This window comes from Cololabis saira, chromosome 9, assembly GCF_033807715.1.
Source record: "Cololabis saira isolate AMF1-May2022 chromosome 9, fColSai1.1, whole genome shotgun sequence".
NCBI classification, from domain to species: domain Eukaryota; kingdom Metazoa; phylum Chordata; class Actinopteri; order Beloniformes; family Belonidae; genus Cololabis; species Cololabis saira.
Window position 1 is genome coordinate 48,389,068 of NC_084595.1, and position 72,089 is coordinate 48,461,156.

Sequence of the window (72,089 nt, forward strand, 5' to 3'; positions counted from 1 at the left end):
TGAACGGGCCCTCGCACTCAGGGCCACCGCCCCCCATTAGCATATCAGAAATGACACCACCCACGACTTCCTATGTCAAACCATTCAAAAGTTATAGCAGAAAAAAGGGACAACCAATCAGAAGAAGGGGCGGGGCTAATTCAGGCCAATGAAGGTCAAGGTCTCCATACAGAATCTGATGACACCACCCACGACTCTCTATGTCAAACCATTCCAAAGTTATAGCAGAAAATCGGGACAACCAATCAGAAGAAGGGGCGGGGCTAATTAAGGCCAACGAAGCTTAAGAACTCATTACAGAGTCCCATGACATCACCCACAACTTCCTATGTCAAACCATTCAAAAGTTATAGCAGAAAAAAGGGACAACCAATCAGAAGAAGGGGCGGGGATAATTAAGGCCAACGAAGCTTAAAAACTCATAACAGAGTCCCATAATACCACCCACGACTTCCTATGTCAAACCATTCAAAGGTTATAGCAGAAAAAAGGGACAACCAATCAGAAGAAGGGGCGGGGCTAATTCAGCCCAATGAAGGTCAAGGACTCCATAAAGAATCTGATGACACCACCCACGACTCTCTATGTCAAACCATTCCAAAGTTATAGCAGAAAATCGGGACAACCAATCAGAAGAAGGGGCGGGGCTAATTAAGGCCAACGAAGCTTAATAACTCATTACAGAGTCCCATGACACCACCCACGACTTCCTATGTCAAACCATTCAAAAGTTATAGCAGAAAAAAGGGACAACCAATCAGAAGAAGGGGTGGGGCTAATTCAGGCCAATGAAGGTCAAGGACTCCATACAGAGTCCCATGACACCACCCACAACTTCCTATGTCAAACCATTCAAAAGTTATGGCAGAGAAAAGTATTCTAGGGGGCGCTGTTGAGCCGTTAGGCCATGCCCATTAATGCAAACCGTGAAATATCAAATTTATCGCCAAGTCTGTCTTGCATGCAAAATTTGGTGACTTTTGGAGAACTATCAAATATGGACCAATCAGATTTCAAAATGGCCGACTTCCTGTTCGGTTTCGGCCATGGCTCCAAGAGACTTTTCTTTAAGCTGTGCCATGATACAGGTGTATAGCGATTTTCGTGCATGTACGTCAAACCGTATTGTGGGGCTTGAGGCACAAAGTTTTCCGGGGGGCGCTGTTGAGCCATTTTGCCACGCCCATTAATGCAAACCATGAAATATCACATTTATCGACAGTCCTGGCTTGCGTGCCAAATTTGGTGCCTTTTGGGGAACTATCAAATATGGACCAATCAGATGAAGGGGGGGTGCGCTTGTTGGCGTATAGCGTCGCCACGGTAACACTTTTGAAAGAGAAAAGTAATGCGTGTAGTCGCAGGATGGAGACGCACATTTTGATGTATAACACATCTGGGTTCACGATACGGTTCGGGCCGTATTAATTCTCGAAGGAATGGCATATATTGCTCCAAAATTACACGATTAATTCAGAATGTTCAAAATGGCCGACTTCCTGTTCGGTTTCGGCCGTGGCGCCAAGAGACTTTTCTTTAAGTTGCGACATGATACAGGTGTGTAGCGATTTTCGTTCATGTACGTCAAACCGTATTGAGGGGCTTGAGGCGCAAAGTTTTTTCTGTCTGAACCAATCAGATGAAGGGTGGGCGCGCCTTTCGGCGTCTAGCGTCGCCACGGTAACGCTTTTGAAAGAGAAAAGTAATGCGTGGTGTCGGAGGATGGAGACGCACATTTTGATGTATAACACACCTGGGTGCACGTTACGGTTCGGGCCGTATTAACTGCCGAAGGAAGGCATAAATTTCGCCAAAATGACACGATTAATTCAAAATGGCCGACTTCCTGTTCGGTTTCTCGACATGACGCCCAGAGACTTTTCTTTAAGTTGGGCCATGATACAGGTGTGTACCGATTTTCGTGCATGTACGACAAACCGCATTGTGGGGCTTGAGGCACAAAGTTTTCCGGGGGGCGCTGTTGAGCCATTTTGCCACGCCCATTAATGTAAACCATTAAATATCAAATTTTTCGCCAGGCCTGACTTGCATGCAAAATTTGGTGACTTTTTGGGCACGTTTAGGGGGGCAAAAAGGCCTTCCTTTTGTCAGAAAAATAATACAAAGAATTCCTACAGATACAATAGGGCCTTCGCACTGAAGGTGCTCGGGCCCTAATAACTAGAAAATTTCTGGAAATTTTGATATGGGCATGCCCTACCGCCCATTCGAGCCCTCTCGCTGCTCTGGTTTGGGGCTGCAGTGTTTGTGTTCGGGGTGGTTTTATGTCAGTTTGAGGTGTTTACGGTTGTATTTCATTCATTCCTGTGCTCCCAATAGCTATTAATGGGGCGCGCTTTTTGCCGTCTAGCGTCCCCACGGTAACGCTTTTGACTGAGAAAAGCAATGCCCATCGAGGCACGATGGAGACGCATCCAACCATGTATGCCATGCATGGGTGCACGTTCCGGTTCAGGCTACGTTAACGGATAGGTTTTTTTTCCACCATGGTTTAAAAAAACCCATCCGAATGAATGGGGCCATTTGGCATGGATTTTACATTAAACTTTCCTTAAATCACAGCTTCATGAAATTTTAATACGTTGAAGGTCACAGCGTGCCGAGTCAGGGAACATTTGTATGATGTCTCTACGATAATCTGTTGCCTAGCAACAAGCGTCCAAAGTCAAACGGAAATTTAAAAAAAAATGAAAGGTCAATATCACAAAAACTTAAAAAAATGGCATAATGAGGTTCTAGGCTCCGTTAGTGCCAATCGGGCCGAGTGTTTGAAAGTTTGAACGATGTCTCTACGATAAAGTTCGACCGAGCAATAAGCGTCTGAATTTTTGCCTTTTTTTTTGCTTTATGGCATCTAGCGTTGCCACGGTAACACTTTTGACTGAGAAAAGTAATGCCCATCGAGGCACGATGGAGACGCATCCAACGATATATGCCATGCATGGGTGCACATTCCGGTTCGGGCAGCATTAACAGATTGTTTATTCACATGCTCCCCCATACAAATGCATTGGTTTTTGTTGCCATGGTAACAAGCCCCATAGGATAGAATGGGACAATTTGGCTTTAATATCTCAAAAGCTGTAAATGACAGCGTAATGAGACCTCAGTATGTTGTAGTCCACATGAAGCTGAGTCTTTTAACGTTGGAACCAAGTCTCTGCGATACCGCGTTGCCGCGCAACAAGCATCCGAAGTTCCGTTAGCATCAAAATGAACAATGTGGAATATCTCAAAAACCGTAATAGCAAGCACGACGAGACTAAAATATGTTGCAGTACAAAGCGTCCCGGGTTGGTCAATGTTGTAATGATGTCTGTACGATAAACCGTTGCCTAGCAACAAGCGTCCAAAATAAAAGTGATTTTTTTTTTAAATTTAAAGTTAAATATCGCAAAAACCGTAATAACTAGCATGATGAAGTTGTATGGTCCTTTAAAGGACCATACAACTTCATCATACTTTTCTCACTTTTTACTGAGAAAAGTAATGCCCATCGAGGAACGATGGAGACGCATCCAACGATGTATGCCATGTATGGGTGCATGTTCCGGTTCAGGCTATGTTAACGGATAGGTTTTTTTTTCACCATGGTAAAAAACTCCATCCGAATGAATGGGGCCATTTGGCCTGGATTTTGACATAAAATTTCCTTAAATCCCAGCTTCATGAAATTTGAGTATGTTGAAGTCCACAGCGTGCCGAGTCGGGAAACATTTGTACGATGTCTCTACGATAACCTGTTGCCTAGCAACAAGCGTCCAAAGTCAAACGGAAAAAAAAAAAAAAGAAAGGTCAATATCACAAAAACTGTAATACGTGGCATAATAAGGTTGTACGGTCGGTTAGGGACAATCGGGCCGAGTGTTTGAAATTTTGAACGATGTCTCTACGATAAAGTTCGGCCGAGCAATAAGCGTCGGAATTTTCGCCTTTTTTTTTGCTTTTTGGCAACTAGCGTTGCCATGGTAACCCCTATTACGGAGAAAAGTAATGTTTATGTTTATGTTTATTAAGGATCCCCATTAGCCGACGCACAAACGCCAGGCTAGTCTTCCTGGGGTCCTATTAAAAAAGTAATGCCCATCGAGGCATGATGGAGACGCATCCAACGATGTATGCCATGCATGGGTGCACGTTCCGGTTCGGGCCGTATTAACGGACGAAAAAAAGTGCCGAATAAGAATAATAATAAGAAAAGGGAAACCTTTTCTAGATACTAATATATCGCCTTCATTTTCATGTTTTTCCTCGTTTTTCCGGCCGTGTTTTATTTTTTGGGGATTTTTTTTTTTCCACATCCGAGCGGGGTCATGCTGTACACCCGCTGGTGCGCAGTGGGACTTTTGCGACTTTAGCTTGTTAGCAAAATGCTAGCAACATTGCCCTTTGGGCCATTCTGGACGATTGCAATATGGTCATGCCACTACTTGGCATACCCATAATAATAATAAACATCACATATACAATAGGGTCCTCGCACTTTCAGTGCTCGGGCCCTAATTAAAGCTGCAAGCAGCAATGAACGGGCCCTCGCACTCACGTCAACCGCCCCCCATGAGCATATCAGAAATGACACTTACGACTTCCTATGTCAAACCATTCAAAAGTTATAGCAGAAAAAAGGGACGACCAGTCAGAAGAAGGGGCGGGGCTAATTAAGGCCAAAGAAGCTCAAGGACTCATTACAGAGCCCCATGACACCACCCACGACTCTCTATGTCAAACCACTCAAAAGTTATAGCATGAAATAGGGACAACCAATCAGAAAAAGGGGCTGGGCTAATTGTCACCAATTTTGGTCAAGGACTCAATGTTGAGTCCCATGACACCACCCACAACTCTTTATGTCAAACCTTTCAAAAGTTATGGCAGAGAAAAGTTTTCTAGGGGGCGCTGTTGAGCCATTAGGACACGCCCATTAATGCAAACCATGAAATATCAAATTTATCGCTAGGCCTGGCTTGCATGCTAAATTTGGTGGCTTTTGGAGAACAATCAAATATGGACCAATCAGATGAAGGGGAGGCGCGCTTTTTGGCATCTTGCGTCGTCATGGTTACACTTTTGAAAGAGAAAAGTAATGCGCGTAGTCGCAGGATGGAGACGCAAATTTTGATGTATAACACATCTGGGTGCACGTTAAGGTTCGGGCCGTATTAATTGCGGAAGGAATGGCATAAATTGCGCCAAAATTACACAATTAATTAAAAATGGCCGACTTCCTGTTTGGTTTTGGCCATGGCGCAAATAGACTTTTCAAACCATGAAATATCAAATTTATCGCCAGGCCTGGCTTGCATGCAAAATTTGGTGACTTTTGGGGAACTATCAAATATGGACCAATCAGATGAAGGGGGGCGCGCTTTTTGGCGTCTAGCGTCGCCACGGTAACACTTTTGAAAGAGAAAAGTAAAGTACGGTTCGGGCCGTATTAATTCTCGAAGGAATGGCATATATTGCTCCAAAATTACGCGATTAATTCAGAATGTTCAAAATGGCCGACTTCCTGTTCGGTTTCGGCCATGGCTCCAAGAGACTTTTCTTTAAGTTGCTACATGATACAGGTGTGTACCGATTTTCGTTCATGTACGTCAAACCGTATTATGGGGCTTGATGCGCAAAGTTTTTTCTGTCTGAACCAATCAGATGAAGGGTGGGCGCGCTTTTTGCCGTCTAGCGTCGCCACGGTAACGCTTTTGAAAGAGAAAAGTAATGCTGGGTGTTGGAAAATGGAGACGCACATTTTGATGTATAACATACCTGGGCGCACGTTACGGTTCGGGCCGTATTATCTGCCGAAGGAATGGCATAAATTAGGCCAAAATGACACGATTAATTGAAAATGGCCGACATCCTGTTCGGTTTCGGGCATGACGTTAAGAGCTTTCTTTAAGGTTGGCCATGATACAGGTGTGTACCGATTTTCGTGCATGTACGTCAAACCGTATTGTGGGGCTTGAGGCACAAAGTTTTCAAGGGGGCGCTGTTGAGCCATTTTACCACGCCCATTAATGCAAACCATTAAATATCACATTTTTCGCCATGCCTGGCTTGTGTGCAAGATTTGGTGGCTTTTTGGGCCGTTTAGGGGGGCAAAAAGGACCTCCTTTCGTCAGAAGAATAAAAATAGAAAGAAAGAAAGAAAGAAAGAAAGAAAGAAAGAAAGAAAGAAAGAAAGAAAGAAAGAAAGAAAGAAAGAAAGAAAGAAAGAAAGAAAGAAAGAAAGAAAGAAAGAAAGAAAGACACATACAGAGACAATCATGGCGGTACAGATGAGAGGATAGTAGTTAAAATCAGATCACTCACATGAACGACGATCATACAGTACAGCTGTATCTCATGGTCCAGAATGTATGATATTATATTAATCTTTTATACCATATTATATTACATGTTGTTATATCATATTAGCGTACCCAGTAATATAGCATATTGTATTATTGCATTGTATGTTGCTTCATTTCATATATTTTTGACTGTATTATATTGTAAAATTATATATCATAGCGATTGCATTATTATATAATTTCATTTATAACACTAATATACAATTCCTCACACACACACACTCCTTCCAAATTTTTCTTTTTTTTCCGTTATGTTTTTTGTTTTAAAGTTTGTTATGTCTGTTATTCAAATATATTAATACATTCATTAATATGCTATACTGTATTTTGTATTGTGTATATTGTGTGTGTGTGTGTGTGTGTGTGCATGTATATATCTGTGTTGTTATCTGTGACTGTGATTGTGTGATTGTGGGAAAGTATGACGAGGGGGGGCTTTTCACGGCAGGGGGGCTGAATCCGGCACAACACCGGCCCCCCGGAGCCCCCGGGTTCGGACCCCCGGGTTCGTATGGAGCCAAATCAAGGCTAAAAGTTTTGCTAATTTGAAAAAAAAATTTGGACCTGAAAATTTTTTTTTACAGTTTCAATTTTATTTTTTTCAGTATCATATTTGGCACCAATCACAGTATAAAAGCAATAAACTATGCCAGACTGTACAGTTCAACAGCCACACTTTAAAGTTTGACATTTCCCACTTCAACATACTACCAAGTACGGTCTAAAACAGCTTTTTAAACAGAAATGTGTCACTAATATCAGTTTTTTCCACTGCCAATCACGTGAATATGGTGTATACAGCATTGAATCATACTTCTACTGATAACTTCTGCAACCTACGTTTCCTGAAGGCAACATGACTGAGGAACGTCCCCTGCCTTCTCTGTTCTACTGTCACTCATGATGCCACGCCCCTCTCAGTTGATGCCACGCCCCCCACGCCAGATCCGGGCCAAAAGTCTGAACCTGAAAAAAAAAACGTGAAACTGAAAAAAAAAGATTTGAAACTGAAAAAAAGATTTGAAACTGAAATAAAAAGATTTGAAACTGAAAAAAAGATCTGATACTGAAAAAAATAAAATTAAAACTTTAAAAAAAAATTTTCAGGTTCAAATTTTATTTTCAAATTAGCAAAACTTTTGGCCCTGATTTGGCTCCTTAGGTTCGGACCTCCGGGTTCGGACCCCCGGGTTCGGACCCCCGGGTTCGGACCTCCGGGTTCGGACCTCCGGGTTCGGACCTCCGAGCCCGGAGTTCCTCGACGGCCCGGTCCGTATGCGGCGCCGGGGCTCGGAGCTAAGCTAAATACTTAGCCCATGCAGAGATCATAGAATTATAAATGACATAAAAAAAACCTGAACTTACCGCTGACTCCTGTCAGTTACCGGGTCCGTGCTGTGGGATCTGATCCTTTTATAAGGGTTAATGTCCATGCAAAACCTCATCTTAACTCTCCCTCACTGTTCAGCAGCCACGGCTGCTAAACACTGGCTGCAGCTGGAGCGGACTGAGCTGGTGGTGGGCGTGGTTTCAGCAGCGGAGGAGACCGAGGGGTGGTGTGCATTTTGGTGACGTAAAGAAAATGCACAAATCCAAACGGCCTCACAGAAACCACATGACACTGGGGGACTCTGTAAGGGTGAGGGCGAGCAGACCCTGCAGATTTTCATGGGATTTCATCTTTCCTGTGTTGGCAGGGTGAACGTCAGAGATGTAGTTATAACACTGCATACTTGTGAATAATTATAAACATTGAAAAACGTACTTTTATATGAAAATAACCAGAAACAGATAGCTATAACATGGTATTTATATACTGCTTTAATGAACATTATTTTTACGGTTCGGGCCGTATTAATGACCGAAGAAATGGCATAAATTGCGCCAAAATTACACGATTAATTCAAAATGTTCAAAATGGCTGACTTCCTGTTCGGTTTCGGCCATGGCGCCAAGAGACTCTCCTTTAAGTTGTGACATGATACAGGTGTGTACCGATTTTCGTGCATGTACGTCAAACCGTATTGTGGGACTTGAGGCACGAAGTTTTATCTGTATTGACCAATCAGATGAAGTGGGGGCGCGCTTTTTGGCGTCTATCATCGTCACGGTAACGCTTTTGACTGAGAAAAGTTATGCACGTTATTGCAGGATGGAGACGCACATTTTGATGTATAACACACCTGGGTGCACGTTACGGTTCGGGCGAAGAAGCGGCTGAAGGAATGGCATAAATTGCGCCAAAATTACATGATTAATTCAAACTGGCCGACTTCCTGTTCGGTTTCGGCCATGACGCCAGGAGACTTTTCTTTAAGTAGTGTTATGATACAGGTGTGTGAAGATAAAGGAAGCTCTGAAAACCTTAACAAACCATGGTTTACTATAGAACTTAGGAAATCCGCTTTAAAGAAAAACAAGCTTCATAAAAGGCATTTACAAAGTCCTAGTCCTTTAAATTGTGCTACATACAAAAATTATAGGAATAAATACAACCATCTTATTAGAAATAAATAAATGATCTATGGATAATATTGAAAGAATCACTCAACAAGAAAAAAAATCATCTATTCCAGCCCAGTCTACATTTCAGGATGGCGCATAAGATAACAGAGCATACACAAATTGCTAATAAATTCAATGATTTCTTTATAAATGTGGGTCCATGTCTTGCAAAACATATTGAAAATGTTCATGGTTCTCCTTCTAACTATAAATTAAGGTTATCCCTCTTTAAAGGGGACCTATTATGAAAAACATAGGAACATACAATGACATAGTTATGCTGATTCTTTAATATTTGTCTTTAAATTTGTCTCAAATCTTAACTGTCTGCTGTTTCTCATCATTTGGGGCGACCACCCGTCATGTGGGGTAATCAACAAATGGCAATTTTGTACCAAATTCAACATTTAATGTCTATCAGTTTTGGTTCAAATATAAATCATTGGTATAGTATGCATAAATGGCTTTATGAGGGTGACACTTCCATTATAGATAAAATGTATTTCAAAATGGTTTTCAAAAATGAAAGGACACATGAGTCTATCTTTCTTGAAAAGTTAATTTAATTACTGATACTTATTAAAATATAAATTTTGTTAAGGAAATCTATTAATTTTGAGATAAATAACGGTCGCCCCCAATTACTTTTTTAAGGTCGTTGCCCTATTAATGTAGGTTTAAAAACACTTAAATACCTTAGTTTTAAGTTTTCACATGCACGTATGTGCACACTACATTCCAAATGTTTGGAAAATGGCCAAATACATCTTTTTTTAAAAATAGGCCTCTCAAAGGCCTTATACATCATTGACCCACAACTGTGATTCAGGCTTAAAGCTCCCCTGCTACACGTCATTCAGGCAGCCAATCAGCACAGAGCCTCATTAACATAGCCCCCCCCCCCCCTCCCCTCAGAATCCCTCATAGAGAAGGTTAGAAACGGTAAAAATAAAGACATGGCCCAGAGGCTGAATTTCTCATTTATGTAGAAAAAACCTTCAAAAGCTTGTTTTTAAGACATTCAATGCCTGTTTAAAATATACATTAAATGCCATAATAGGTCACCTTTAAATAATTTTGAAGCAAAGGAAGCAACGATCAATTCTCGCCAAATACAGTAAATTCCAGTTGTCCCTGAACACACCAGGAGGATAATCGGCCATTTTAGAATTCCGACCGGTCCCTGAATGCACCTCCTCCGCGGCGCTGCGCGGTCCCGACCAGATCTCGGCTGAAAGCCGATAATAATATAATAAATTGCAAAGCTGCTGTGAAATAAGGTGTAATACATGTACTGTAAGTATTTTCTGTATAAAAATTTAATTTAAAAAGACGGGTTTGACTCAAAATCAGTGTGGTTTTATATAAGTGGTCTCTGTGTCGGTAGAGATGAAAAAAGCGAGCTGCATGCCGGTTTACAGACATGCGCCGCCGAAATACATCGGTGAAAACAGGAATATTCCACCATAGATGTCTTAAGACGACTCTACAATTATGCACACAATAAAAAAATACTTACATTAGTAGGTTGGGACTCGTGAAAAACTCGTGTGAGTAACGTCAACACGGTGCGCACGCAACAACGTTCCCCCGCTCCCCCCCTCCTCCCTCCCTCCTCCCTCCTCCTCGGTTCTCCCCATAGATAAAGGCTAGATGACTCGTCCGCGCTGCTGCCAATGGAGAGCGACGTCGTCACACGGCGGCCATCTTGCCACAGGAGAGCTCGCTCACTTTAACATTGTGTTTAATGGTGCCTGTACTGCTTAAACAACCTTAACTTGCTCAATTCTCAACAGATTTTCTAACAGTTTAGTTTGTTATGAACGTCAGAGATGTAGTTATACACTGCATACTTGTGAATAATTATAAACATTGAAAAACGTACTTTTATATGAAAATAACCAGAAACAGATAGCTATAACATGGTATTTATATACTGCTTTAATGAACATTATTTTTATAGCCTATAGACCCTTTTTCAGCCTACGTCACATAATGTTGCGCGCGCATTTTGGCAACGGAAGTGGTGTTGTTATCCTGCAGTTCTGACTGAAACAACTGGTTAACAAGCATTTAACAAACTGTTCCCAGCATCAACATGTCTGGTTGTTGCGTATACGGTTGTAAGAATTGTTATTCCACCGGCGGACTAAAGTTTTATAGGATTCAGACAGGAATCACGACCATTTCAGAGCAACTGCGGCTCCTGCGGCGGCTCCTACCTTCAGGGACAGCGGGACATCCAAGTCTCTGGCCCGCAGGAACTTGAGGAGGAAGCGGTCGGAGAAGCCGGCGGGGTCCCCGGACCCGGGGTGGTTCCCGGGGACCCCGCACACCCGGCCGGAGCCGCTCCGGATCCTCAGGGAGCTCCGGGAGCTGGTCCCGGTCCTCCAGAACCTCCGGGAGCTGGTCCCGGTCCTCCAGAACCTCCAGGAGCTGGTCCCGATCCTCCAGAACCTCCAGGAGCCGGTCCCGGTCCTCCAGAACCTCCCGGAGCTGGTCCCGATCCTCCAGAACCTCCAGGAGCCGGTCCGGTAGCTCGAGGATCCGCTGGCCGCTCATGACCCTCTCAGCCCGCGTTAGAGGCTCTGCAGCTCCGCGGTGAAGGGGGACGGACCGCCCCGGGGACCCCGCACACCCGCTCCGCCCGCCGTCGCAGGCTCTCCAGGGCCGGCCAGAGCCGCTCCCGATCCTCCAGGAGCCGCTCCGGGAGCCGGTCCGGATCCTCCAGGAGCCGCTCCGGGAGCTTGGGGATCCGCTGGCCGCTCATGACCCTCTCAGTCCGGGTTGGAAGCTCCGCAGCGCCGCGGTGACGGGGAGGGACCGCCCCAGGACGACAACCCATTTGGCCACTTGCTAACGGCTTCAACCCACTCATTAATAGAACACGGATCTGGAAGTCGGACACCATTTGTCAGAGTCAACTTGTTAAGGTAAGATTTGTGATCTTTAGTTGATAATCCCCTTGCAGAGCTTGACACGCTGTTCATCTCCGCCGTACTTCCTTTGCCAAAATGCGCGCGCATACGTTTTACGTCATTATTGTTTACAAACACAAAAAGGGTCTATATCTTCACGTTGCGAAGCTCGCCGTCTCCGGCTCTCCATGACGCGGTGAAGTTAGTTTTATGTTGGATATTCGACAGACGTTCGCTCTGGGGGCATTTCTGTCGAATATCCAACCTAAAACTAACTTCACCGCGGTCTCGCCATGACCGTCATTTTTTTGAAAGCACACACACACTACGTTTCCTCTGGTCTCCGCGTGTGGGCAAAGAAAAACTTCACTGTAGCCAGAAATAACTGAGTAATGCACCTTTGGTAACGATAACTGCGTTACTGAATTTAAAAAGTAATGCGTTAGAGTATTAGTTGCCGCAAAACTAACGGCGTCCCAACCATGGATCTAGGTCCCAACACTGATGCACAAGGAGGTGCGCGCGCATAAGCGCCCCGCCCCCCCCGCCCCCTGCGCGAGCCGCGCGGGAGCGCGCCCCCTCCCCTTTTTCTTCCCCAACTCAGAGCTGCAGTTGCGCGTTCACGTGTGTGACAGTCTGAGACAGGGTGGCAATGATTCATTCGACATAAATATTAATCAAAAATCACTCATGTATCTTTGACTTATGGAATTAACATGATATTTTCTCATTACAGTAAACAATATATCTACGAAGTCAAATATGTCTTTGACATTTTGTGACAAAGACATAGCTTTTTATGTTTTTAGTTAATGTTTTTAATTTTTAGAGTGACGGAGTTCTTCAAAAACAATATGTTACAGTGTATGATTTTTTAGTCCTGTTGTAAGCTATCTGAAACGGTCATTTAATTTTCCTTACACAAAATCTTTGATTTTTAATTAATATTTTTCCAGAAATACAGAGTGACATAAAAATGCCAATTCCTTTCAAGCAATGACCACGATACGCGACATGGTCAACAAGGGACCTACTGACAATCATATATGTCGATTGCATTAAGATTGGATGAAACGAAACAGCAATAAAAGCACATAATTTGATGAAAAATGTATACCTGACCAAAAGGTGGCGCTATGGAGTTCATCCAAGATTGTCATATCCACTTGTTCAGAATGGAAGCCTGATTACATGTATTGATTTTGGGTTAATTCTGACCAATTATGTTTAAGTTACAACAACTTTTATTTTCATGGCGAGACATCGAAAAATGACAACCTCTAACGGCCACGCCCTTCGATCAAAACGGACAGTTTTCTCTGTCAGTCATCGTCAATGTCTTACCTATTAAAGTGACCAGCTTTGAGATCAATACACTCATCTCGCTTGGAGCACAGATGCATACTACAAGACATGACAATTCCTGGTGCCAACAGGTGGCGCTACAACCGATCCTGAATATTCCACGATTGATGTCTTCAGGCTCAGCCTACAATCATACACATATGTTTTCAACCACATCAAATCATGTATTGCTGAATTACAGCCAATTGATGTTTGATGGCGAGGCTTAAAAATGACCTCAAACTTCGTCGAATCACTACGGTCAAGCCCTCTGCTAAAAACTTAAAAGCTTCACAATTTAGCGTTGGCCATGTGTCTAGATTGTACAAATCAAGTTGTGAGCCAATCCGATAAAATGTCTAGGAGGAGTTCGTTAAAGTACGAGGCCTAGAAATGATCAGAATTCATAAAAAATGACATTTTCTGTTCAAAATGCCGGACTTCCTGTGTAACTTAGAGCATGGGTCCAAGAGACTTTTTTGTAGGGCTTTGTCTGATATAATAGACACATAAAGGTCATTGCTGTAAGTCAAACCATATTGTGGGGCTCGTCAAAAAACATAAAATAGGTGGCGCTATAGAGCCCATTCTTGTGGAGCCATGCCTGTCGCCCATAAAATACGTAATTTTACGCGACTCTGGAAGCGTGTGCAAAATTTGGTGAGTTTTGGAGCATTTTTAGGCCTCCAAAAAGGCAATTTATTTACGGCCAGAATAATAATAATAATAATTAAAGCTGCAAGCAGCGATGAACGGGCCCTCGCACTCACGGCCACCGCCCCCCATAAGCATATCAGAAACGACACCACCCACGACTTCCTATGTCAAACCATTAAAAAGTTATAGCAGAAAAAAGGGACAACCAATCAGAAGAAGGGGTGGGGCTAATTCAGGCTAATGAAGGTCAAGGACTCCATACAGAATCTGATGACACCACCCACGACTCTCTATGTCAAACCATTCCAAAGTTATAGCAGAAAATCGGGACAACCAATCATAAGAAGGGGCGGGGCTAATTGGCACCAATTATGGTCAAGGACTCAATACCGAGTCCGATGACACCACCCACGACTCTCTATGTCAAACCATTCAAAAGTTATAGCAGAAAAAAGTATTCTAGGGGGCGCTGTTGAGCCATTAGGCCACGCCCATTCATGCAAACCATGAAATATCAAATTTATCCCCAGGCCTGGCTTGGTGCAAAATTTGGTGACTTTTGGAGAACTATCAAATATGGACCAATCAGATGAAGGGGGCGCACTTTTTGGCGTCGAGTGTTGCCACGTTAACGCTTTTGAATGAGAAAAGTAATGCGCGTCGTCGCAGGAAGGAGACGCACATGTTGATGTAAAAAAAAAACACACGAATTGCTGACAATAATCTTTGCATTGAGCTGGGATCGATCCCACGATCTCCCATACGAAAGACGGTGACATTACCGCTGAGCCACGAATCAGCTTGGCCATTTTCTGACTGACTGAATTAGGAGATACCAACATAGCGATGTAATCTGAGTTTCGAATTGTTTTTTCGTATTTTTTTTAAATATTTGTAAGATATAAATATTAGTAAAACCCCACTATTTGTTCTTTTGTGAATAGCATGTTCCAGTCTTTACTTCCTAGACACACACACTGCATGGAAGGGAGCGTTTGATTTATTGTTCACGTAACATTACTTTTATTTTTTCACAACCCAACCACGCACTTTATTTATGTCATTTGCACCGGGCAAGGACAAAAAATAAATGATTCGACCAAAATTCCAGAGATTTTTGTGGTTGGCTGACACATTACCAGCATATTTCAAATATGTCAAACCATTCAAAAGTTATAGTCAGAAAATATGGACAACCAATCAGAAGAAGGGGCGGGGCTAATTCAGGCCAACGAAGCTTAAGAACTCATTACAGAGTCCCATGACACCACCCACGACTTCCTATGTCAAACCATTAAAAAGTTATAGCAGAAAAAAGGGACAACCAATCAGAAGAAGGGGCGGGGCTAATTCAGGCCAATGAAGGTCAAGGACTCCATAAAGAATCTGATGACACCACCCACGACTTCCTATGTCAAACCATTCAAAAGTTATGGCAGAGAAAAGTTTTCTAGGGGGCGCTGTTGAGCCGTTAGGCCACGCCCATTAATGCAAACGATGAAATATCAAATGTATCGCCAAGTCTGGCTTGCATGCAAAATTTGGTGACTTTTGGGAAACTATCAAATATGGACCAATCAGATGAAGGGGGGGTGCGCTTTTTGGCGTCTAGCGTCGCCACAGTAACACTTTTGAAAGAGAAAAGTAATGTGCGTCGTCGCAGGAAAGAGACGCACATCTTGATGTAAAAAAAACACAAAGTTTGCTTACAAAAATTTCAGCATGCTGCCAGGCGCGAACTCCCAACCACCGGCACCAAAGACCGCAATGATCTGGTTGAGCTATATCTCAGCTGATACTTCAAATTGACTTACTGGTTTAGGACAGACCAAGATAGCGATATAATGTCTGGAACTTTTTTTTTTGCTAATTTTTTAAATATTTGTAAGGTATAAATATTAGTAAAACACTACTATTTTATTATTACTTTTTCTGTAACCATTCTACCGCGAGTTAACCGGGCTGAGCACGGGACTATTTCTAACGTCACCACATTACAACAGCTGATTGGTCGGGGGGCGGGGCCGTCATCACCCTACTCGCCACTGATTGGTCGGGGGGCGGGGCCGTCATCACCCTACTCGCCACTGATTGGTAGGGGGGCGGGGCCGGCAGACGTTTGAATCAGGAAGCGGGAGTCAAACCATTAAAAAGTTATAGCAGAAAAAAGGGACAACCAATCAGAAGAAGGGGCGGGGCTAATTAAGGCCAACGAAGCTTAAGGACTCATTACTGAGTCCCATGACACCACCCACAACTTCCTATGTCAAACCATTCAAAAGTTATGGCAGATAAAAGTATTCTAGGGGGCGCTGTTGAGCCGTTAGGCCACGCCCATTAATGCAAACCATGAAATATCAAATGTATCGCCAAGTCTGACTTGCATGCAAAATTTGATTACTTTTGGAGAACTATCAAATATGGACCAATCAGATGAAGGGGGGGCGCGCCTTTTGGCGTCTAGCGTCGCCACGGTAACACTTTTGAAAGAGAAAAGTAATGCGTGTAGTCCCAGGATGGAGACGCACATTTTGATGTATAACACACCTGGGTGCACATTACGGTTCGGGCCGTATTAATTGCCGAAGGAATGGCATAAATTGCGCCAAAATTACACAATTAATTCAAAATGGCCGACTTCCTGTTCGGTTTCGGCCATGGCTCCAAGAGACTTTTCTTGAAGTTGTGCCATGATACAGGTGTGTAGCGATTTTCGTGCATGTACGTCAAACCGTATCGTGGGGCTTGAGGCACAAAGGTTTCCGGGGGGCGCTGTTGAGCCATTTTGCCACGCCCATTAATGTAAACCATAAAATATTAAATTTACCGCCAGGCCTGGCTTGCATACCAAATTTGGTGCCTTTTGGGGAACTATCAAATATGGACCAATCAGATGAAGGGGGGGTGCGCTTTTGCGCGTCTAGCGTTGCCACGGTAACACTTTTGAAAGAGAAAAGTAATGCGTGTAGTCGCAGGATGGAGACGCACATTTTGATGTATAACACATCTGGGTGCACGATACGGTTCGGGCCGTATTAATTCTCGAAGGAATGGCATATATTGCTCCAAAATTACGCGATTAATTCAGAATGTTCAAAATGGTCGACTTCCTGTTCGGTTTCGGCCATGGCGCCAAGAGACTTTTCTTTAAGTTGCGACATGATACAGGTGTGTACCGATTTTCGTTCATGTACGTCAAAGCGTATTATGGGGCTTGAGGCGCAAAGTTTTTTCGGTCTGAACCAATCAGATGAAGGGTGGGCGCGCTTTTTGTCGTCTAGCGTCGCCACGGTAACGCTTTTGAAAGACAAAAGTAATGCGTGGTGTCGGAGGATGGAGACGCACATTTTGATGTATAACACACTTGGGGGCACGTTACGGTTCGGGCCGTATTAACTGCCGAAGGAAGGGCATAAATTGCGCCAAAATTACACAATTAATTCAAAATGGCCGACTTCCTGTTCGGTTCCGGGCATGGCTCCAAGAGACTTTTCTTGAAGTTGTGCCATGATACAGGTGTGTAGCGATTTTCGTGCATGTACGTCAAACCATATCGTGGGGCTTGAGGCACAAAGTTTTCAAGGGGGCGCTGTTGAGCCATTTTGCCACGCCCATTAATTCAAACCATTAAATATCAAATTTTTCGCCAGGCCTGCCTTGCATGCAAAATTTGGTGACTTTTTGGGCACGTTTAGGGGGGCAAAAAGGCCCTCCTTTCGTCAGAAAAATAATAATAATAATAATTAAAGCTGCAAGCAGCGATGAACGGGCCCTCGCACTCACCGCCACCGCCCCCCATAAGCATATCAGAAACGACACCACCCACGACTTCCTATCTCAAACCATTCAAAAGTTATAGCAGAAAAAAGGGACAACCAATCAGAAGAAGGGACGGGGCTAATTCTGGCCAATGAAGGTCAAGGACTCCATACAGAATCTGATGACACCACCCACGACTCTCTATGTCAAACCATTCAAAAGTTATAGCAGAAAGTCGGGACAACCAATCAGAAGAAGGGGCGGGGCTAATTAAGGCCAAATAAGCTCAAGGACTAATTACAGATTCCCATGACACCACCCACGGCTCTCTATGTCAAAACATTCAAATGTTATAGCAGGAAAAAGGGACAACCAATCTTTTCTTTAAGTTGTGCCATGATACAGGTGTGTAGCGATTTTCGTGCATGTACGTCAAACCGTATTGTGGGGCTTGAGGCACAAAGTTTTCCGGGGGGCGCTGTTGAGCCATTTTGCCACGCCCATTAATGCAAACCATTAAATATCAAATTTATCGCCAGGCCTGGCTTGCATGCCAAATTTGGTGCCTTTTGGGGAACTATCAAATATGGACCAATCAGATGAAGGGGGGGTGCGCTTGTTGGCGTCTAGCATCGCCACGGTAACACTTTTGAAAGAGAAAAGTAATGCGTGTAGTCGCAGGATGGAGACGCACATTTTGATGTATAACACACCTGGGTTCACGATACGGTTCGGGCTGAATTAACTCTCGAAGGAATGGAATAAATTGCGCCAAAGTGACACGATTAATTCAAAATGGCCGACTTCCTGTTCGGTTTCGGGCATGACGCCAAGAGACTTTTCTTTAAGTTGTCCCATGATACAGGTGTGTACCGATTTTCGTGCATGTACGTCAAACCGTATCGTGGGGCTTGAGGCACAAAGTTTTCAAGGGGGCGCTGTTGAGCCATTTTACCACGCCCATTAATGCAAACCATTAAATATCAAATTTTTCGCCAGGCCTGACTTGGGTGCAAAATTTGGTGACTTTTTGGGCATGTTAAGGGGGGCAAAAAGGCCATCACTTTGTCAGAAGAAAAAAAATAATAATAAGAAAAATTCCTGCAAATACAATAGGGCCTTCGCACTGAAGGTGCTCGGGCCCTAATAATAACGCGAAGAATTCCTACAGATACAATAGGGCCTTCGCACTGAAGGTGCTCGGGCCCTAATAACGCGAAGAATTCCTACAGATACAATAGGGCCTTCGCACTGAAGGTGCTCGGGCCCTAATAATAATTAAAGCTGCAAGCAGCGATGAACGGGCCCTCGCACTCACGGCCACCGCCCCCCATAAGCATATCAGAAATGACACCACCCACGACTTCCTATGTCAAACCATTGAAAAGTTATAGCAGAAAAAAGGGACAACCAATCAGAAGAAGGGGCGGGGCTAATTCAGGCCAATGAAGGTCAAGGACTCCATACAGAATCTGATGACACCACCCACGACTCTCTGTCAGTACGTACACATGCAGCGATTCAAGCTGGTTGCAGATCTGATCAGATAATGACATGCAGAAGATTGGATCAACTTGTCTGAGTACACATGCTGTTCTGAGAACAGACTGAATCAGATTGAATAAGCCACTGTAACCAGAGCATGGCTGACTCCGTGACGCTAGGTGGCGCTGTACCCGAGGTAACCATGGTAACCATTTCAACAAAGAGCCACTTCCGGTTGACCTCCGCTTAACAACAACAAGGAAGGAAAAAGTGCATTCTCACTGCTTTCCTATTAATAATCTGTCTAAAACAGCCTTTCTCAACCTTTTTTCAGTCATGACACCTTTCAAAAGTGAATAAAATCTCACGACACCCCAGAGTAAAATATAATTAAAAACCGCGCTGCATCGCTCTGACTGTAAATGCAAATCTTACACCGTGTCCACACTGCATGCGACGCGAGCGAGCGTCAGCGTCAAAAACAGTTCCATTGCTTTATGTTTTATTTGCACTGTCTATACTGGTTGCGAGCGACGCGGCGCGCCGTTTTGAGCTGGACTTTTGTCGCACGCCTTGCTTCTATTTTCTTCCTGTCGGTCGCGTTGAAAGCCGGTTGAAAGTTGGAAAAAAAAGGTGAAAGCGCTGTAGGAAACAGTCATTTCAATACAAGAACCTCAATAAAGTGGCAGCTGCTGGAGGGAGATCGCCAGGCTGGAAGGTTCTGATAAAATAATAAGATATAGCCTAACAAGAATCTTATCTTAATCTTATTTGAGCTTAATTTGTGCCGGATCCAACAAGATCTGGTACCAATTTGATCATTTCTCGTGTCCTCTGCTTTTCCCCACATCCCAGTAATGATGTGACATGTTTGCTACATTTAACACCACGAACACGCCGCTCACTCCAGCTGTTCGCTGTTTCATTGCGTCACCTCACGCCGTTATTTTGTTGTTTTTTTCCCCACTTTGGTCGGACGGTAGACCTGCTTATATTTTCTTCCTGCCGCCTGCGTTGAAAGCGCTGTAGGAAACAATCATGGATGAGGAACGGCTGATCCAGTTAGTTGAAATGAGAAGTTATCTCTATGATTCCTCCTCATTTCACTACAAAAACCTAAAGTGGCAGCTGCTGGAGGGAGATGGACAGAGAGCTGGCAAAGGGAGCGCACGGGCGGTTGGTGGGGAGAATAAAAGGAGAGTCTCGGGCGGGTGAATAAAGGCAGATTTATGGTTCCGCGTAAAATCGACGGCGTAGCCTACGGCGTATGGTACGCGGCGACGCGCAACGTTCGGTGAGTGCGCCGCGTACCCTACGCCATAAGGTCTGCGTTGGTTAACGCAGAACCATAAATCAGCCTTAAGGCTGCAGGCGGCGTGTGAGCAACGGATGACTAAGAGGGAGAATAGTTTCTCCAGGAGTGGAAGCAACGCCGGGCCAGTTATGCCACAGTTTGCAGATGGATTGTTGATCCGTGGGCTAACGTGTTTGCTGGGACTATTTTGCGAGCTTTTGCAAAAGCGTGCATTTCCGAGGCGCCGCACGGCACGGAACGAGACTCTGACAGCGAGGAGTTCGGACTGGCACAGCTGATTTAGCGGAGCTCTTTAATGCAGAAACAGAGGATGAGACTTAATGGGTTTGATTAATGTAAAAACTGAAATAAAGTAGCCTACAATCAAACAAAGTTTTGCTCCCGCTGTATTTTTAAATAGCACCTTGTGTGCGTGTGTGTGTGTGTTCTTGTGTGTGTGCCTTTTCGGTCGGTGCGCCGTGTGTGTTTCAAATACAGAAATGACACAAGACTGAGGCCTTTCCACACGGCGCCCGTATGGTCGCGAAAATACAGTATTTATATATGAAATGTCAGAATAGGAAATATTTTGACGACACCCCTGAAGCAGTCAAACGACACCCCAGGGTGCTACTGAGTAGCGTCGTCGTCTCCTTTCACTTCCAGGTGAATCCCCTCCCCCGGGGGAAAACCCCACCCGGGGGAAAATCTCGAGCATGCGCAGACTGTAATATCTATGTCCCCGTTCACATGGCATTAACAAGGCGGTTGCGACTGGCTTGGGACTGGCTTATCTAGGTGCTGCAAGTAGGTTGACGAATCCGGTCTGATCAGATTACTTGACTGACTTAAGGTGTTCACATGCAGTTTAAAAGTCAGTACGATGTGTGCAAATGATCTCCAACCAGGTTGAATCGCTGCATGTGCACGTACTGTATGTCAAACCATTCCAAAGTTATAGCAGAAAATCGGGACAACCAATCAGAAGAAGGTGCGGGGCTAATTAAGGCCAACGAAGCTTGAGGACTCATTACAGAGTCCCATGACACCACCCACGACTCTCTATGTCAAACCATTCAAAAGTTATGGCAGAGAAATGTATTCTAGGGGGCGCTGTTGAGCCGTTAGGCCACGCCCATTAATGCAAGCCATGAAATATCAAATTTATCACCAAGCCTGGCTTGCATGCAAAATTTGGTGACTTTTGGAGAACTATCAAATATGGACCAATCAGATGAAGGGGGGGCGCGCCTTTTGGCGTCTAGCGTCGCCACGGTAACACTTTTGAAAGAGAAAAGTAATGCGCGTAGTCGCAGGATGGAGGCGCACATTTTGATGTATGTACGTCAAACCGTATTGTGGGGCTTGAGGCACAAAGTTTTCCGGGGGGCGCTGTTGAGCTATTTTGCCATGCCCATTAATGTAAAAATTTGGTCACTTTTTGGGCACGTTTAGGGGGGCAAAAAGGCCCTCCTTTCGTCAGAAGAACGAAAGAAAAAAAAAAATAAAAAAAAATTCCTACAGATACAATAGGGCCTTCGCACTGAAGGTGTCAGCATCTTCAAGTTTTAAGTCATTAGCCACTGGACTATTCAACAACTCCAAACTCCAACTGAGCAATACTGCTGTTGTCAAAGCCAAATATAAACAGGTATGTATAATGTTATACTAAAAATACATTCAGCCACAGTGGAAGAAAATCAAACTTGTTGAAACAAAGCACTATTCACCGACCATTAGAGCCTTGGAGAAGAATTCCAGGAGTAACTTGCTTGCTTGTCGTTTGGTGTGTGTCTGCATGCTCAAGGCAGCAGCTTTTTCAGGTGTTCCGGGTTGGCCAAACGAGCTCCCAGCAGCCACCTTGCTCCTGGTGCATTGTGGGAGTTGTAGTCTTCTGGGTGATTGTCCTGTTCAATATAGAGATCTTTGCTCTCCTGGGTTAGGACTCAACAGTGCTCACTGGTGAGGTTGATGATTTTCATAGGCAGACCTCGATCCCCCCACATTGTTGTAACAATCCTACCAACCAAGATTTTTCTGGATGTGCACCTTGCTTGAGTTGGTTCAACTATCACCGTACTGCCGACTGACATAGGTGCTGAAGCGAAAAGCTTGTTCCACACAAGTTGTTCACTTTGCGGCTGTAGTGTCACACATCGTTGTAACTTAAGTTTTCCAACATTGTCAGGGACTGTGTCACCCCTCCACCTCTCCTCCATAGCTATGCCATAGCAATGGAGGAGGAGTGCCTCTGGCGCCCACATTGTTATTGTGTGCGTTTATTTTTCATCTTCTTAAATGGCATTTGTTTATTTTGGTGTTTGTTAAAGATGACTGTTAAAACGAAGAAAAGTGTATGTGTAAATGTAAAAATATAAATAAGTTTAAGTTTAACTTACCTGTGGGGATCCAATCAGCAAGCAGGGGGGGCGGAGCCAGGAGGAGGTGTCGGAGTGACGCCGAGAAGACGGAGGAAGACGAGAGCGGAGCAGCGAAGCAGCTGGGAGTATAAACCGAGATGGGGAAAAGAAAGAAAAGAAAGAAAAGGACTAGGATTCAGACACGTTGGTTGGAGAAAGTAACAGAGGTGAACGGACAGTGAGTCTTTTATCGCCCTCCAATGCAGCATCGGACCTACGTCAACACGGACTCTGGATAAGTGTCCCAGCAAAGTGCGGTTGGAAGTTGGTGCAGCCCGCGCCAATTAAAGGACGGCCATCACCTTGAGTAGCGGACAGCCACTCCACGAGGTGAAACCGTCGCCGAGCTGTACAAGTCAACCCGTCTGACGGGCCCTGGGTGAGTTTTGGTCGCATACACCACCGGGGACCGAGGACCTGTCTACGGCCGGCAGTGACGCAGCACGCGGAGCCACACGTGGGGCCGGGACGACGCCATTTCAGGTTGTGGGGTTTTTTTCCTTCGGTGCTAAGACGCACCCGCCATTTTGTGCTTTGGTGCAAGGCGCACCGCCATCTTAAGCTTTGGTGCTAAAGCGCACCACCATTTTGAGCTCCTGACTTCCAGCTCAATTAAGGACTGAAACAGGCCTGCAACGTTGCGCAATTGGGTACCCAATACTGGTCACTGTGTTTTTCTTTTGCATTAAGGGTTTTATTTATCAAAGCTAGAGTGCCGGCTTTAGGTTGATACCATTAAGTGAGCCATTAGGGTAATCTGCTCACAGGGTTTAAGTGCACTGAACCCTTGGTTTATTTCTGGTTTTTGTTTCTAAAAGAACATATTATAGGTTGGGTTTGTTTTATTTATTTATGCAAGTGTGAATAATAAATGTGTGAAAACGGAAGCATCTGATAGCGTTTATCAACCTCCATATCACCTATTATTTTAGGTATTGAAAAAGTGTTTTTAAAGAGGTTAGTGAACCTGGGGAGCGCCTTTAGAACTGAGGGCGGTTAAAGGGGCGCTACATAAAATGGGGGCTCGGATTCTTTTTGGATTAGATTAATGCGTTATTAGGTGATTAACGACTGTTGCCATTAAAACACATTGCTAGTACAGATCATTGTGTATTAGGCTAAGCAACAATGGCGGTTCGGGTTAGTATTTCAGAGCTAGCCAGTGAGCTGAGACAGTGGTGTCGCGGAGAAGGAGTGGAGGAGAAGCATTCCTTGATGGTTCTGGTCCCAGAGGGAGTTGAGCTTGCCCAGATTGAAGCAACCATGGAAACGATTAAAGCTTTGGGAAGGGTCCGAGTAAGAGGACAGAGTTTCAATAGGAAGCTGGACTGTTTAGCTGTCCTGTGTGAATGCAGGGAGGAGGTTGATCCCAGTAAGGTGCCTCCTGAATTGATGCCTGAAGATGACACGAAGCTAGTCATGGCAACTCAAAAGGAAAATGTGGGTGATGAGTCACCGGGTGCACCTGATGAGGTGCCTGGTATTATCATACCTGAGGGTACTCCAGAGTCCATAATCCGTGCTGTGGGTGATTTGCTAGCCAAGGTGGAGAAACCATCTGGTGAGAATAGTAGTTACCGGCGCTTGAGACTGTTTTCTGGAGTTCTGCCTACCCCCGGCTGGGGAGGAGGCCTTGGAGTACTGGCTGGAACAAGCCCGTTTAATGGTAGAAGAGAGCGATTGCTCTACCAAGGAGAAACGGCGACGTATAATGGAGAGTCTTAAAGGTCCTGCCTTAGGTGTGGTGAAAGCGGTTCAAAACAATAACCCTGACATAAGTCCAGTGCGCTGCCTAGAGGCCATTGAGAGTGCATTTGGGTCTGCTGAGACAGGTGAAGACTTGTACTTCTCTTTTCGGATGCTGCAGCAGCAATCTAAAGAAAAGTTCTGATTTTCTGAGACGGTTAGAGCTATCTTTAACCAGAGTGGTACAGCGAGGGGGTCTTCGATCCGAAGTTCGAACTTCGAAAATTGTTGGTTGCTATGGCAACTACAAACAGTGTAGCCCCAGCTGAAACCAATGAACCTGAAATAAGATCAAAAGTGCTCGTCACCGAGACAAGAGTTGATACCGAGGTAGAGGCTCTCAGAAAACAAGTGAAAAAACTGCAAAATCAGGTGATAGCTAGCAAGTCGAAAGTACCCGATACCCTAGCTGTGGTTCAGAAGGTGGAACCTGGCAGACCGGTTAGGGCCAGATGGAAATCCGCTAGCGACTCGGATGGAAATTTCTGTTACCGTTGTGGCGAGAATGGTCATTTTTCATCTAAATGTGGGAACCCAGAGAATCAGGCCAAAGTTATCCAAAGGTTAATACAATCTTTGAGGAAAGCTAAACAGCGTGAGCTGACGGCCGCACAGGCCGGAAGGGGTGACACCGTCTTTATGGCTAAGAAAAGTGAGGTGGTGGGTAGCAAACCAGACATTCCACAAGGACTGATTGGGCCTTCTTCGGTTGTGCCTGTTAGAATCAATGGTCAGCAGTGTGACGCCCTACTGGATAGTGGGTCACAGGTCACGATTATCTTTGAGCATTGGTACAAGCGCCACTTACCTCATGTGCTTATCCATCCAGTGTCTGGGTTAGCAATATGGGGGTTGAGTGACACAAGTTATCCCTACCTGGGCTACGTGGTTGTGGATATGGAGTTTCCTGAAAAGGTCACTGGTGTGAGTGAGACACTCTCTGTGTTGGCTCTGATTTTTCCGAGCTCACAAAGTCCTGAGCAGACTCCTGTTATTTTGGGTACCAACGCTAATCTGTTCCAAACGTTGGCAAAACTGTGCCGAGACACAGCCGGGGTGGACATTGGTCAGACTTTGGGGATAAAAGCGAAGGCTTTGGTTCCTTTTCCTGACCCGACAATTCCTGAGGGAGAAGATGATGAGGTAGGAAGAGTGAAATGGATGGGTCCAGGCAGAGCCGTCTGGGAGATTTGCGAGGCCCTGTGCGAAATGGCCGGGGGGGGGCCCTCACACGTGAGCGTAGCGAGCGCACGCAAAATTTTCGGGTTTTTCAGATCGGATCGGGTGTCTATATGCGCAATTTTAACTCTCCAATTAGCAAAATACTGGATACCTTCCCCTGCCTCATCATCATTTGGCTTGCCTCAACGCGGGGCCCCACGGCTGCTTGGGACCCGGTTGGATCGGTGATTTTTGTAACAAATTTATCGAGCCTTTCAGAGAAGCATTAAACTCTTCCATTTTCTTTAGTTTTTCTTTTAGTTCTTTTTTCATCCCCTGATGGAAATTTCCTGAATCTGTCTCGTTCTCTCGACATGTGTGACAGTTTGTTCCAACTCCACCGTCTGGATCAGAGCACCTTGTGTCTGCACTTGGTCTGACACAGTTGTATTGAACAACAGACACGCGCATCATTGCACATATATTTATTGATATCCACAGACTAGTACACATTTAGGTCTGTAATAGAACGTGACTGTTGATTATTTATAAGGGAAGAAAAAAAAAAAAAAAGTTTGAAAAAAAAAAACGCCCATAACGCGAGGCCCCGTGCGCAAATTAGCCGCGCCCCTTATTCTGATTGGTTGATATGTTATAGTCCAATAACTTTTGAATGGTTTGACATAGAGAGTCATGGGTGGTGTCATAGGACTCTGTATTGAGTCCTTGACCTTCATTGGTGAAAATTAGCCCCGCCCCTTCTTCTGATTGGTTGTCCCTATTTTCTGCTATAACTTTTGAATGGTTTGACATAGAGAATCCTGTGTGGTGTCATCAGACTTAGTTTTGAGTCCTTTACCTTTATTGCTTGCAAAATGCAGCAACAAACCTTAAAAAGAAGGGCTGAAAGAAGGGATTCAAAAAAGATTCAAGTTAATATAGCTGACATCATCACAAGAGGAGGCACTCCAGAAGATCTAAAAGAGAATTCCACCTGGCAAAATGGACCAGAATTCCTGAAGTGGCCGGTGGAGGAGTGGCCCATTAAGTCAGCTGGAGAAGTAGCTGCCCACGCCAGAGAGAGCGTGAACAACCTCCAAAGGAAAGCATTTTCAGCTGTCATAACAAGGGCTCAAGCCAAGCTTGATCGGCAAAACCCGCCAGTCACCCCGGATAACCGATCCATCTCGGATGTCCAAGAGGTGAAACCAACTCTTCCCCAGAAGAAACCCACTGGCTGGGTCAAAGTACTTGTGGACATACAAAGATTCAGCAACCTGTCCAAACTGGTGAGAGTCATTGCCTGGGTTTGCAGAGCTGTCAAGCTGTGGCTAAAACGGATGAGACAGGCACCAGGACAGTCAAAGTGGGAGGCCAATCAAGCTGGACTGACTGGAGAAGAGCTGAACGAAGCCCGTGAAGACCTCTTCCTCGCTGCCCAAGAAGCTATAGCCTTCCCAGAGACGACTCTAAGCAGATTGGCAGTATACAAAGATGTGAACTCTGGACTCCTACTTTGTGGTGGCAGAATCCAGATGTTCAGTGAAGATAAGACAGCAGTGCCAGTTCTACCATTCGAATCCTGGGTGTCTACATTGCTGGCTGAAGAATCCCACAAAGCAAACCATGAAGGTGTAGTAGGAACCCTTCTTCGGATGAGGAAGAGAGCGTGGGTGATAAAAGGCCGGAGACTTGCCAAGAGAGTGGTTGACAGCTGTACTGTCTGTAGGAAGAACAACATAAAGAAGTGCCAACAAATCATGGCTGACCTACCTCCAGAGCGGATGGGCCCAGCCGCACCCTTTGAATTCACCACCATGGACCTGTTCGGCCCCTATGAAGTGAAGGATGAGGTCAAGAAGAGGACCAGACGGGGACTTCCGGTTTGGTGAGCATGTGAGGGCAGCGCGGTCTCTGTCCCCCGCGGCGTTTACTCTTTAAAACCCACATTTTTCTCGGTGTCCTCGCTGTCCTGAGGAAAGGAATAACTTAATAAAGCTCAGAAACGTCTGGACAATATGTCAAAAGTACCGAAAAAGGTCGACACGGAAGACTCAACCTCCTGCAGCGGCTCCTGTCTGACTAGCATAGCTAGCCTGCTGGAGGATCACAGGGCCAGCATCTCGGGTGACTTCAAAAACTCCTTCGCTGCCTTTGAGCTGAGACTGGATAAACTCAACTCCACGGTAACGGATCATGGGCAGCGCATCGTCTCATTGGAAGCTAACGCCGACCTTAATGACCAGCGTATACAAGAACTAGAGACGAGATGCGCGGCGTTAGCAGGTAGCAATTCTAAGTTGCTAACGAGAACGGCGGACCTTGAGGGCCGGAGCCGCAGGAATAATATTAGGATTATCGGCCTCCCGGAATCAATTGAGGGTCCCAGACCTACAGATTTCTTTTCCGGACTCTTGGTTGAACTACTCAGCAACGATATCCTCACACCCCCCCCTGAGCTGGACCGGGCGCACAGGTCTCTAATGGCCAAGCCGCAGCCCGGGTCGCGGCCTCGTCCGGTGATTGTTCGCCTCCACCGCTACCAGGTTAAGGATACCATCATCCGGGAGGCCCGCAAAAGGAGAGGGAAAATTCAGTACCGAGGGACCCCGGTCCAAATCTTCGAAGACTACGCTCCCGAGGTTGTTGAGGAACGAGCTAAGTATCGGGCCGTCATGACTGAACTGTATAACCTCGTCCTCAAGCCGGCTTTGCTCTTCCCGGCCCGCCTGCAGGTGACGTTGGACGGTGGAGAAAAGAAGAGGTTTGCATCCCCCGAAGAGGCAGCGACCTTTGCGGCCAAATATAAACGGGGTCCGAGGCCTGAGGCCTGACTGGCATGGTGCTGGCGCGCTCCGCGCTAGCCGCTGGCTGCTGGCGGGGCTGTGTGTTGGCCTGGAGCCAACGTCCTGGCTGCGCCATCCGAGCGATGAAGGACAGGGGGAATCCGTCTTAAGACAATTGTCTGTGGTAAACTGAGTCTATTATGCACTCTGACACTTAACTTTATTATGTTTACTCTTAATTTTAAGCCTAACTTTATTAATCGGTCGGTTTGTCCTAGAAAGTAAATGGATGGTTGTACTTACTTGAAGCTACCTCTAACTCAGGGATGTTAATATTTATTTTGTTTATAAATCTACAAAATGTGTCACGATTGCCTTACACTGTGCTCCCACTCTTTTCAGGGAAAACACATTTTGATGCGAAGTAGCCAATGTTCACTCAGGGCAACTGTTAAAGAGGAAACTTGACTGAATAAGGGAATTATTTAAAAGATGGCCATGGGTCTGATATATTTATTTTTATATGCAATTTTCTTTTTTTTTTTTTTTTTTTTTTTTTGTTGTTTTGCTGTTCAGGGAGGGAAATTTGGACCTATAATGATGAGCAGGTGCATGGGGGAGGGGACCTCTTTGGTTATATGCCACTGGTTTACAGCTAATCTGAATATGCTGTTGATTTCACTGCCATTTCATGTCGCTTTCTATGTTCGTGATGACTCGCAGGTCCTGTGCTGCTCACGTCTCGGGACTGTTTTGACAACTCTGATGCTTTACATCATAGCATGGCTGGCGTGAACGGTGGGGGGGCTGCTGCTGGACAGGTGGTGAGGATCATGTCCTTGAATACTGGTGGGTTAAATGCTGCAGTAAAGCGTTCAAAAATTATGACGCATATAAAAAGCCTAAATGCGGACGTCATGCTCCTCCAGGAGACGCACCTACAGAACCTTGATCATAGGAAACTGAGCAGGCCGTGGATCGGACAGGTTTTCCATTCTAAGTTTAACTTAAAAACAAGAGGCAAAGCCGTACTAATTAGGAAAAATGTACATTTCGTCCCCAATACCGTAAATGCAGATCCAGGCGGCCGTTATGTAATTTTAACAGGTTCGCTATACCAGAAGCCGGTAGTTATAGCATCCATATACGCACCTAACTGGGACGATCATACTTTTATGAAATCTCTGCTGTCCTCAATTCCAAACTTAAACTCACATATGCTGATACTAGGAGGGGACATGAACTGTGTCCTTAACCCGATGTTAGATAGATCTAGTTCTCGGCCCATCCCCCAGTCAAAAATGTCACAGACTCTCATTAACTTCATGGATCAATTCGGGTATATTGATCCTTGGAGACACATGTACCCATCTCTGCGACAATACTCCTTCTTCTCACACGCGCATCGGTCGTTTTCTCGGATAGATTACTTTATAGTTGATAAAAGGCTTATCCCGTCAATTTCTTCCACTGAATACTCGCCAATAACAGTGTCAGATCACTCGACTGTGATTCTTGACCTCCACTTTGAATTAAAGCCGAAAAATTTTAGATTCTGGCGACTGGACCCTCTCCTACTATCTGATGAAAAATGTTGTCAGTATGTCTCAGAATCTATCTCTTTCTTTTGTGAGACTAACAAAAATGAGGAGACCTCCCCATCCACAATCTGGGAAACTCTTAAAGCTTTTCTCAGAGGCAAAATCATATCGTACACATCCCATGCAAATAAGCAGCGTAGAGCTCGGAAGGAAGAACTGGAAAAATCTATCGCCAGTTTAGATAGATCACTGTCAATAACCCATACACCTGATTTGTTTAAAGAGAGAATAACTTTGCAAACAGAACTTGATCTTCTTCTCACGACAGAGGCTGAGCGGTTACTGCTTCGTTCTCGTGGGTCAGTGTACGAGCATGGAGACAAGGCTGGACACCTTCTCGCCTACCAACTAAAAGCCAAACAAGCCTCTAATCAAATTACTCAGATTCGGGAAGAGACAGGATCCATCACTTCAGACCCAGATCAAATAAATTTAGCTTTCAAGTAATTTTACTCGCATTTGTACAAATCAGAATCCCCCGAAGACAAAACTCAACTGATGACCTTTCTCGATGAACTGGTACTGCCTAGAATCTCACCTAATGACAGTGGTGCGCTCGACACCTCTTTAACACTTGCAGAAATCCTAGAAGCGATAAAATCGATGAACAGCGGCAAGTCCCCAGGCCCCGACGGATACCCAGTGGAGTTTTATAAACGCTTTTCAGATCAACTGGCCCCATTGTTGCTTGAGATGCTAAATCACTCGTACCAGAATGGTTTTTTACCACACACACTTATGCAAGCCTCTATATCCCTCATTTACAAAAAGGACAAAGACCCGCTAAGCTGTGCGTCATACCGCCCAATTTCGCTTCTTCCCGTGGACGTGAAAATACTTGCTAAAATCCTAGCTCGACGTTTGGAACCTGTTTTGCCGCTTATCATTTCTTTTTTTTTTTTTCTTTTTTCTTTTTTTATATTTTTATCCCGGTTTTTTTCCCATTTTTACCACCCCGTGCTCCTACCTAAGTGACAGTCCTGGGCATTGCCATCCTTTACCAACCCCGGGAGGGCCCTGCACTGAGCTCAGGTCTCCTCCTTAACCTGAGGAGTGAGCAGGCCGCATCTTTTCACCAGACGGGGTGGGGCTTCTCTGGCCGAACGTAGCGCGTGGAAGGATCATGTTATTCCGGCCGGATCCTCCCCACCCCATCTGGCGCCCCGGTTGGCCAGAGGGGACATGTGTAGCCCAGGACTGTGTGCATGTTTTTGTGAGGGTAGCTCCCATTAGCTACCCAGGGGAACACGGGGAGAACATACAAACTCCACACAGAAAGGCCCTTTCGCCAACCCCACCCATGGTGTGGGCACTGAAGTCATGGGAGAACTAACACGCACTTCAGCGCCCACAGCGTCCCCCGGCGGGAATCGAACCCAGGACCTTCTTGCTGTGAGACCGCTGCACTACCAGCTGCGCCACCGTGCCCCCTCTTGCCGCTTATCATTTCTGAGGATCAAACGGGCTTCATTGGAGGGAGGCATTCATTTTCTAACATCAGAAGACTCCTCGGCGTAATTCACACCCCCCCCTCACCTACGGTCCCGGAGGTGGTTGTATCACTTGACGCTGAGAAGGCGTTTGACAGGGTGGATGGCCATACCTCTTCTCTGCCCTGCAACGGTTCGGTCTCAGTACCCACTTTATTACTTGGATCAAACTATTGTATACCTCCCCCCAAGCCTCAGTATGCACCAACACGCAGCGTTCTGACCCATTTCCTCTTTTTCGGGGCACACGCCAGGGCTGCCCGCTCTCTCCCCTGTTGTTTGCGCTCGCAATTGAGCCGCTCTCGATCGCTCTAAAATCTGACAGCAGGATCAAAGGGATAATGAGGCGGGGGCTTGAACATCGCGTTTCGCTATATGCGGATGACCTTCTCCTCTATGTGAGTGACCCTCTAACGAGCATTTCTCCTGCCCTTTCACTTCTGAATTATTTTGGCGTATTCTCTGGTTACAAATTAAATATTTCCAAGAGTGAATTTCTCCCAGTTAACCAACTGGCTGTGGACTTGCCGCCGTCGTCGATACCATTCAGGACCGCGAGTGCAGGGATGAAATATCTGGGAGTAGTTGTGACACGATCCATACGTACACTGCGAGAGAAAAATCTGTCTGCACTGACAACAGTGATTAAATCGGACCTCCAGAGGTGGAACTGCTTGCCACTGTCTATGGCGGGCAGGGTTCAAACGATCAAAATGAATGTTTTGCCGAGATACCTTTATCTTTTTCAATGTCTTCCAATCTTCCTCCCTAGATCTTTCTTCAATCTCATAGACAGTATGATTTCATCTTTTATCTGAGCCGGTAAGAGGGCAAGAGCAAATAAAATTCTACTTGAGAGAAAAAGGTCGATGGGGGGGCTGGGGTTGCCTAATCTCCGTGGCTATTATTGGGCGGCCAACGTACATAAAATCCTACATTGGTTCATCTCACCCCAGCTGAGCTGGTGTCAGACTGAAGCAAGCTCCTGCTCCTCCTCACTCCAAGCTTTAATTTGTAGTACTCTGCCTCTTTCCCCCTCAAATTTCACTTCTAATGCCATAGTAATCAATACAATAAAGATATGGACACAAATTAGACGCTACTTTGGGTGGCTCAATATCCCTCAAGCATCCCCTATCTGTAATAATCATTTATTTGCTCCGGCGAGAATAGATGGGCGTTTTACCACATTGCTAAATAAGAATCTCCGTTGTCTGGGTGATCTGTACATTGATGGGCTGTTCGCCAGCTTTGAACAGTTGCGCACAGCATTTGATTTACAGAGCTCAGATTTTTTCCGATACTTTCAGCTTTGGGATTTTGCAAGAACCCATTCACCTCTATTCCCCCAGGCCCCGCCCCTCAGTGGCATAGATTTGGTACTTGAGGCAAAAACTTTGCGAAGAGGCCATATTTCGTATTTCTATGAAATTTTGATTCCAACTAAGGACGCAGCAATAAACAAAAGGAAAACTGATTGGGAAAGCGAATTACAAATGGATCTCTCTGATATGTTTTGGAAAAAGGCTCTAAGGGCTGTCAACTCTTCCTCTAGTTGTGCCCGACTCTCTCTCATTCAATTTAAAGTACTCTTTAGGCTTCACTACAGTAAAGAAAAACTTTTTAAACTCTACCCAGATGGATCTGGTGGGGCATGTAGCAGGTGCTCCCAGACCCCATGCAATTTGACACATATGTTCTGGTCGTGCTCTAAATTATCTAGCTATTGGCAATCTTTCTTCAAGTCCATCTCTGACATATTAGGTTAGGTTACACCGTCCCCACATATAGCCGTTTTTGGCGTAGCTCCTGATGGACTTGGCACCACGGCCATCCAAAATAATATCATTGCTTTTTCCTCCTTGGTAGCCCGCAGGAGGATTCTCCTTTTGTGGAAGTCCCCCCAGACGCCATCATGTAAAGCCTGGCTAAATGATATCCTGTTTTTACTCAAACTGGAGAAAATTAAGTTCGCAATCAGAGGTTGCTCGGGGAGGTTTTACTCATACTGGAGGCCGCTACTTACCTACGTTAATCAGCTCCCTTCAAGTGAGGTGTCCCCATAGTGGTCCGCTTTCTTCCTACCTGTCCGCAGATCACTGGTTAGGCCCTCAACTGTTGGTTTTGCAGTGGGAGGGGGCATTGGATTGCACTGGCTCTGCTGTTATAGATCCCCCCCAGGCCAGTGGGCTTCCATGACATGACCGAGACGTGGGCAGCTATCAGGACTTTGTTTGTATTCTTCTACATAATTAGCACTTTAACAAGTGGCAGTGAAGCGATTCATCCTATCAATCTACAGCTGATATTTGACTTATTGTCTGTTTTGATTACTTTTCGTTGTTTGCTGTATATTATTTATATAATCACTCCTCCTCTCATGTTAATCATTTATGTTAAGCTCTACCATTTTTCATATCAGTGACACTGACTGTTTAACACTGGTTATGTGGTTAATGTGAGGTCCATGAGTGGGTGGGATGGGAGGGAGTTTAGTAAGGGGATAACAGGGTAAGGGTTTGATGTAAGAAAACAAAAAAGAAAATGATTATTGATTGTTTTATTGTTACTGTACGTTGTTGACTGGATTCAATAAAATATGTTTAAAAAAAAAAAAAGAAGAGGACCAGACTAAAAGTATGGGGCATTGTCTTCTGCTGCATGGCTTCCCGAGCCATACATACCGAAGTGGTGAGTGACCAGTCGTCGGAAGGATTCCTGCTGGCCTATCAAAGATTCACTGCACTGAGAGGACACCCCAGGAAACTCTGGTCGGACCCTGGCAGTAACTTTGTCGGAGCTAAACTAAACTGGAGCAGCTTTACCAGTACCTTGACCGACTGGACAACTGGACAAGTCTGAACTTGAAGACAAGGCTACCAAGCATGGAACGGAATGGTCTTGGAAGATCCACCCTGCAGACTCTCCCCATAGGAACGGTGCAGCAGAGGCAGCTGTCAAAATAGTGAAGCGGGCCTTAAGCAACCTTGGTGGAGATGGTGTATTCACGTGGGGTGAGTTCCAAACGTTCTTCTACATGGCAGCCAACCTCGCAAATGAGAGACCCATTGATGCAAGAACTCAAAGCAGGGAAGACTGCATAGAGTACATCACCCCAAACTCTCTGCTCTTGGGACGTGCCAATCCAAAAGGTGACCCTGGAGACTTTCAGTTTGATGCCTACCCTTACAAACGATTTCAGCATATTCAGGCAGAAGTCGGCAAGTTCTGGAAGAAGTGGAGCCAACTGGCTGGCCCTAACTTGTTCATGAGGAACAAATGGCACACCAAAGAGCGAAACGTGGCTATTGGAGATGTGGTCTGGTTGGCTGACCAAAACGCTCTGAGAGGACAGTACAAGCTGGCAAGAGTGGTTGGTGTCAATACTGACGGCAAAGGGGTCGTAAGGAATGTGCTCGTGAGGACCTTTCCCAGCTATCCTGTTCCCCTCACAAAAGCAAACGGCAAAGACAAGCCTAAGAAAACAAGTGACAAAACAAAAATCCCGGCCACAATTCTGCATAGAGATGTCAGGCGACAACCACAGGATCACAGGATTTGGGAACCACAGGATTTCGTCTCTGCTTTTTGCAGATGACGTTGTCTTGTTGGCTTCATCGGACCGGGACCTTCAGCATGTGCTGGGGCGGTTTGAGGCCGAGTGTGACGCGGCAGGGATGAGAATCAGCACCTCCAAAACCGAGGCCATGGTTCTCCACCGGGAAAGGGTGGCATGCTTTCTCTGGGTGGGTTGAGAAGTCCTGCCTCAGGTGGAGGAGTTCAAGTATCTCGGGGTCTTGTTCACGAGTGAGGGAACGATGGAGCGGGAGATTGACAGACGGATTGGCGCAGCGTCCACAGTCGATGTACCGGACCGTCATCGTGAAGAAGGAGCTGAGTCGAAAGGCGAAGCTCTCGATTTACCGGTCAATCTACGCACTTACCCTCACCTATGGTCATGAACTTTGGGTAGTGACTGAAAGGACGAGATGAGTTTCCTCCGCAGGGTGGCTGGACGCTCCCTTAAGGCCCTGACACACCAAGCCGAAAATCGGCCGTCGGGCCGTCAATGAGTGCGCATCTGTCGGGCTAGTTTCCCCGGTGTGTCCCGCACGTCGCCACAGGTCGGGCGCCCGTCGGGACCTTTTCAGCCAATTCGACATGTTGAATCGGCGTCGGTGGGTCGGTCAAACAGCTCACTGTGATTAGCTGTTCAGGTAGCGAATCAGTGCACGAGAAGAGAAATGGAAGTGACAAAAGTAAACAAACAGCGAAGGATAAGAGGACCATGGATGTATAATATGACGACTACGCGCATTACTTTTCTCTTTCAAAAGTGTTACCGTGGCGACGCTAGACGCCAAAAAGCGCGCCCCCTTCATCTGATTGGTCCATATTTGATAGTTCCCTAAAAGTCACCAAATATTGCAAATATAGCCTGGCGATAAATTTGATACTTCATGGTTTGTATTAATGGGCGTGGCAAAATGGCTCAACAGCGCCCCCCGGAAAACTTTGTCCCCACAATACGGTTTGACGTACATGCACGAAAATCGGTACACACCTGTATCATGTTGCAACTTAAAGAAAAGTCTCTTGGCGCCATGGCCGAAACCGAACAGGAAGTCAGACATTTTGAATTAATTGTGTAATTTTGGCGCAATTTATGCCATTCCTTCGGCAATTAATACGGCCCGAACCGTAACGTGCACCCAGGTGTGTTATACATCAAAATGTGCGTCTTCATCTTGCAACTAGCACATTACTTTTCTCTTTCAAAAGTGTTACCGTGGCGACGCTAGACGCCAAAAAGCGTGCCCCCCTTCATCTGATTGGTCCATATTTGATAGTTCTCCAAAAGTCACCAAATTTTGCATGCAAGCCAGGCCTGGCGATAAATTTGATATTTCATGGTTTGCATTAATGGGCGTGGCCTAACGGCTCAACAGCGCCCCCTAGAATATTTTATCTGCCATAACTTTTGAAAGGTTTGACATAAAGAGTCGTGGGTGGTGTCATGGGACTCGGTATTGAGACCTTGACCATGATTGGTGAAAATTAGCCCCGCCCCTTCTTCTGATTGGTTGTCCCGATTTTCTGCTATAACTTTTGAATGGTTTGACATAGGAAGTCGTGGGTGGTGTCGTTTCTGATATGCTTATGGGGGGCGGTGGCCGTGAGTGCGAGGGCCCGTTCATCGCTGCTTGCAGCTTTAATTAGGGCCCGAGCACTTGCAGTGCAAAGGCCCTATTGTATCTGTAGGAATTTTTTTTTTCTTTTTTTTCTTTCTTTTTTTTTTCTTTCTTTCTTCTGACAAAAGGAGGGCCTTTTTGCCCCCCTAAACGTGCCCAAAAAGTCACCAAATTTTGCATGAAAGTCAGGCCTGGCGAAAAATTTGATATTTAATGGTTTACATTAATGGGCGTGGCAAAATGGCTCAACAGCGCCCCCCGGAAAAATTTGTGCCTCAAGCCCCACAATACGGTTTGACGTACATGCACGAAAATCGCTACACACCTGTATCAGTACACATCTTAAAGAAAAGTCTCTTGGCGACATGGGCGAAACCGAACAGGATGTCGGCCATTTTGAATTAATCGTGTCACTTTGGCGAAATTTATGCCATTCCTTCGGCAGTTAATACGGCCCGAACCGTAACGTGCACCCAGGTGTGTTATACATCAAAATGTGCATCTCCATCCTGCGACAACACGCATTACTTTTCTCTTTCAAAAGCGTTAGCGTGGCGACGCTAGACGCCAAAAAGCGCGCCCACCCTTCATCTGGTTGGTTCAGACAGAAAAAACTTTGCGCCTCAAGCCCCATAATACGGTTTTACATGAACGAAAATCGGTACACACCTGTATCATGTCGCAACTTAAAGAAAAGTCTCTTGGCGCCATGGCCGAACCCGAACAGGAAGTCGGCCATTTTGAACATTCTGAATTAATCGCGTAATTTTGGAGCAATATGAGCCATTCCTTCGAGAATTAATACGGCCCGAACCGTAACGTGCACCCAGGTGTGTTATACATCAAAATGTGCGTCTCTATCATGCGACTACGCGCATTACTTTTCTCTTTCAAAAGTGTTACCGTGGCGACGCTAGATGCCAAAAAGCGCGCCCCCCTTCATCTGATTGGTCCATATTTGATAGTTCCCCAAAAGTCACCATATTTTGCATGCATGGCAGGCCTGGCGATAAATTTGATATTTCATGGTTTGCATTAATGGGCTTGGCAAAATGGCTCAACAGTGCCCCCCGGAAAACTTTGTGCCTCAAGCCCCACAATACGGTTTGACGTACATGCACGAAAATCGCTACACACCTGTATCATGGCACAACTTAAAGAAAAGTCTCTTGGAGCCATGGCCGAAACCGAACAGGATGTCGGCCATTTTGAATTAATCGTGTCATTTTTGCGAAATTTATGCCATTCCTTTGGCAGTTAATTCAGCCCGAACCGTAACGTGCACCCAGGTGTGTTATACATCAAAATGTGCGTCTCCATCCTGCGACACCACGCATTACTTTTCTCTTTCAAAAGCGTTACCGTGGCGACGCTAGACGCCAAAAGGCGCTCCCCCTTCATCTGATTGGTCCATATTTGATAGTCACCAAATTTTGCATGCAAGCCAGGTCTGGCGATACATTTGATATTTCATGGTTTGCATTAATGGGCGTGGCCTAATGGCTCAACAGCGCCCCCTAAAATACTATTCTCTGCCATAACTTTTGAAGGGTTTGACATAAAGAGTCGTGGGTGGTGTCATGGGACTCTGTATTGAGTCCTTTACCATAATTGGTGAAAATTAGCCCCGCCCCTTCTTCTGATTGGTTGTCCCGATTTTCTGCTATAACTTTTGAATGGTTTGACATAGAGAGTCATGGGTGGTATCATCAGATTCTGTATGGAGTCCTTGACCTTCATTGGCCTGAATTAGCCCCGCCCCTTCTTCTGATTGGTTGTCCCTTTTTTCTGCTATATCTTTGGAATGGTTTGACATAGGAAGTCGTGGGTGGTGTCATTTCTGATATGCTTATGGAGGCGGTGGCCGTGAGTGCGAGGGCCCGTTCATCGCTGCTTGCAGCTTTAATTTTTCTTTTTCTTCGTCTGACGGAAGGAGGGCCTTTTTGCCCCCCTAAACGTGCCCAAAAAGTCACCAAATTGTGCACGCAAGCCAGGCCTGGCGAAAAATTTGATATTTAATAGTTTACATTAATGGGCGTGGCAAAATGGCTCAACAGCGCCCCCCGGAAAACTTTGTGACTCAAGCCCCACAATACGGTTTGACGTACATGCACGGAAATCGCTACACACCTGTATCAGTACACAACTTAAAGAAAAGTCTCATGGTGACATGGCCGAAACCGAACAGGAAGTCAGCCATTTTGAATTAATCGTGTCACTTTGGCGCAATTTATGCCATTCCTTCGGCAGTTAATACGGCCTGAACCGGTTACGTGCCCCCAAGTGTGTTATACATCAAAATGTGTGTCTCCATCCTGCGACAACACGCATTACTTTTCTCTTTCAAAAGCGTTACCATGGCGACGCTAGACGCGAAAAAGCGCGCGTCCCCTTCATCTGATTGGTCCATATTTGATAGTTCTCCAAAAGTCACCAAATTTTGCGTGCAAGGCAGGCCTGGCGATACATTTGATATTTCATGGTTTGCATTAATGGTCTTGGCCTAACGGCTCAACAGCGCCCCCTAGAATACTTTTCTCTGCCATAACTTTTGAATGGTTTGACATAAAGAGTCGTGGGTGGTGTCATCGGACTCGGTATAGAGTCCTTGACCATAATTGGTGAAAATTAGCCCCACCCCTTCTTGTGATTGGTTGTCCGTATTTCCTGCTATAACATTTGAATGTTTTGACATAGGAAGTCGTGGGTGGTATCGTTTCTGATATGCTTATGGGGGGCGGTGGCCGTGAGTGCGAGGGCCCGTTCATCGCTGCTTGCAGCTTTAATTATGTTTTTGTTGTCTCTTGTCTCCATACACCCTGAGGAATGCGTAAGCCGACACGCTTTGGTGTTTTTTAGAATGTAACCCAGTTCAAATAAAGTTTTTTTTTAACTTTTTTCAAGCCACCAGAGTGCCTGCATTTTTTCTTTTAAGTTCACTGTTGCACCCATTGCAAGAGCACCTTTGGTTGTGGGGACACTTTTGAAAGAGAAAAGTAATGCGTGTTGTTGCAGGATGTAGACACACATTTTGATGTATAACACACTTGGGGACACGTTACGGTTCGGGCCGTATTAACTGCCGAAGGAAGTGCATAAATTGCGCCAAAGTGACACGATTAATTCAAAATGGCTGACTTCCTGTTCGGTTTCGGCCATGTCACCAAGAGACTTTTCTTTAAGTTGTGTACTGATACAGGTGTGTAGCGATTTCCGTGGATGTACGTCAAACCGTATTGTGGGGCTTGAGTCACAAAGTTTTCCGGGGGGCGCTGTTGAGCCATTTTGCCACGCCCATTAATGTAAACCATTAAATATCAAATTTTTCTCCAGGCCTGGCTTGCGTGCAAAATTTGGTGACTTTTTGGGCACATTTAGGGGGGCAAAAAGGCCCTCCTTCCGTCAGAAGAAAAAAAATTCCTACAGATACAATAGGGCCTTCGCACTGAAGGTGCTCGGGCCCTAATTAGTGTGAGACCTCTACAGTGTGTTGAAACAACAAAATGACATAACTGCACTCCTGGTTCAAATGCAAACATCACAGCTACTGCCACACCGGGAGATTCCAACTTATGATGGAGATCCTCTACAGTTCAATTAATTTATAAAGGCATTTGAGCACTGTGTGGAGGCAAATACCAAGTCAAAGGGAGACTGTATGTACTATCTTGAGCAATACACAAGGGGGCAGCCTAGGGACATCGTATGTAGCTGCCTTCACATGAGCCCCGAGAAGGGATACGCTGTTGCCAAGCAGCTGCTCAAGGATCATTTTGGGAATGAATTTAACATAACTGCAGCTTACATGGAAAAAGCCACTAACTGGCCAAGTATTAAGTCTGAGGATATCAAAAATGGAGAACAAAAGCAAGTGAAATTTGTGAGATAACTGTTCGAAGAGCACATTTCCCAGATCTGGTTGATTTCACTGAGCGGCAGATCAGAATCATCTCAGATCCAGTCTTTGGCGACATACAGGACACTCCACCTGTTAAAGGGATAACAAAGACAAGTAAGTTTCAAATGAAATCACAGTTCAAGAGGAATAGCTTTGCAACTCATGTTTCAATTAATGATGAATACAAAGCAAATGCTCGGAGTAATGAGGACACTTAGAAACAATATGGTTCCAAGACAAACTCTCCCTCTTGTGCATGTGATGGTCATGTACTGGAACATTGTTACCATCTGGGTAAAAGGTCACACAGGGAAAAACTGGACTTTCTAAAGGAGAAGGGTCTATGTTTTGGCTGCCTGCAGAAATTGTGATAAGCGCATCATCTGTAAAGACTGTGGCCAAATGCATCCCAGCGTGCTGCACATTGGACATAAGGAGAGAGGGAATCCAAAGGATAAAGAGCAGCTGAGGAGGTCCTCTGAGAACTGCACAACTTCCTCAACTTGTGGTCATACAGGGGCTGGCCACCGCAATGGTATTCTTCCCATCTTGCCTGTAAAAGTGAAAAGTTCAAAAGGAAGTAAAGTAATTGAAACATATGCCTTTCTGGACCCAGGGAGCACAGGTAAGTTCTGCTCTGAGAAACTCCTTCATGAGTTGAATCTGCAAGGACAGAGGACAAAGATTCATCTTCGTACCATAGATCATGACAGAACAGTAACAAGCTCCATTGTTAAAGGTCTGGAGATTTCAAATCTGTCTGGCAAACATTTCTGTCAACTCCCCCATGTGTTTACTCAAAATGAGATGCCTGTCTCAACTGACAACATCATCAGTGAAGAGGAGCTGACCAAATGGCCCTATCTTAAACAGCTTAAAATCCCTCACATAAAATCCGATGGTGATCTGCTAATTGGCACCAATGCATCTAAACTGATGGAGCCGTGGGAGGTGGTAAACAGTCGGGGTGAAGGGCCCTACGCCATCCGAACCTTACTGGGGTGGGTAATAAATGGCTCAGTACACGGGTATAGAGATAATGGTTATCCCTCAGTTCATGCCAACAGGACTGTAGTCGACAGAATAGAGGAGCTGTTGACTAGCCAATACAACTACGACTTCAATGAGAGATCCTTTACAGAAAAGGAGGAAATGTCAAGAGAGGAAAAGAGGTTCGTAGAAATAATCGAGGACTCCACTCGGCTTGAGGTCGGACATTATCAGTTCCAACTACCTTTGAGAGGGAAAGATGTCTCAATGCCAAACAACTAGGGGTGGGACGATACGGGTAAGTCCCAATTCGATACTTTGGCGATATGTGGCCCAGGATATCGATAATATCACGATATTTTCGATATTCGATATATCGATATATCGGTAAGAGTGATATATCACGATATATGGGACTAAAAAAGAAAAAATACCTATAAAAAGGAAAACGTCTGTAGTTATGCATTTATTCAATGCCAAAACTTCATACAAGAAAGTGCATTTGTATATTTCCTCACTGTCTCCTAGGCTTGTAAATGTAAACACTGTACAGCTGGACAAATTAAAGTGCATGAACATTAATAACATGTTTTATATAAACCAGGACAGTGCACTGCTTTGTAATAATTAAATACATTAAATAATAATTTCACAAATATAATTATTGTGAAATAACTAAGAAATAAATAACTCAAATAGGCTTAACAATATCCCTTCTTTTCCAATATCCTTTTAGCCTGTCTAATTTATTCTGTCACCACACACACATATTGCCATGAAGCATCAGGCATTTTTCACTCATGTCATGACAAACTGTATCCGATAACAGAAGAAACCAAACAAGCTATAATAAATATAAATAATATGAACTTCATTGAACTAATATAACATATAACAAATTTAAGCTGAAATATCCAAAGCACTGAACACTGGTTTTGCACGGGTGGGCGTGTGTGTATGAGAGTGTCTGTGTCCGTGTGTAACGTGACTGGTGATTCAATGATCTGCAAGTTTTCCCAGCACACGGTTGACTGGACACGGAAGGATACGAGCGAGGATCACTTACAGAATGAAAAGCATAAACGTCATAACACAAAAAGACTGACGATCATTTACTTTAACGGCGTCTGTGGAATAATTTTGTATTACAGTACGAGCCGCTCTCCTCTCATGGAGCGCGAGCGGAGCGGGGTCCGTTTCTTAACGCAGCTGGTTGTCTGTGCGAGCGGACATTAACGCACATGGAAGTTTAAACACCGGCTCAAACAGCAAGTTTTCCAGCATTAACAGTGCTGCTCAGCCCGCTGTCTGTACGGAGTAAACTGTGGTTCTGTATTTTCTGAGCTGGTTTCTCAGGCGGCATGTTTGTTTTGCTCACGAGGGCAGCGGGGGCGGGCGGGGCAGAGCTTGAACACTAGTGCGGTGACAACCGCGTAAACCATTAAGTGTGTTGTAATAAAATATCGATATTAGCCGACAGTATATCGATTATTTATTGAAACAGAGAGCACAACAATATATTGAAATATCGATTTTTTTTCCCACCCCTACAAACAAACTTCCCATTGCTTTGCAGCGTGTCTGTGGTCTGAAAAGAAAGCTTCAAAGAAATCCAGATTTTCATGGAATATACCAACTTTATTACTGATGTCATAAACAGTGGTTATGCTGAACAGGTACCGCAGCACCAGTTGGAGGCAGCAAAGGGTAAAGCGTTGTACATACCACATCACGGCGTGTACCATCTACGAAAGCATAAACTACGGGTCGTGTTCGATTGTGGAGCAGAGTACAAAGGGGTTTCGCTCAACAGCTTTTGCAAGGCCCAAACCTGACCAGCTCTTTGGTAGGGGTCTTGATGAGGTTTTGGCAGGATCGTGTGGCACTAATGGCAGATATAAAGGCTATGTTCCACCAAGTAAAGGTGGCAAAGGAACATGTGGACTTCCTGCGTTTTGTGTGGTGGCCTCAAGGTAATCTGGATCAAGATCTCGTGGAATACCGTATGACTGTCCATTTATTTGTAGCAGTTTCCTCCCCCAGTTGCGCCTGTTATGCTCTTAGGAGGACCGCTACAGACAACCAGGCTAGCTTTTCACCAGCTGTGGTCGAGACAGTCAACAGGAATTTCTACATGGATGACCTCCTAAAGAGTCTGCCCTCTGAAGAGGACGCTGTCAGCATGGCTAAGGACCTCATAGCCATATGCAGCAAAGGAGGATTCCCTCTAACTCAGTGGATCAGTACCAGCCGAGAAGTGCTTCAGTGCATCCCAGAGGAGCTCAGATCCAAAACCCTGCATGAGCTGGACCTAGTCAGGGACCAACTGCCTGTGGACAGGGCTCTGGGTTTACAGTGGTGTATTGAAAGAGACAGCTTCAAATTCAAGCTAAAGGTCAAGGAGAAGCCTTCCACAAAATGAGGTATGGTGTCCATGATCAGCTCCATCTATGATCCATTAGGATTCCTGGCACCTCTCATACTCCCTCCCAAACTGCTGTTATAAGACCTGTGCGGGATGAAATGTGATTGGGACGATCCCATACCTTCAGTTTTCCAAGAAAGGTGGAACAAGTGGCTGGCAGATCTGGAAAAGGTGGCAGATTTTCAAGTAAACAGGAGTAAACGGCAGGAGGCGGAGACGGAGAAGAGAGAGGGAACAAAAGAGAGGTTGCCGCTCGGGCCTGCTAATGCGGCTCAGGAAAGACCCACACAAGCCTCCTCTTCCAACCATGTTTATCAGCATTTCAAGATCGCTGATCCACAAGATGGACGAGCTAGGGAACTACTCGCCAAGGGGAACCGCTACGTACGAGACTGCTGTGTTTCTATCATAACAGAGACCTGGCTTCACCCGCTGATCCCTGAGGCAGCCATACAGCTAGCGGGCTACACCGTCCACTGCTGGGACCGCAACAAAGACTACGGTAAGAGCAGAGGGGGTGGACTGTGCATTTATGTCTAAAAACAACTGGGCCAGCCACAATAGCAGTACACACAGACACTGTTCACTGGACTTGGAGTTGATAAAAATCAGATGCCGTCCTTTTTTTCTGCCGAGAGCTAACAGCTGTTCTAATCACAGCTATATACATACCACCAGATGCTAACGTTAGCATAGTTCTCTCGCTTACAGACTCCATTAGCAAACTACAGCAGCCCCACCCCGACAGCGTTCACATAATTGCAGGCGATTTTAATCAGGCAAACCTGAAGTCTGCTCTGCCTGAATTTTACCAACACGTCAACAGTCCGACCAGAGGGAAAAACACACTAGACGATGTCTACACAAATATCAAACATGCATACAGAGCCATACCACTCCCACCATTCTCTGCCCCTTACCCCTGCATACACCCCACTCAGAAGAAGGACGACTCGTCTGACCATCAACACATGGCCAGAGGCTACGTAAGCCCCAGGACTGTTTTGCAGATACCGATTGGAGTATCTTTGAACACCAGGACCTGGCTGCCCACACAGAGGCTGTACTGTGCTATATCAAGTTCTGCATGGGTAATGTCACCATGGACAAACGCGTCCCAAACCAGAAGCCCTGGATGACCAGCCAGTTGAAGACACTCCTCAGGGACCGCAACAACACCTTCAGATCAAGCAATAAAGAACTGTATAGTGCTACCAGAGCTGACCTGAGATCCAGTCCTCCTTACCAGTCTCTCCAAATTCCCAGCATCCCTCTTTTTAATACCCCCTCTCCTCCCCAACAAACTACAGCATAAAAGAGAACAATGGATACAACAGGCTGGTAAAACATCAGCAGCAGTTTTTTGCAGATGTTAAAGGACCCCAGTCTTCTCAGGAAATAAAGATGTCTCTGTCCTTTATGATGGATGCTGGCTGTGTTAACGGTCCTGTCCAGTTTGTCATTTAGCTGCAGTCACAGGTATTTATATATCCTGACCACCTCCACGTCAGAGCCTTCGATGGAAACAGGTGGGGTCTTTTCTTGAAGTCCACCATCATTTCCTTAGTCTTGGAGGTGTTCAGCTGCAGAAGGTTGGCCTTCCCACAAGTCCTCCACTTGGGCCTTGTACTCCTTTTCTTGTCCATCTGCATCCAACATCCAACAATTGCAGTGTTGTCTGAGTATTTCTGCATGTGGCAGAGCTCCGACTCATGCTGAAATGAGTGTAGAAAATGTGAAGCACAAATTTAAGCTTCCATGTCACAACCAACATTTAAAATATTCCTATTATCACAGCTATAATGGTTTCTAGATGTTTGCTAGTAGAACTTCTGTCCATCACCCCCTTCAAATCTGACCCACTGAATGACAGATTTCAGATTAAAGTGATCCCAAACACTCAACACTCAACAACTCAAAGTTTTAGCATTTCAAACACCCCAACGTGCTATCGAACACAAAGGGTGTTATCTGTTTTTCATAATATGTACCCTTTAAGCCCTGTGGGAGGAAGTCAGAGGATCAGGAGAAAACCTACACAGGCATAGAATTTAAAAGTCCACAATCATGATTCATACTGGGAACCATCTTGTTGTGCATTGAAAGTTCCAACCATGACTGGCTTACCCATTACAGCGTTTTATACAAATAAAAACAATTCCCCAGTGGTATTTATATAGGAAAGGAAAATTAACCAATAATACACATTTTATAGCGATTAAAATGATATGAACCAGGTGTGTGTGGATGCCTTTAAATGTATACTACCAATGTCTGATCTGAACAACAGATAGGACTTTTTTTTTTAATTCAGGGAAACAGTTGACATTCATCAGACTTGAAAATGTTACAAAACTCTAAAGAGTTATTCTATCGGTCAATGATCAGAGATAGAATTTTTACCTTCTCCAGAAATGGTTGACCAACTATAATATCTCTTAGAACCATGCCATGTATGTAAAGGCATGTGAGGTCATAAAGGAAGACCACATAACATTACGGAGGTTTTTAACTGGTGTGGAGATGCACTCTAGGTAATCTATTCAACAAGTTTTATAGCACAGAAAAACACACAGTAGAAGGCAATATTTCAGGGTTGTTACATAAATGTATTTATTTTTTAACAGTTTTATAAAAGGTGCACTTCAACATTTGTTGAAATCTCCCAAGTGTAGTATTTATGTAATAGCTTCTTCCACAAAATCTGCTATCCTCGGAGGAAAATCTGTGGCTTTTGAAAAATAATCCTGGTAGAGAACATCTTGATTATCAATAATGATAAACATGCCTGCTGAGAAATATGTATCAGTGAATTTCGAGTGTGAGATTTTACATTTCCACTTTGAAAAGGTAATTTATGTTTTTAGGAGATTTTTTTTCTTTTTTCTTGAAACAACATTATAGTTTTACTATACCTTGTGGTATCTCTCTTGGCAAGGATATACTGGACTTGATCCTAAGGTCAGCTTGTGCCAGACAATCACTTTCTGGTATTGCTTTTGGGGCTCTCTGTGTTTGTTCTGGACTGTTTGTCTTTGAGTCACAGCTGTTTTACTACTCAGTGGAAATAGTGAGTGACATTCAATAAATGCCTCTGGGATTTCAGAGTTTCTTCTTGCTGTGCTGACTATCATGACTGTAACATGTTGCTTGCTGAGTGGCAGCATTGCTTTTTGAATTGTCATCCATTCTCTCTTTAAATTTAGCCTTGAAATGTCTGTTAACCAAGCACACTTTTCCAATCACTTTGAACTAACCAGAGGCACTTCAAGTAACTAAAGCTTAGTTCCGTGGAATCATCATCATATTACCTCATGCCTTTAAATTATCGTACTGAATCTGTTTTGAATGCGTCATTGGAAGGTCTTTAGAGATGTGTCAGCATGTACTGAAAAACAGTGGCTAATTTTCCATGTTCATACATCACTCACCGAACACAGTTTTAACACATGCTAATCACAAGGCCTTCAGCTGGAAAAATTAGGCAGCAGGGGAGACGGGAAAAAAGACCTTGGATTCCCACAAAATCAAGTGGATCCCCTTTCATGTGGTGTTTTAACAGTGTAACCCACATTCTGGTTGCTTGAGCTCACTTCCATACTTCAGCCTGTGGGTCTGCTTCCTCCTGCTGATGTGGTGAAAGCTCACGTTCTTGCAATGTCCATCATTAGTCCTTTCACACACACATGCTTTGAAACGGATGTATGCAGTCAGCAAGCAGCGGGAATGGAACAAACTAGATGTGATGAGTAGGCTCTTACCACACACATACCACACCTTGAAAATAAACCTAGTTAAACTGTATGTTCCCAGTACCATGGCAACAACACCCGCAGTGTTGATTTAATTCTGAATTAATTTATTCCCTAAATACTTAGCAGACAGCACTAATATGTCAAAAACAAGAGTGGGGTTTAAATTTCAGTTTACCTCATATCACCATGGCATTGAAGCATTGTCAGATCCTGAAACCATATCAAATTCTCTTGGGATATGATACTTGGTTGCAGACGTTCTTTTAGGACAGCACAGTTTTGCAATATGCTGGCGTGGACTCTCCATCATCCATGTCATGGTAGCTCTCAAAGGCTTGAAACAAGGAAACTGGATTTCCTTTTCTTTTATTCTTGAGGACGTTTCGCCTTCCATCCTGAAAGCTTATTCAGTTCTGCTGCAAGCCTTTGAGTGTTGCCAAACTTTCTCACTTGGGCCACCCAGGCTAAAAACCACAAACCATGTCCCATTAAGGCATCCACCAAGGCTTCAGATGCCAAAGACATGATGCATCCAAAATGAACATTTGATTACCACTAGATGTGTCTGAACATTTACCCAGAATAAGCATTTGATCAGGATCATGTTAGGGTTTAAAACCTTGAATGTGGAGCAAATTCATGGGTATTAAGCCAGAGATAGTATTAGATCTTTTCATTAGTTATTCCTTAAGATTTGGTGAACTAAGAAAATCAGGCTGGCGAAAAGATCATTTCAGAGGTGTTGGTTGTTTTGAGGTGAATACAGGCATCCTGTCTCTTGGGGATTGGGATGATGTAGTGGCTGTCTCAGGACACTGTATGGTGACAATTTTTAATTTATAACAAGAAAATCTCACAAGAGATTATAGTCCATAGATGAAACAAAATATGTAAATCCCTTCCCTTCTTTCTTTGAGGAGAAATTATATTTTTTAGTAAAGAAAATGGAGATCCCCTGACCATCTTTGCCTGAGGCTGAGCTATTCCTCAGCTATTCATGGACACTGATTTTGCATGAATTCATGACCACAATCGTCTATTTGAAATACATTTGTTGTTTACCTCATTAATAGCATTCATTTGCTTCACGAGAAACTTGATGCAAAAATGAAATGTTTTGGAGGTTTTAGTGGATAGAACAAAATAGAAGTGATTTTGGACTGCAGAACTGCATTTAAAGATCAGCTATTCATTTAAAATAATAATCAGAAATAAAAAAAATGATTTACCAAAAAATCGCTCATCGCTCATATTTGTTATAGCCAATTTAATTTTTTTTTTTATGAGAGTTGGCCATCTGCAGTAAAAGTTCTGTGTGTGTTCTGAAGACAATGCCTCTTCATCCTGGACCACTTATGTACTCTTAAACAAATAAGAAACTTTCTCCCTTTCTACTCTCTTTGGGCTGTTTGTTCTCTGGCAGTGATGCTTTTTGATTAAACAAAGCCTTTATTGTTTCCTGGGGCCTGATTACGTTGTGGTGGCTTCTGAGAGGCTGTGGCTCGTCTGTCTTTACATGGTCTGGACTTACACAAGGTTTTATTTTTATTACTGAAGCCCATATCCTCTTGGAAGCACCAAGGCTTTTCACAGGGGCCCTGTTTTCCTTGTCAACGGCTACTATTTTCTTTGAGGCCTCTTTCTCTGAGTGATAGAGCTGTAGTAGCAGACCGTGAGATGTTTCCCGTCTGAGTGACAGTGAGGCCAAAAAAAAGACATGAAATAAAAAAAGACTCATTGTTGAAGCAGATCTGTGTATGGTTTTCATTATCACACATTCTACTGAACCTGCAGTTCATGAGCCGTGCAAAGCGCTGAATGTATGGCTGGAACAGTGTGTTACACAGATGTTTGCTATTCTGTGAAAGAAAGTATGTTTAGAGTTAAAGTAATCTAATTTAGACCTGACCTTCCGATAGTAATCCCCCAATGGTCCTCCAGATGTGTGGAGTCCATTTAAGAAATTACGGTAAGATAAATGTCTTGAATGACAAAGAAAGATAGATAAGTCTCAGGTAACAAAATCTGATTTAAGGAGATAATTTAGTCTATTTTGTGAATCTTTATTTCTTAGTATAACAAGTGCAGTTTTAAGTAATATAAATGAGTCTGTTTGTATAAGTTAGGCCCTCCCCCAAAGGCTTTGATCATTAAGGTTCGAGGTTTGGTGCGCTATGAACACCTGCATCTCTGTCATGGTGGGTCAACTATGTAGCTGAAATGATAATAACAGTTATTATATCCTGTGAGTATATACATTATTCTGCAAACAGGAATGTGGAAGGACATGTAAGGGGTTGTGAGAAAGGGGACAGGGGAGAAATTGAAAATTGTTCTTTTTTTAATTTTTATTATAAATGTCACGAGTATCATGTATGTATGTATGTACATACACACACACGTGTGTGTGTATATATATATATATATATATATATATATATATATATATATATATATATATATATATATATATATATATATGGGTCATTTCAGAATTGCGGGTACATTTCGCGTCTCCCAGAAAAACCTTTTGTTATCTCCCCCCCAAAAAATCTTTACTGGATCAGTTTTAAATAATATTGCTAATTATATTGAACTTTAATCAATAATAATGCTTGATGTGTATTTTAGGCACAATTTATACATAAAATATTAATTAAATGATTCCCACCCCACCCATTATTGACTGTCTTCAGCTCATGATTCACACATTCAACTTGAATTAACATGAAATAAGTCAGTATAATTTGCAGGTTTTTTGTGCTTACCCTATTAATAGTTATAAAGTCAGTTGCACAGAGTATTTATTTTCTGTTTACATGAGATTTCAACATTAAAAATATATATTTTTTATCTGTCCCTATGATCTGGTCAACTCTGTTATCTCTGTTATAAAACCATATAAAAAACCCTATAGCATTAAAATAAAAACATGTGCCCTGCACCCAGTGATGTCACTTCCTCTTGCAGAAAACATTTGGAGGGAGTTATGGTATGTTTTATTTCTTCTCTCATTAATTTGTACAAAATGATGAGAATACACCAAGAGTAGATTAATCATATGTCAAATCTGTTATTGTGATATTATAGTGAATCTCTCATTCAATTTTTAAAAACAATAATATGATGAAAAGTCATAAAATTATGTTTTTATACATGACATGTGTTATTTGGTTTTAAGCTAGCACATGGAGTTAAGGGACAAAATGGTGGAAAATGTCAACTCTGTTATTGTCAACTCTGTTAATCGTTCAAAGATTTGAACGATAACAGAGTTGACGATGAGTAACAGAGTCAAATGTTCCCAATCACTTCTAAGCATTTTGCTTTAGTTTATACATTTATTATGGATTCTGGGTATTTGTTTGTAGTGGGAAAGTAAAGATACAATTGGACAGTGGTGTGTCGTCAAATATGATGATGACTTTTATCCTGGGACCATTGTCGAGGTCAATGAGACACATGCAAAAGTCACATGCATGCACAATGTGGGGAAAAATCGGTTCTTCTGGCCAAACCGTCACGATACTTTGTGGTATAGCTTTGATGATGTCCTCAGAATCATCCCACCACCAACCTCAGTGACGGGACGCCATGTAGAAATAAACAAAGAAATATGGGCCGAAATCGCCTATGACTGATTTTTTTTCGAGGGAGTGAGGGAGTTGGTATGGTGAAGCATGGGGGCCAAACCTGAACCTGAAGGGGCAGCAATAACCACCATGGGCTCTTTAGCCTAACTTGAATGGATTGGACTCTTTGGCTGATCGGTTAGTGTGCTTGTCTGTGGTCTGGGGAAGCTAAGTTCAACTCCTGGCTGTCCCTGAATTTGCCACAATATGATGCACATCAGTCTAGAAATGTTTTGAAAGCTATTTTATCCAGCTCAGTGTTGTTATTGTTCAAGTTCATGAAATATTTAGTGTTTTTACTTTTAAAAATTGATGAATTTATATGATGACCATTAGAAGAAAACGTTTTGAAAGCAATTATCAGTAATGCAGGAGATTAATGTTCAAGTTCAAGAGACATCAGAGGTCATGAGAGATCAGCAATTCAGATGTATTACTGTAGGTAGGATTAAATGTTTTTACATTTAAAATAGTTTTAAAAGTTGCAGAGTCAGGCAAGTATGTTACTGTTTTTGGTGTTTCAAGTATGGGTAGTCAACTCTGTTATTCATGTCAACTCTGTTACATCAGCGTCAACTCTGTTTGTTTGTTTAAGGTTTTGTTTCAAACAATGATCATTAAATAGTTTTTATTGTTAACAAATTGATCAGAAGCTGTGTCATAACTAACATTCTCACTACATGAAATTTCAAAGCATTTCATTAATTTTTAAAGCTATATTTAGAGAAAATGCAAACCATCTTGGCTACTTTTCAGTTAAATGTGTTAATGTTTTTACTCCAGAAAAAAGAGTTTCTATCTTACAAGATTTAAAGTTGAATTAATGGATGTAAAGACAAAAGTTCTCCTAGGGAAGACATGGTTTTAAATTGTATTACATTTGAGTACTATATATATTTGACCCAATTTGTCTGCAACAGAGTTGACCGATTTTTCTGTTAGTACACTGATTTTCAGATTAAATATTATAACTCTTACAGGTTTAAGATTAGCAAATACTGGAAATGTTCAATTTAAAGTATGCTCTATGAGAATAAAACAAGTTTAATGGAAAAATTAATTCTTATTTTTTGTTTTCTGTCTAAACTTGAAATGTACCCGCAATTCTGAAATGGGCCATATATATATATATATATATATATACATATTGTAGCAGGATGAAGTACGACTCAACAAGTTGGTCAACAAGCCTTTATTCCAGACAACGAAGTAACAACTGACAATTTAAGCTGCAAGCAGCGATGAACGGGCCCTCGCACTCACGGCCACCGCCCCCCGTAAGCATATCAGAAAAGACACCACGCACGACCTCCTATGTCAAACCATTCAAAAGTTATAGCAGAAAAAAGGGACAACCAATCAGAAGAAGGGGCGGGGCTAATTCGGGCCAATGAAGGTCAAGGACTCCATAAAGAATCTGATGACCCCAACCACGACTCCCTATGTCAAACCATTCCAATGTTATAGCAGAAAATCGGGACAACCGATGACAAGAAGGGGCGGGGCTAATTAAGGCCAACGAAGCTTAAGGACTCATTACAGAGTCCCATGACACCGCCCACGACTCTTTATGTCAAACCTTTCAAAAGTTATGGAAGATAAAAGTATTCTAGCGGGCGCTGTTGAGCCGTTAGGCCACACCCATTAATGCAAACCATGAAATATCAAATTTATCTCCATCCATTTATTAAGTCTGGCTTGCATGCAAAATTTGGTGACTTTTGGAGAACTATCAAATATGGACCAATCACATGAAGGGGGGGCGCGCCTTTTGGCGTCTAGCGTCGCCACGGTAACACTTTTGAAAGAGAAAAGTAATGCGTGGTGTCGCAGGATGTAGACGCACATTTTGATGTATAACACACCTGGGTGCACGTTACGGTTCAGGCCGTAAAAACTGCCGAAGGAATGGCATAAATTGTGCCAAAATGAAACAATTAATTCAAAATGGCTGACTTCCTGTTCGGTTTCGGCCATGGCGCCAAGAGACTTTTCTTTAAGTTGCGACATGATACAGGTGTGTACCGATTTTCGTTCATGTACGTCAAACCGTGTTGTGGGGCTTGAGGCACAAAGTTTTCCAGGGGGCGCTGTTGAGCCATTTTGCCACGCCCATTAATACAAACCATGAAATATCAAATTTATCGCCAGGCCTGGCTTGCATGCAAAATTTGGTGACTTTTGGGTAACTATCAAATATGGACCAATCAGATGAAGGGGGGCGCGTCTTTTGGCGTCTAGCGTCGCCACGGTAACACTTTTGAAAGAGAAAAGTAATGCGTGTAGTCGCAGGATGTAGACGCACATTTTGATGTATAACACACCTGGGTGCACGTTACGGTTCGGGCTGAATTAACTGCCGAAGGAATGGCATAAATTTCGCCAAAATGACACAATTTATTCAAAATGGCCGACATCCTGTTCGGTTTCGGCCATGGCTCCAAGAGACCTTTCTTTAAGTTGTGCCATGATACAGGTGTGTAGCGATTTTCGTGCATGTACGTCAAACTGTATTGTGGGGCTTGAGGCACAAAGTTTTCCGGGGGGCGCTGTTGAGCCATTTTGCCACGCCCATTAATGCAAACCATGAAATATCAAATTTATCGCCAGGCCTGGCTTGCATGCCAAATTTGGTGCCTTTTGGGGAACTATCAAATATGGACCAATCAGATGAAGGGGGGGTGCGCTTGTTGGCTTTTAGCGTCGCCACGGTAACACTTTTGAAAGAGAAAAGTAATGCGTGTAGTCACAGGATGGAGACGCACATTTTGATGTATAACACATCTGGGTTCACAATACGGTTCGGAGTGAATTAACTCTAGAAGGAATGGCATATATTGCTCCAAAATTACGCAATTAATTCAGAATGTTCAAAATGGCATAACTTCCTGTTCGGTTTCGGCCATGGCGCCAAGAGACTTTTCTTTTAGTTGCGAAATGATACAGGAGTGTACCAATTTTCGTTCATGTACGTCAAACCGTATTATGGGGCTTGAGGCGCAAAGTTTTTTCTGTCTGAACCAACCAGATGAAGGGTGGGTGCGCTTTTTGGCATCTAACGTCGCCACGGTAATGCTTTTGAAAGAGAAAAGTAATGCATGTGGTCGCAGGATGTAGACGCACATTTTGATGTATAACACACCTGGGTGCACGTTACGGTTCGGGCTGAATTAACTTTCGAAGGAATGGCATAAATTTCGCCAAAATGACACAATTTATTCAAAATGGCCGACGTCCTGTTCGGTTTCGGGCATGACGCCAAGAGACTTTTCTTTCAGTTGCGCCATGATACAGGTGTGTACCGATTTTCGTGCATGTACGTCAAACCGTATCGTGGGGCTTGAGGCACAAAGTTTTCTGGGGGGCGCTGTTGAGCCATTTTGCCACGCCCATTAATGCAAACCATTAAATACACGTTTAGGGAGGCAAAAAGGCCCTCCTTTCGTCAGAAGAAAAAAGAAAGAAAGAAAGAAGAAAGAAAAAAAATTCCTACGGATACAATAGGGCCTTCGCACTGAAGGTGCTCGGGCCCTAATAATAATAATAATAATAAAAATTCCTGCAAATACAATAGGGCCTTCGCACTGAAGGTGATCGGGCCCTAATAATAAAAACGCAAAGAATTCCTGAAGATACAATAGGGCCTTCGCACTGAAGGCGCTCGGGCCCTAATAATACAAAGAATTCCTGCAAATTTCAATAGGGCCTTCGCACTGAAGGTGCTCGGGCCCTAAAAATTCCTGCAAATACAATAGGGCCTTCGCACTGCAAGTGCTCGGGCCCTAAAAATTCCTACAGATACAATAGGGCCTTCGCACTGACTGAAGGTGCTCGGGCCCTAATAATTCCTACAGATACAATAGGGCTTTCGCACTGCAAGTGCTCGCGCCCTAATAATAAAAATTCCTGCAAATACAATAGGGCCTTCGCACTGAAGGTGCTCGGGCCCTAATAATAATTAAAGCTGCAAGCAGCGATGAACGGGCCCTCGCACTCACGGCCACCGCCCCCATAAGCATATCAGAAATGACACCACCCACGACTTCCTATGTCAAACCATTCAAAAGTTATAGCAGAAAAAAGGGACAACCAATCAGAAGAAGGGGCGGGGCTAATTCAGGCCAATGAAGGTCAAGGACTCCATACAGAATCTGATGACACCACCCACGACTCTCTATGTCAAACCATTCAAAAGTTATAGCAGAAAATCGGGACAACCAATCCGAAGAAGGGGCTAATTTTCACCAATTATGGTCAAGGACTCAATACCGAGTCCCATGACACCACCCACGACTCTTTATGTCAAACCATTCAAAAGTTATGGCAGAGAAAAGTATTCTAGGGGGCGCTGTTGAGCCGTTAGGCCACGCCCATTAATGCAAACCATGAAATATCAAATTTATCGCCAGGCCTGGCTTGCATGCAAAATTTGGTGACTTTTGGAGAACTATCAAATATGGACCAATCAGATGAAGGGGGGGCACGCTTTTTGGCGTCTAGCGTCGCCACGGTAACACTTTTGAAAGAGAAAAGTAATGCGCGTAGTCGCAGGATGGAGACGCACATTTTGATGTATAACAGATCTGGGTGCACATTACGGTTCGGGCCGTATTAATTCTCGAAGGAATGGCTCATATTGCTCCAAAATTACGCAATTAATTCAGAATGTTCAAAATGGCCGACTTCCTGTTCGGTTTCGGCCATGGCGCCAAGAGACTTTTCTTTAAGTTGCGACATGATACAGGTGTGTACCGATTTTTGTTCATGTACGTCAAACCGTATTATGGGGCTTGAGGCGCAAAGTTTTTTCTGTCTGAACCAACCAGATGAAGGGTGGGCGCGCTTTTTGGCGTCTAGCGTCGCCACGGTAACACTTTTGAAAGAGAAAAGTAATGCGTGTTGTCGCAGGATGGAGACGCACGTTTTGATGTATAACACACTTGGGGGCACGTTACGGTTCGGGCCGTATTAACTGCCGAAGGAATGGCATAAATTGCGCCAAAGTGACACGATTAATTCAAAATGGCTGACTTCCTGTTCGGTTTCGGCCATGTCGCCAGGAGACTTTTCTTTAAGTTGAGTACTGATACAGGTGTGTAGCGATTTTCGTGCATGTACGTCAGACCGTATTGTGGGGCTTGAGGCACAAAGTTTTCAAGGGGGCGCTGTTGAGCCATTTTGCCACGCCCATTAATGTAAACCATTAAATATCAAATTTTTCGCCAGGCCTGACTTGCATGCAAAATTTGGTGACTTTTTGGGCACGTTTAGGGGGGCAAAAAGGCCCTCCTTTCGTCAGAAGAAAGAAAAAAGAAAAAAAAAATTCCTACAGATACAATAGGGCCTTCGCACTGAAGGTGCTCGGGCCCTAATAATAAACATCACAGATACAATAGGGTCCTCGCACTTTCAGTGCTCGGGCCCTAATAAACATCACAGATACAATAGGGTCCTCGCACTTTCAGTGCTCGGGCCCTAATAAGTTTTGACCATCTTAAGAACATAGCCAGAGTCCACCCGTTTCTCTCTCAGGCTAGTACGGAGGTGCTAATGCATGCTTTTATCTCATGCCGTTTAGATTACTGTAACGCCCTGCTCTCTGGTCTTCCCAAAAAGAACATGTACAACCTACAACTATTACAGAATTCAGCCGCACGCATGCTGGCGAGGACCAGAGGGCGGGAGCACATTACACCTGTTTTAAAATCACTGCATTGGCTCCTCGTGCACTTCAGGATCGATTTTAAGGTTATTTTACTAGTTTTTAAGTGTCTTAATGGTCTTGGGCCTTCTTATTTGTCTGCACTACTTTTACCCTATTGACCCTCGCGGACCCTGAGGTCCTCCGGTGCCTTTTAACCATACCAAAAGTTAGAACCAGGACACACGGGGAGGCGGCATTCAGTTTTTATGGTCCCCGTTTGTGGAACAGCCTCCCGGAGAACCTCAGAGCCGCAGAGACTGTTGATGTTTTTAAAAAGAGGCTCAAGACCCATCTCTTTAATCAGGCGTTTAACTGACTCATTTAACTCTTTTAAATTTTTTATGCTCACCCTTATTTTTATTGGATCTTACTGCTCTGTTTTATATTTAGTTTATCCTTTTTTATCATAATTTATTTTCATTGTTTTATCTTAATGTTTTATCTAAATATTTTAGTCGTTATTTAGGGTCTATTTTATACATTTTACTGTCTTATTCTTTTAGTTTTTAATGTCTTGCTTTCTAGACATACTTTTAGGATTTTATGTCATGTTATACTTTTTAAACTTTATTAGTGTATTTTATCCTGCTTTCTTGTAGCTTTTAGCTCCAGTATTTCCTCATGGGGAGCCTCCATGCTGGGAGTGACTCTGGCCTGCAGGGGTGTCGTCCTGGGGGTGGTCCTGGCCTGGATGGTTGTGGAGCTCTGCACCACGGCTGCACCGCTGTGGTGTGGACTCCTCTATCCGTCCGGGCCGGGATGGTCTCTGTGGGCACCCCCCCCCCCTTGTAGCTGCGGGCTATGAGTCGAGACCTCCTGGCGTGGACGGCTCCCTGTTACCGTTTCCTCACCTGGATTTCCAGCCGAGTTCTATAAGGAATTTTGGAGCATATTAGCACCAACATTTTATAAAATTATCCTTAATGTTAGGGAGAATAAAAGCTTACCCTTAAATATGAACTCTGCTAATATTAGTCTTTTATTAAAACCGGACAAAGATCCCTTGCTCCCATCGAGCTACCGCCCAATATCATTGATAAATGTAGACCTTAAAATAATTAGCAAAGCTCTTACCAAACGTCTGAAAAGAGTCTTCTATTATACATCCAGATCAAACAGGTTTCACTAAAGGTAGACATTCTTCTACTAATATTCGTAGATTATTAAATATTATAGAATATTCGAGTATCAATAAACAGGAAACTACTATTATATCCTTAGACGCTGAAAAAGAATTTGATCGGGTAAATTGAAAGTATCTATTGGCAACTTTACATAAATTTGGATTTGGCGAATCTTTCATTGACTGGATAAAAATATTGTACAGCTCTCCCAAGGCACGTGTAAGGACAAATGATCAAATCTCTACAAGTTTTAACTTGCAAAGAGGCACTAGACAGGGTTGCCCTCTCTCTCCCTCACTATTTGCAATATTTATTGAACCTTTAGCAGCAGCTATTAGACAAACTCAAAATATTAAAGGTATACAATGCAAAATATTAGAGCACAAAATAAGTCTTTATGCGGATGACGTACTCCTCTTCCTCCAGAACTCACAAACTTCACTATCACAGACAATTGCACTCATAGAGGGATTTTCATCTCTGTCTGACTATTCTATTAATTGGTCTAAATCCACTGTTTTGTGTGTTAACTGCAATTTTAGGAATATAACCAATACTCAATTACAATCAGGGAACATTAGATATTTAGGCATAAACATATCCCCTAGACTGTCAGAGTTAATACAATTAAATTATGTTCAGCTTTTAAAGAAAATAGAAGATGATCTCTCCAAATGGAGCTCTCTCCCCATTTCACTCATGGGAAGAATTGCCACCATTAAAATGATGGTTTTACCAAAAGTAAATAATTTTTTCTCAATGATATTATTCAAACCCCCTCTTTCCTGGTTTAAATCATTGGACTCATGTATAACATTTCTGTGGAAAAATAAAACACCACGTATTAGTTTAAAAACATTGCAAAAATCCAAAGAATGTGGAGGTTTAGAGTTACCTAATTTCCAGTATTACTTCATAGCCAAGAAATTACAGTATATTGTAAAATGGTCAAAAGATCATCCTTTAGATAGTCAATGGCTGGACTCAGAGCAAGTGTTTTGCAATGAGCTAAAAATCTCAGTTACCATTCATTAGTCAAAGTATCAAACATCATCAATGTTTCAAAAGCATTAATATTAGCACAACTATGACAGCCTGGTGGGAATTTCTTAAAGTAGCTAAAATTTCACTTTTTCAATGTGACCGTAAACCCATATGGAACAACCCAGACTTCCTGAAAAATGATAAAAAGATGGTAAACTTTGCTCAATGGAGGGGTCAAGGAATACGGTATCTACAGCACGTAAGTATAGGAGGACAGTTTGTACCTTTCAATAAACTTATTGTTCAATATGGAGTTAGCAGTAATATATTTTTAGAGTACCAACAACTTAAGGCCATAATAAATAAAACATATAAAATTAGCCAATTTTGCCAGTTGTAGTTGTAAGTTGTAGTTGTAGGATAATTGATTTATTGAATCTAAGCACTTTAAAGTTGTTCTCCGATCTCCAAGTGGGAGGCGGATCTCTCTCTTAACACCGACCAGTTTTCTTGGTCACAAATATGCTTAAATACTTTTACTATGACTAAGAACCCAAACTTACAACTTATACAGTACAAAGTTCTTCATAGAATACATTATACAGGACAAAGGATGTTCCAGATGGGCTTTGTCACCTCTAATATCTGCTCATAGTGCACAGAGAACACCCCTGATAATTATATGCATGCTTTATGGTTTTGTACACCGGTACGGAGGCGGGCGCGGCGGCGGGGTGGCACCATTCCCAGGTGTCTATGTCTTATGTTGTCAGTATGAATGGGGGGATGTTGGAGCGTTTCCCCCTCCGTCTGGGGGCTCCGGCGGCACCGGGGGCGCCCGTGGAGGTACGGTGGGGCCCTGGCCCAGCTCGGAGGGCCGGCCCCCTTCAATTGGATGGCCGGTGGGGGAACGTGGGCGTCTTTCCAGGGCCGGCTCTGCTGGTTCTGCCTCCTGGCTTCGGCGTCTGCTCCCCCTCCTTCCCCCCCTTACACGACTCATATGCACATAGGCGAAGGGGCGGGGGGTCTGGGTCGTGGGGGGCATTGTCCCCGCGTGGCCCGGCACTCCCCGCCTTACGGTTTTAACAACACCCACATCACCTGCGTTCCCTCGCCGGCCTGGGATAGGTGGGTCGCGATGCTCGCCATGCAGCCTGGGGTGCCTTCTGGCGGTGCTGGACCCCCCCGGGGAGGGGGAAACGGTGCGTGATTGTGCGTCTGTGTCGGTGAGAATGCGGTATGGAAGGGTCCTGCCATGGAGGATTTTGGCCTCCATTGGCAGGACAACAAAATTTAATAATGTATTAATATTATGTTATACAAAGATGTTATTATTAGGGCCCGAGCACTTGCAGTGCGAAGGTCTTCTTCTTCTTCTTCTTCTTCTTCTTCTTCTTCTTCTTCTTCTTCTTCTTCTTCTTCTTCTTCTTCTTCTTCTTCTTCTTCTTCTTCTTCTTCTTCTTCTTCTTCTTCTTCTTCCTGTGAGAGGAGTGTGAGTGGAAGAGCTGAGAGTGGATGGTTGATTTTTCTATTTTCTGTCCTTTGTTCTTTCATGTTTTGTTAGTGGTGTTTGTGTCAGTTGTTTAGTGTTGTGTTTGGTTAGTTTTATTTAAGTTTGTAGTTGTTTTTGTGTGTTTTTGCCAGCCAGGCTTTGTCTGGCTGGAGGACCACTCGAAGCCAAAATGGCTGCCAGTGGCTTCTCCAAGCTGTCTTGGCATGGCATCAAAGTCGGTGCCGGCTCTCCGTGCAGCGTGGAGGAGGTGGCTTTGGCTGTGGGAGAGATCATCGGGCACAGCTCTGTCATGTCTGCTGCCCGCATGAACAAAGCTGTGGTTTTGTTTTTGGAGAAGGAGGACCAGGTGAAATGTTTGGTGGAGAAGGGCATCACTGTGAATGGGCTGTTTGAGCCTGTGCTGCCGCTGACGCAGCCAGCAACTAAAATCACACTGTCAAACGTTCCTCCATTCATCAGCGATGAGTTCCTGGTTCGAGAGCTGTCTCGGCACGGTAAGGTGATATCACCATTAAAAAAGATCTTATCTGGTTGTAAGTCACCACTTTTAAAACATGTTGTTTCTTACCGGAGACAGCTCTTCATGATTCTGAATAACAAGACTGAAGAGTTTAATTATCGTTTCTTTGTTCGTGTGGACGACTTTGATTATGTTTTGTTTGCGACTTCCTCTCTCGTGAAGTGTTTTGGCTGTGGTGAGGAGGGACACCTCATTAAGGCCTGTCCTAACCGCGCCGGCTCGGCGGGGGGGACGGCGACGGCCGCCGCCGAGCGGCCGGCTCCTGCTGTGCGGCGGCGGAGTCCTGGTGCCGCGGAGGAGGGTGGGGCTGTGGGGGGAGCTGACTCAGGCGCTCCGTCTGGGTCGGACCCCCCCGCGGCTTCATCCGCTCCGGTGGTTGAGAATCAGGTGGAGAAGGAACAGGTGGAGAAGGAACAGAGCCATGACAGTGGTCGTTCTGAGGTGAGTGGTGAGAGGGAGAGTGGAGCAGGTGAAGGTGGTGAAATGGCAGCTGAGGTGACAGGTGGGCTTGGACCTGAGCTGACTGAACCAGGTGAGGTGACAAGTGAGTTGGGTGAGGTGACAAGTGTGCTGGGTGAGGTGACAAGTGAGTTGGGTGAGGTGACAAGTGTGCTGGGTGAGGTAGGTGAGCTGGGTGAAACTGGTAAAGTAATGGGTGAAACAGAAAAAATAACAGGTGAGCTGGGTGAAACCGGTGAAGTGACTGGTGAGTTGGGTGAAACAGAAAAAATAACAGGTGAGCTGGGCGAAACCAGTAAAGTGCCTGGTGAGTTGTGTGAGGGCGGTGCAGCTACTGAGGCTGAGGTCATGGAGGTCTGTGCTCCTCATCCTTTAAAACGGCGCAGTAAGCGTAAAAATACGCAGAAGGATGTTTTGGGCTGTAAGACTGGTCGGCTGTGGGCAAAACCGAGTGCTGCAGACAGCAGCGACAGTGAAGGCTGCATATCTGACTGCAGTGACATGTCCTGCAGTCAGATGACTGCCAGTCAGGACAAGAAACTATACTCTGAAACCATGTTTAAGGCGTTCCTGCAGCAGACAAAAGGCATGAAAGGCCTGGATATAGAGCAGCATTTTCCTGACAAGCTCATTTTTTATAACTCAGCGAAACGTGTCATTAAAAACTGAGCTACATCAGATCTCACTGATCAGGAAATTTTTAGACTGAGGAAACAAATGCTTAAGGTGAGAAAGCAACTCGGTTTTTAATGATGTTGAAGCTGTTGGTTTTACTTTTATTTATCTCTTTTACTGTCTTTGCTTTTAACATCTCCATCATAATGGATTCTTTTAGAGTGGGGACGTTAAACGTGAATGGTGCCAGAGAGGCAAGGAAAAGGGCACTGGTGTTTGACACAGCAAGGATGAAAAATATTGATGTATTGTTTTTACAAGAAACACACAGCGATGAAGGCAATGAGGTGGACTGGAACAAAGAGTGGGAAGGAGAGGTGGCTTTGAGCCACAACACCACACTCAGCGGTGGAGTGGCCTTCCTGTTCTCTCGGAACTTTACTCCATCGTCCCTGGAGGTCGAGCATGTGGTGAAGGGGAGGTGTCTTTTAGTAAAGGCACAGTTTGAACACCACACACTGTTTTTTATGAATACTTATGCTCCAACAAACGGTACAGAGAGGAAGAGCTTTCTAGAAAAAGTCAACACTAGACTGAATTGCTGTGGGTCGGAGGATTTTTTATTCTTGGGTGGGGATTTTAACTGTACCGAGTACGAGCTTTTAGACCGTAATCATGCAGAGCCTCATCCAGCCTCCCAACACACTCTGAAGCAGCTGGTCTACTCCCACGGGCTAGTGGATGTGTGGCGAAGGATGCACACAGACTGCAGACAGTACACATGGTCCCACCTGAGAGAGGACAGAATCTCCTTAGCCAGACTTGATCGTTTTTATTGTTTTAAGCACCATTTTAATGTTTTTAAGCTGTGTAAAATTATGCCAGCTGGTTTTACGGATCATTCTTTGGTTTTATGTCATGTTACCATAAAAAACATTTTACCTAAGAGTGCATACTGGCATTTTAATTCAGTTTTAACATTTGACAAAGGTTTTAGCGAGGCTTTTAGATTTTTTTGGACTGGTTTTAGACACAGGAAAGCTGATTTTACATGTCTTAGGCAGTGGTGGGACCATGGTAAGACTGAAATAAAGCTTTTGTGTCAGCAGTATACTCTCAATGTCACACGTGACATCTGTCGGTCTATGAAAGACCTGGAGACTGAGATTGTGGAGCTGGAAACAATGAGTGCTTCCACAGGAAATCGAGGATATATTGAAATCCTCAAGTCCAAAAAAATGGCTTTAGCCAACCTGCTGGACACCAGGGTACAGGGTGCACTGGTCCGGTCCCGGGTCCAGAACATCACAGCAATGGATGCTCCCTCTAGCTTCTTCTTTGGCATGGAGAAGAAGCATGGACAGAGAAAAGTGATCCACTCTCTGCTCTCTGACACGGGGCAGGAGCTCACTGAACCTGGTCAGATCAGAAGGCGAGCTGTCGAGTTTTATTCATCCCTCTATACCAGCGAGTATGTGGAGGATGATGATCGGTTTGAGGGGTTCTGTGGTGAACTGCCTCTGGTCTCTGAGGAGACCAACTCACAGCTGGACCGGCCACTGCAGATGGAGGAGCTACACGCCGCTCTGCAGGGTATGCAGGGACGGCGGTCTCCTGGCATCGATGGCTTGACTGTCGAATTCTATAAAGCCTTCTGGGGTATTTTAGCACCTGACATCCTAGAGGTGTTTAATGACAGTCTGACCTCAGGTTCTCTGCCACTGTCCTGTCGCAGGGCTGTTGTTGCCCTGCTGCCAAAAAAAGGGAATCTGCAGGACATCAAGAACTGGCGCCCCGTGTCACTGTTGTGCACAGATTACAAGATCCTGTCCAAAGCTTTGGCCAACAGGCTTAGAGAAGCTATGGAGCAGGTCATCCACCGGGATCAGACATACTGTGTGCCCGGCAGGTCCATGGTAGACAATGTCTACCTAATTCGAGATGTTTTGGAGGTCTCTAGCTCATTGGGTATAAATACTGGTCTCATTTCGCTAGATCAGGAAAAGGCATTTGACCGTGTTGAGCACGGCTTCCTCTGGAAAACCATGGGGAAGTTTGGGTTCAGCACTGGTTTCATTGCCAAGATCCGGGTGTTATATAGTGACATTGAGAGTGTACTGAAGTTTAATGGCAGTCTGTGTGCTCCTTTCGGGGTGCGTAGAGGCATCCGGCAGGGCTGCGCTCTGTCTGGGATGCTCTACGCACTCTCCCTAGAACCCCTCCTCTGCAAGATCCGCACAAGAATCCGTGGCCTGATTTTACCTGGTTTTAATGAAAACATAATTTTATCTGCTTACGCGGATGATGTTATTGTTTTAATTAAAAACCAAAATGATATTGACATTTTATCTAATTTAACAGTTTCTTTCAACACTCTGTCTGCAGCGAGGGTGAATTGGAGCAAGAGTGAAGCTCTTGCTGTCGGTAGTTGGCGTGACGGTCTCCCAGTTCTTCCTCGGGGTCTGACCTGGAAAACAGACGGCCTTAAGTACCTCGGCGTCTTCCTCGGGAACGAGGCTATGATCCGGAGGAACTGGGAGGGCGTCACTGAAAAAGTTGAAGCCAAACTGAAAAACTGGAAATGGCTGCTCCCTCAGATGTCGTATCGAGGCAGGGTTCTTGTGCTGAACAATCTTGTGGCCTCCCTGCTTTGGCACCGTTTAGCCTGTGTAGACCCTCTATCAGGTCTTTTAGCCAAGATCCAAGCAAAGCTTGTCAAGGGGGGACAGGGCCTCATCCACTTGGCCAGCAGAACTGCCACCTTCAGACTACAGTTCATTCAGAGGTTTTTGTCAGGGCCGGCAGATCTGGTGTGGAGAGAAGTGGCCGGCTGCATACTCAGGCGTGTGAGTAACTTGGGACTGGATGCTGCTCTGTTTTTAACCGATTTTAAATCTTTAAGGTTAAATGGGTTACCTCCATTTTATCAGGGTGTTTTTAAATCATGGGCCCTTTTTAAATGTGATTCAGGAAAAAGCTCTAACTCTCTGTTCTGGTTGTTGAGACAGCCATTGGTTCATGGAGCCAGGCTGGATGTATGCAGTGGAGCTGTGCCTGGGCTGACGGCAGCGCTGTGCAGGACCAAGACCATAGTCCTGAAACAGCTGGTGGACACCGCAGGACCGGCGCTGTCAGACTCTCAGGCGGTGGGCTCTCTGCTGGGAATCCAGTCCACCAGGGTAACTCAGAGGATTCTGGAGCTGTGGAGGCAGAGGCTCTCTGGGAGGGAGAGAAGCCTCCTGATGGACTACAGCAGAGGGACTGAACCTGATCACAGGGACCCATTCCCGGAGGTCTTAATAAGTCCCCAATTCGGAGAACTGGAAGGACCTCTTCTGAACGACCCTCAGTGGCTCAGCTTGCACACAGCCGACAGAAAAATCATGTACAGAAACTGTGTGAAAGCTGTCAACAAAAAAGGACTGTGTGACAGGGCGTCCACTGTATGGACTGACAAGCTGGGAGGAGATGGCGAGCGTCCGCAGTGGAGAATTTTGTACAAACCTCCCCTGAAGAAGAGAACAGCCGACCTCCAGTGGAGGATTTTACACGGAGCCATCGCCACCAATGCCTTCATCTCTGTTATAAATCCTGCTGTGTCAAACCAGTGCCCTTTCTGTCACCTTCACGAGACGGTTTTCCATGTTTTTAGTGAGTGTAAGAGACTTTCACAGTTCTTCACTCTTTTAACCACTGTTTTTAGTCTTTTTAATGAAACCTTTTGCAACACAAATTTTATTTATGGTGCAGGATACAGGAAGAGAAGTCAGAAAAAGTGGGAACTACTGAATTGTATTTCTGGTGAAGCCAAGATGGCGATTTATATATCCAGGAAGAACAGAATAGAGGACAGGGCAGTTCAGGAGGCCGCCTCAGTGTGGCGCTGCAACACCAGATGCAGACTGAAACTGGAATTCAATTTTTATAAAATGATGAATGATTTGGATTGTTTTAGGAACATTTGGTGTTACAATAATGTCCTGTGTAATGTTGTAAATAAAGAACTGCACTTTGCACTTTTCCTTCAAGACTGAATGCTGATGTAGCCATTTATTTATTGGGTATTCTGTATTGTTTAGGCACTTCAGCACTTTATGACATGTGATGTGAACTGTATCCTTTGAAACTGTAAATAAATTGTGTTTTGTAAAATCTTCTTCTTCTTCTTCTTCTTCTTCTTCTTCTTCTTCTTCTTCTTCCCTCTAAACGTGCCCAAAAAGTCACCAAATTTTGCACGCAAGCCAGGCCTGGCGAAAAATTTGATATTTAATGGTTTGCATTATTGGGCGTGGGAACAACGCCCCCTTGAAAGCTTTGTGCCTCAAGCCCCACGATACGGTTTGATGTACATGCACGAAAATCGGTACACACCTGTATCATGGCCCAACTTAAAGAAAAGTCTCTTGCCGTCATGCCCGAAACCGAACAGGATGTCAGCCATTTTGAACATTCTGAATTAATCGCGTCATTTTGGCGAAATTTATGCCATTCCTTCGAGAATCAATTCAGCCCGAACCGTATCGTGAACCCAGATGTGTTATACATCAAAATGTGCGTCTCCATCCTGCGACACCACGCATTACTTTTCTCTTTCAAAAGTGTTACCTTGGCGACGCTGGACGCCAACAAGCGCACCCCCCCTTCATCTGATGGTCCATATTTGATAGTTCCCCAAAAGGCACCAAATTTGGCATGCAAGCCAGGCCTGGCGATAAATTTGATATTTCATGGTTTGCATTAATGGGCGTGGCAAAATGGCTCAACAGCGCCCCCCGGAAAACTTTGTGCCTCAAGCCCCACAATATGGTTTGACGTACATGCACGAAAATCGCTACACACCTGTATCATGGCACAACTTAAAGAAAAGTCTCTTGGAGCCATGGCCGAAACCGAACAGGATGTCGGCCATTTTGAATTAATCGTGTCATTTTGGCGAAATTTATGCCATTCCTTCGAGAATCAATTCAGCCCGAACCGTAACGTGCACCCAGGTGTGTTATACATCAAAATGTGCGTCTCCATCCTGCGACACCACGCATTACTTTTCTCTTTCAAAAGCGTTACCGTGACGCTAGACGCCAAAAGGCCCGCCCCCCCTTCATCTGATTGGTCCATATTTGATAGTCACCAAATTTTGCATGCAAGCCAGGCCTGGTGATACATTTGATATTTAATGGTTTGCATTAATGGGCGTGGCCTAACGGCTCAACAGCGCCCCCTACAATACTATTCTCTGCCATAACTTTTGAATGGTTTGACATAAAGAGTCGCGGGTGGTGTCATGGGAGACGATATTGAGTCCTTTACCATAATTGGTGAAAATTAACCCCGCCCCTTATTCTGATTGGTTGTCCGATTTTCTGCTATAACTTTTGAATGGTTTGACATAGAGAGTCGTGGGTGGTGTCATCAGACTATGTATGGACTCCTTGACCTTCATTGGCCTGAATTAGCCCCGCCCCTTCTTTTGATTGGTTGTCCCTATTTCCTGCTATAACATTTGAATGTTTTGACATAGAGAGTCGTGGGTGGTGTCATGGGAATCTGTAATGAGTCCTTGAACTTTTTTGGCCTTAATTAGCCCCGCCCCTTCTTCTGATTGGTTGTCCCGATTTTCTGCTGTAACTTTTGAATGGTTTGACATAGAGAGTCGTGGGTGGTGTCATCAGATTCTGTATGGAGTCCTTGGCCTTCATTGGCCTGAATTAGCCCCGCCCCTTCTTCTGATTGGTTGTCCCTTTTTTCTGCTATATCTTTTGAATTGTTTGACATAGGAAGTCATGGGTGGTGTCGTTTCTGATATGCTTATGGGGGGCGGTGGCCGTGAGTGCGAGGGCCCGTTCATCGCTGCTTGCAGCTTTAATTAGGGCCCGAGCACCTTCAGTGCGAAGGCCCTATTGTATCTGTAGGAATTCTTCGCGTTATTATTAGGGCCCGAGCACCTTCAGTGCGAAGGCCCTATTGTATCTGTAGGAATTATTTGTATTTTTTTTTATTATTATTATTATTCTTATTATTTTTCTGACGAAAGGAGGGCCTTTTTGCCCCCCTAAACGTGCCCAAAAAGTCACCAAATTTTGCACCCAAGCCAGGCCTGGCGAAAAATTTGATATTTAATGGTTTGCATTAATGGGCGTGGCAAAATGGCTCAACAGCGCCCCCTTGAAAACTTTGTGCCTCAAGCCCCACGATACGGTTTGACGTACATGCACGAAAATCGGTACACGCCTGTATCATGACGTAACTTAAAGAAAAGTCTCTTGGCGTCATGCCCGAAACCGAACAGGATGTCGGCCATTTTGAATTAATTGTGTCATTTTGGCGAAATTTATGCCATTCCTTCGGCAGTTAATACGGCCCGAACCGTAACGAGCACCCAGGTGTGTTATACATCAAAATGTGCGTCTCCATCCTCCGACACCACGCATTACTTTTCTCTCTCAAAAGCGTTACCGTGGCGACGCTAGACGCCAAAAAGCGCGCCCACCCTTCATCTGATTGGTTCAGACAGAAAAAACTTTGCGCCTCAAGCCCCATAATACGGTTTGACGTACATGAACGAAAGTCGGTACACACCTGTATCATGTTGCAACTTACAGAAAAGTCTCTTGGCACCATGGTCGAAACCGAACAGGAAGTCGGCCATTTTGAACATTCTGAATGAATCACGTAATTTTGGAGCAATATATGCCATTCCTTCGAGAATTAATACGGCCCGAACCGTAACATGAACCCAGATGTGTTATACATCAAAATGTGCGTCTCTATCCTGCGACTACACGCATTACTTTTCTCTTTCAAAAGTGTTACCGTGGCGACGCTAGACGCCAAAAAGCGCGCCACCCTTCATCTGATTGGTCCATATTTGATAGTTCTCCAAAAGTCACCAAATTTGGCATGCAAGCCAGGCCTGGCGATACATTTGATATTTCATGGTTTGCATTAATGGGCGTGGCCTAACGGCTCAACAGCGCCCCCTAGAATACTTTTCTCTGCCATAACTTTTGAATGGTTTCACATAGAGAGTCGTGGGTGGTGTCATGGGACTCTGTAATGAGTCCTTAAGCTTCGTTGGCCTTAATTAGCCCCGCCCCTTCTTCTGATTGGTTGTCCCGATTTTCTGCTATAACTTTTGAATGGTTTGACATAGAGAGTCGTGGGTGGTGTCATCAGATTCTTTATGGAGTCCTTTACCTTCATTGGCCTGAATTAGCCCCGCCCCTTCTTCTGATTGGTTGTCCTTTTTTTATAATAAAATCGCCGCGAGCCGCCAGTCGCTCTCGCGCTGACTCCCGCTTCCTGATTCAAACATCTGCCGGCCCCGCCCCCTGACCAATCAGTGGCGAGTAGGGTGATGACGGCCCCGCCCCCCGACCAATCAGTGGCGAGTAGGGTGATGACGGCCCCGCCCCCCGACCAATCAGTGGCGATTATGGTGATGACGGCCCCGCCCCCCGACCAATCAGTGGCGAGTAGGGTGATGACGGCCCCGCCCCCCGACCAATCAGTTCCCTGTAATGTGGTGACCTCAGAAATATTCCCGGCTCAGCCCGGTTACAACCTTGGCAGAATGGTTACAGAAAAAGTAATAATTAAAATAGTAGGGTTTTACTAATATTTATAACTTACAAATATTTAAAAAATTAGGAAAAAAAAGTTCCAGACATTTTATCGCTATGTTGGTCTGTCCTAACCCAGTAGGTCAAATGAAAGGAATAGCTGAGACTTAGCTCAGCCAGATTATTGCGGTCTTTGGTGCCAGAGGTTGGGAGTTCAAGCCTGGCAATATGCCGAAATTTTTGTAAGCAATTTTTGTGTTTTTTTTACATCAAAATGTTCGTCTCTGTCCTGTGACGACGCACATTACTTCTCTCTTTCAAAAGTGTTACCGTGGCGACGCTAGACGCGAAAAAGCACTCGTCCCCTTCATCTGATTGGTCCATATTTGATAGTTCTCCAAAAGTCACCAAATTTTGCATGCAAGCCAGGCCTGGCGATACATTTGATATTTCATGGTTTGCATTAATGGGCATTGCCTAACGGCTCAACAGCGCCCCCTAGAATACTTTTCTCTGCCATAACTTTTGGTTTGACATAAAGAGTCGTGGGTGGTGTCATGGGACTCGGTATTGAGTCCTTGACCTTCATTGGCCTGAATTAGCCCCGCCCCTTCTTCTGATTGGTTGTCCCGATTTTCTGCCATAACTTTTGAATGGTTTGACATAGAGAGTCGTGGGTGGTGTCATCAGACTCTGTATGGAGTCCCTGACCTTTTGAATGCTTTGACATAGAGAGTCGTGGGTGGTGTCATCAGACTCTGTATGGAGTCCCTGAATTAGCCCCGCCCCTTCTTCTGATTGGTTGTTCCTTTTTTCTGCTATAACTTTTGAATGGTTTGACATAGAGAGTCGTGGGTGGTGTCATTTCTGATATGCTTATGGGGGGCGGTGGACGTGAGTGCGAGGGCCCGTTCATCGCTGCTTGCAGCTTTAATTATTATTATTATTATTTTTCTGACGAAAGGAGGGCCTTTTTGCCCCCCTAAACGTGCCCCAAAAGTCACCAAATTTTGCACCCAAGCCAGGCCTGGCGAAAAATTTGATATTTAATGGTTTGCATTAATGGGCGTGGTAAAATGGCTCAACAGCGCCCCCTTGAAAACTTTGTGCCTCAAGCCCCACGATACGGTTTGACGTACATGCACGAAAATCAGTACACACCTGTATCATGACGCAACTTAAAGAAAAGTCTCTTGTAGTCATGCCCGAAACCGAACAGGATGTCGGCCATTTTGAATTGGTCGTGTCATTTTGGCGAAATTTATGCCATTCCTTCGGCAGTTAATACGGCCCGAACCGTAACGAGCCCCCAAGTGTGTTATACATCAAAATGTGCGTCTCCATCCTCCGACACCACGCATTACTTTTCTCTCTCAAAAGCGTTACCGTGGCGACGCTAGACGCCAAAAAGCGCGCCCACCCTTCATCTGATTGGTTCAGACAGAAAAAACTTTGCGCCTCAAGCCCCATAATACGCTTTGACGTACATGAACGAAAATCAGTACACTTATTTATCATGTCTTTACTTAAAGAAAAGTCTCTTGGCGCCATGGCCGAAACCGAACAGGAAGTCGGCCATTTTGAACATTCTTAATTAATCGCGTAATTTTGGAGCAATATATGCCATTCCTTCGAGAATTAATACGGCCCGAACCGTATCGTGAACCCAGATGTGTTATACATCAAAATGTGCGTCTCCATCCTGCGACTACGCGCATTACTTTTCTCTTTCAAAAGTGTTACCGTGGCGACGCTAGACGCCAACAAGCGCACCCCCCTTCATTTGATTGGTCCATATTTGATAGTTCCCCAAAAGGCACCAAATTTTGCATGCAAGCCAGGCATGGCGATAAATTTGATATTTCATGGTTTGGATTAATGGGCGTGGCAAAATGGCTCAACAGCGCCCCCCGGAAAACTTTGTGCCTCAAGCCCCATAATACGGTTTGACGTACATGCACGAAAATCGCTACACACCTGTATCATGGCACAACTTAAAGAAAAGTCTCTTGGAGCCATGGCCGAAACCGAACAGGAAGTCGGCCATTTTGAAATCTGATTGGTCCATATTTGATAGTTCTCCAAAAGTCACCAAATTTTGCATGCAAGACAGACTTGGCGATAAATTTGATATTTCATGGTTTGCATTAATGGGCGTGGCCTAACGGCTCAACAGCGCCCC